Here is a 72,089-nt window from a genome sequence, read left to right as displayed (position 1 = left end):
AGAAAACAGTGTATGAATACAGTTGCACCCTATACAGGTATATGGCATGCATGGTTTGATATTGAGGCATGTTGGTTGATATATGTGAACGTGGATTGCATATTAAATGCTAATGAATACTGATTATCTGTTTGAGACACTGACTAGTCAGGGACCGACTCTAAAGTCGATGATCACGCATTGAATGGCTCTATGGCATTAATGCGGAACCGGCCCTAAGGTCGATGAACTTATAAGCGCTTGCCTGGTCTACGACTAGAAGACTATAGCCAAGGTATATGACCCCGGTGACCGTTTGTCACGTGGCTAAGGGACGTTGTCCATAGTTTCGACCCTAGAGTCGTGAGGAAGGTTATGTTGGTGACCAATCACCATGCACCTGTCCTGAACATGCTTATGAAAGAAATCACCTATCAGTTAAGCCCTGGTGACCCTATCGTCACATGGCTAGAGGGAGCGATGCTCATTACTGTGACTTTTGGCTATTGTCACCTATTCGTTGGACTGATAGTCCTGAATGGTTATTATGATCGTTGTTGATATTACATCATGTTCTATTACGTTTTCTTGCTGGGCCTTGGCTCATGGGTGCTATGTGGTGCAGGTAAAGGAAAGGAAAAGCTTGGCCAGCCTTGAGCGGAGGGCTTGGGCGATGTGATGTACATACAAGGCCGCTTGACCGCCACGGTCAAGGAGTTCTCAGAGGAACTAGGGGTTTACCCTATTTTTGCCGCTTAGGCCGGCGGAGTTTGTAAATTTGGAACTGTAGTGACTCTTTTGTATTACGAACTACTTGTAAACATTTTAAAAGGCTCATGAGCAGTTTATTTACTTAATGAAATGTACCCTTTCCTTTTTACTGGTCTTCCACCTTAACCTGATAATAACACTTAGATCACGTTTTTAACCAAAGGACTCGGGTAGCGGGTCAAATTTCCGGTTCACCGTTCTCTGTAACTGTTCTGGGGTAGCCAGGGCATTACAGTTGACGTAGCCCCCTACGTCCAGGTCTTCCGCACTCAGCCCGGAGTAAAACCTCCTCCGTTCTAGGATGAACTGGGTGAGAGGAGTCTGGGCAAAAGGTCCTGCCACTCGAAGTAACACGATGAGAGAGGAAAAAAAAAAGGAGAAACCGGCTAGCTAAGGGTCGGGGAAGCACTTACCCACTCGCTGGAAGTCCAGCAACAACGTGGGATTCTTCTCCACAAGGAACTCGGACGTCATGAACCAGTAATGACGAACGCCCGGGGGATGCTTCCAGGAGCATGTGGGAGCGGGTAGCTACCTCGCGGCTTCAGCCTGTAGAAGCCGCCCAAAGTCTTGTCCTTGGCACTGACCTGCGGTTCCATCTTGTAGAAATACAAGACTTCCGCGGGGGTCGGTTCCACGATCTCCTTCGCAGCGCAGAAGACACGCCATCCCGCAAGCAGTCGGTAGGCTTGAGGCAGAAGCTGGAAGGGTGCGATTCTCGCGTAGGTTAGGAACCGCACGAAGTAGTCATGGAGCGGGAGAGTGGCTCCCGCACTGTTGTGGCGAGCGCTCCAGGCCCCGAACCCTTCTACGGAAGTATGCGCTCGCTCCTCTATCCGGGCCAGGCGGTTGTGGAAGAGTCCGGGAGTGGACTCTATGCCCAGGCGCTTCTCCAGGATGTACATCATCCGGTAGTTCCAGAACAAGTTCGACAATGTGTCCATCTCCCATATGTTGCCTTTGGGGGTCCGGGACCCGGAGAGGGCGACGGGGGCCCTGTTGACTTCCTCCTCCAAATGAAGGGTGACGCCCGTTGTCATGGCTGATGATCTGGGAACAAAGAAAAGAAACCAAGCAGTCAATACCAAAACCCAAGAAAGTCGGTTAAGGTACGGAGGACCTCCTATGGACTGCTTGGAGTCCCCTCCAGATCAGGTCCGGGTTCACCAGAGAACCACGAGACCTAGATCGGGAACGAGGAATGGGCTACTAAATAGGCTCCATCTACCCAGGACGCATCCAGACCCGGAGCAACCCGGACCAAGCGACCTTCCTAACACTACTCCTAAGCATAGGCAAGTTCTAGCAGCCTAAAGCTTATGAAAAAAAAGACAGCCTACGTTCATGTATTTACCAGGAAGGACAAGAAGACTTACTGTGAGTAGTTGGCCGTGAAATATGGTGGTTGTCCGACGGTAAGGACGATAGAACCTCATTCTTGAACTGGTGAAGGCGGTTCAGCAACTCGTTGATAGGGCAGGCCCAGGACGTGCGCTCAGGCAGAGGTGCAGATACTGGAACTGCTGGAAACAGGCGACGGTGCAGGGTGAGCAGGCGGTGAAGGATGTCGTCAGCTATATCGGACATAAACAACTCCTCAGTTCTTGGAATGGCTAGAGAGTGTAAAAGTTTCAAATGAATGTCCGAGGAGTATTTATAGAGACCCAAATCCTGGTCTCTGATCCAGTGGATAGAAATTACCCCATCGGACGGTCCAAAATCGTGTAGGGGCATTTATGAACACTCGGGAGCTGGATCCTCGCCATTTCAATCCAACGGCCCAGGAGAGGCGAATGTCAAAGGTCGCCCCATCCTACGGTCCATCTACGCGCAGAAGTATTAATGAAGGACCCCCGTGCGGATGGGACGCTTCGGAATCCGTGCTGACGCACTAGCCTAGGCCTAGTGACCCTTGAGGTGGCTAGGTGACCTTTCGAGGTCAAGTGCCATCTTTGCAGCAGTCGCTTGGCGACACGTGTATCCCTCGCCATGAAGCAGGACTTAGGTAAACGGACCTGGACACTGGTAAATGGTCTGGGCTCTGCATGCGGCCAGCGTCGTTGCCCTTTACCACGAACCCACGATCCTAACCAGGAACTGGGATGGCACTCGTGGAGTACCCAGGAACAAGGCAAGCCTCCACCTCGCAAACCCAGGCGAAGGCTTGGGGGGTAAATGTTATCCTCATTTCCTGCCTTGGGCCCGGGACGGTAGTCCAGGCCCTTACTCTGGGCAATTGGATTTGGGCCCGACCCAGGCCCACTTAGCAGGGGAATGACCAAGAACGACGGACAAGTGGGGTCCAGACCCAGACAGTGGCCATGACGGATGATCCAGGACGATAGTCCAGGAGCGTATGGCCAGTTGGGGTCGAAGTGCACGCAAAACGGTCTCGGAGCCTGGTAAACGGTCCGGACCTGTGGTAAACGAAGAGGGACAGAGGTAAGCGAACCCGGGTCAAGTCCTCCCGGTTGCAAAGAAAAAGCATCCGTGACCCTGAAGCCGCCCCACGACGCATTGGGGTTGTCCCCACTTTTCACCTGCGGAAAAGGCCACCTCGGGATTGCACGCCGCTGGTTCAGACCTGCGCTGCCAGTGCACTGACTGGCTTTGTCCCCTGAATCTGCCTCGTAACTCGGAGTGCCCAGACCAAAAGCCCCATTTTGTCGGTCGAAATGTAGTTTTGGGCCGCCCCATTGGGCCTTAATAATTCTTATCTTTTGTATTTTTATCCTTCGTATTGGGCCCCCGCTAGAGAAGCCAAGGGTACCCATATCTTTGATGGGCCCGGGTCATGCCCGGCCCAAGCCCAGTGCTCCTATGAGCCTATAAATCCAGGCAATAGAGCACTGGAGAAGGGACCTCTCTTCGACTTGTATACAGTTACTCTGTCAAAATATAGAGAAAAACTCCATTGTAAGAGACTTTCCAAGCTCTAATACAACTGACTCGTGGACTAAGGCTCATTAACGCCCCAACCACGTAAAAAACTTGTTCTTACCCTCTAAATTTCATATCATTAATCTCGCTTATTTTTCATTAATATAGTTTCCGAAAATCTCAGTAAACAAGCAGATATAAAGATAAGTAAGAATCTCGAGTTTTATTCTCATACTACATGTTGATATGCTCAAGTTTTATTCTTAATAAGTAAGAATATGATTTTTCCAGATCTACATGATTTCTCAAGCCATGGTGTATCTATTATGAGTTTTTGTATCATTGATGAAAGTATCTATTATGAGTTTCCGTATCATTGATGGAAAGGTTATGCTTGGTGTATGCAGTACTGAAAATGCAGGAGAGTGGAAAATTTATCCTTGGATTCACAACAATTGTAATTCACTTTTAGATAGCGATCAACTTCGTCCTGTTTCAATACCAGATATCCATCCAGCTAGGTATTCTTAGTCTTCTGAAGTTTCTCCTCAATGTTTAATATTTGATGACCTTTTATGGCCTTGTTTCTAGTATTTCTCGCTTCAACAACATCTGTGAAATATTACAATGAAGTTTCTGATTATTACATTTACAGAAATCAGAATATGGATACTACCTCTTACTATCCTAAGCAGGGGAGAAGGAAAAAGTTCCATCTAAGGAGAGAATAATAAACCTGCTTATTACATCTTAAAAACAGTTTTTTCCCTTCAAACAAGAGACTGTAGCTACAATGAATGTCTTGTGAAAAACAAACAATTAGTGTTCTCTTACCTAATAGTTTCAAACAATTGTTAAACTGGCTAAAGAACGTTATTCCAGAAAGTTAATATTCATATTACAGTTAATTTCTTTGTGATAAACTTTCTCATACTTTTGGAGTGTGTTGTTTTATCATTTTGTTTCTTTGAAATAATAACAACTATATGTTGGAAGTGCTCATAGATAACAAGGTTAGACATTTTCCAAATTATTTTCAAATTCTTTTGTTTCTTGTTTCTTGTTTCTAATTGCTCACATTTGTAGCTTGATCCCTTCTTGCTTCCTATTATCCAAGGGAGTATCCTTTCTGTTGATGCTGCTTTAAGCATTTTTATCTCTATTTAAATTACTTTTTAGAATCTTTTTCCTGTATATCTTTTTACTACTTTAAATTGTATTATTACCAAATGCAATGTTTTTGGAAGTTGTTGTTATCCTTAATCAATTGTCAGGCTTCCAGCACTTTAAAGCAGCAATAGGGAAGGATGTAATTGATGTCACTCTGATTTCTAGGAGATGCACGAGGAGAAATGGTATCTAAATCTCACCTTATCCGTCTAGTTTGTTTTTGTTCAACTGTCTGTATTCTTCTTCTTCAAATTAAATATATTAGTACAGAAATATGAGCTAATAATTAAATCACTGAACGACCACTAACAGTACAAAAAAATTTCAACATTTTTTAAAGGTTGAGGAACTTAAAAAAATTGACCATTGTTGAAGGAAAAATCTTGTTCTTAATATCTTTATCTTTTCCTTTATGTATACACAAATAACGCTTGATTCATTGACTATTCAATCATCTGGTTATCAGTGAAGATTTAGCTATGGTATCATAATCATCTGTTTTACGACAATAGAAAGAAACATGTATTTTAGCTCTTTTACAATCAAAAGAAGAATAAACAAATTTATTTTCATGAAGGCACTTATGTGAAAAGATTGGAACTTCCATGCAACCTCTCATTAGTGATGACGTGAGGTAGAATTTATTTTCCTCTCCTCTTCTTAAGAACATATCTTTAAGTTATTTGGTTTGTTTTAACGTGATAGCTATGGAATATTGCAGATATTTGCACTTCGATTTTCATAAAATTTGCGGGGATGTTCATTTTGAGCGCCTATCTAATGGTTATTGATGCCTTAGTCCTTATAGACAGATTTAAATAATCGTTTGCCCAAATGATTCGTGGCTTTTTAGCATAGTTGGCTGATTGATGTACTACGTTTCAGACACAATGAAACAATAATTTCTGGATAAATAAAATGAAACTTTGAAATCCAATTAATACCATTAAAAAATCCAAAATTAGTCTACGAGATTAAATAATAATACAATTAATTTTATTAAAAAAACATAAAATATATTAAAGAAAATATGTCGTAACTCTATTTTTTATTATTAATTCTAAACAAAAAATAAATAATCTTGTGAAGTTTTTTTAACTTACAAACTAAAACAACTTGGTTAATTAAAACAAATTTAACTTTAATTAAAAAAACAAAAATTTATGTGATAACATTTGTTAAAATTTAATTTAATTTAACTAAAATAATTTTCTTCATATATTGTTTTTGTTGTATTTTCAGATTTTATACCAATCACATATTCTGTTTTTAAAGTCAAAAAGAGTTTACAGACATTGAACTAATCACAGTTTCAAAAAAATATTTTCATATACAAAATCCAAATTTTCCTTTCAAAATCACAATTTTTAAAAATATAGTTTTCTAATCGCAAACCAATCAGGTCCTTAATAACCACTGTTAAAGCATACCAAATTTTGTTAAACCATACAAAATTTTATTAAACCATAAAAAATATTGTTTCATAGTAATTTCTTTTAAAACCATGTTATATATTTTAGTTATTTCACATCATTTAATATATTTTATGAAAATTATGTAATTTTTAAATATAAATACTACAAATGTGAATAAACCAATTGGAATATATAATATTTTGAAAACTATTTTACACGTTATATTTTGTGTTTATTTTGTAATTTTTTTTGTATGGACGACATAATATTTGGAAACTAATTTCATAATATTTTCATATAGTATTATTTTTTTTTTTAACTTTTTAAGGTACTTTGATGTTAAACAAACTGGAATATATAATATTTTGAAAACTAATAAGCACGTTATATTTTTCTATTTTGTATTTTTCTTTTGTATGGAGGATATAATATATTGAAAAATAATTTGAGAATATTTTCATATAGTATTATTTTTTTTAACTTTTTAAGATAATTGGATGTTTAAGGTTATGAAGAATTAATTTAAATTGAAGAAATTTCAGGACATTGAAGAATTAAATGATTGTAATAGAATATAGATACATGCATTGCATTAATTTAATCTTGCCAGTGTTAGTAATTCTGTAAATACAATGTTTTTTGTACAGTTTTTTCCTCGTTGTTCAGTGGACACTGGTCGTATTAGAATTCTTACTATAGATGATGTTTTCTCCCTTGATAAAGCCACCTATAATTGGCCATGTGAAAAAACTGGTTGAGGCAAATAAATTCCAACAAAATCAAATGTTTGTCCTTGTGACTTATTTATAGTCATTGCAAAACTTAATCTTATAGGGAATTGAGTTCGTTTGAATGAGAAGCCATTGTTTTCATCAAGATTTGGTAAAAATGGGATCCTAGGTGTTGACCCTGACTTTGGTCAATTGACACGGAGTCAGAAATGCTTGATGTGGACAAATACGTTGAAATGAATATGATGACAAAAATAAAGAACACAAGAATTTATAGTGGTTCGGCCCCAGAATCTGGTAATAACCTACGTCCACTTGAACTGTTATTGATATAAGATCCAAAGGAGTGATCAAAGAACTAGGGTTCAATGAGTTTCACAAACCTCTAAAGAACAATACAATATCTCGAATGTAACAGCTCTAATCTCAGATAATTCGAAAGCCAAAAGTCCCTTCCTTGAGCTCTCTTTCTCTATTTATAGGCTCAAGGAGGATTACATTAATTTGTTACAGATATTCTTTCCTAAATAATCGGATACTCAGGAAATCATGGGAGATAATTTCGGATATGGTTATAACTGCATAAGATTCTATCCAAATATAGCGAGTATACGACCAGGCTGGTCGTATATAAAGATTGAGCGTCGCGCCATAGACATCTCTCTTGTCGATATACGAACAAGACTCCTGCCAGATGTCAGCCATGTGTATTTAAATATTTGCCATGTCATCCACGCCTGTTTTTTGGATAACATTTGCCCCCCAAGTTTGTTTAGTGCGACTAGCAATAAAGAAACTTTTAGGGAAACAACCGTTCATATGCCCCACGAAATCTGTCAGGATCCTCGTGCGTTTTTGAAAACCGTGACATAATTATGTCTAATCAAGCCTTTTCAGTTTTCAAGAAAATAATTTGACGGATTATACACTCCCCCACGTTTCGAAAATGGGAAAGTAATGATTGCCACCTTTTGCCATACCTCAGCCTCTATAAGTAACCTCTTTTCCTTCTTTGTAATTTTTTACTCACCATTCTTATCAAGAACTTCAAGAACTTTGCTTTCAGAACCCAGAGCTTCGAAACCATTCAGACGTCCAGCCGAAGGTCTTTTCCGACTCAAAATTTCTACTTTTTTCTGAATCTCCACGCTTTTCCCAGGTATTTACTTCGTCTTTCAAACTTTTCATTATGCTTTGCATGCCGTTACTATACTCTGTGATTTTCTGTGTTCTTGAGTAGAAATTATGAGGATTTTTGTATAAACCATCTGATGCTTGGTAAGAGAGTGTATTTCTGCTTTATATAAGTTAGGAACTAGTTTGATAGTAAGGATCATAGGCTTAGGGCGTAAGATCGACGTAAAAATTCAATCTTTAAGCTAGTTGAAAAAATTGGGTTTTTACTCGCCCTTTAGGAGTTGAAAAAGTTCCTTTTCAGAAAACACTTTATTTCCTTTTTGATCCGTTTTTCAAACTACTAGCACCAAACTTAGTGTAGGGGTAGGATGCTGCTGGTCAATAGATGCGAGCAACGTTATCCCAATCTCCCACGATACTTCGCAGACTATGTGTCTTATCTCCTCCATTGTCTGTTTGCAGTTCATATGCAAGACCCTTGGGGAGGAGAAAGACCCATTGAAGACGACCTCCTGGCTTAACTGTTTGAAGGAGAAGAAAACCCATTTACTATGATACCGGATATCCCTTTTTCTCGCCCTAGCCCAAACCTTCCTCCAGTCCCAACCCAGAGAATGGCTCGAACAAAAACAAAAGCTCAAAAAAGGAAAACCCCTAACTCCTCAGGCCAGCCTACTGATGATGCCCCCTCGACCAGTGGTCGAGGTGAATATGCTCCTAACACCAATGTTCAAAGGCGTGCCCGTCCTCGACATGCTGATCAGCCGGATGTTGAGTGGCACGATGTTTCCCAGAGTAAGGTGACACTGCGGATGATCGCCAACTACTTAAATAAGTACAACCTGACGGGGGTGACCTTAGTCAGACCTTCTATCGACCAGCGGGCCAACCTGCCAGGCGGAGCCTACAGCGCCTGGTCGAGGTTTCACATTGAGGCAGGTGCCACTCTGCCTCTTCACTCATTTTTTCAGGGGGTTGCAAATTACTTCGGAGTAGCCCCCTTCCAAATCACCCCAAATGGATATAGAATGCTGGCCACACTCTATATCCTTTATAAACTCAAAAAATGGCCAGTACCTACCCCCCACGAGGTCAACTTTCTTTTCGACCTTAAGTCTAACCTTAACCAAGAAGGTACGGGGTTCTTCCACCTTTGTCATCAAGAAACCGGGCGCACTTTCTTGTTTGACACTACTCACATTTCCAATGTGGGGAGGTACCACCGTGAATACTTTCTTACTCCTGACTTAGTCGCAGACAACCTGGCCTTCACCCGAGGAGGTAAAAATTTGGTTTTTTGTCACTAGCTTCTTTACTTAGTGCTCTTCTGTCACAATGTCTTGACATTCCGCTATGTTCCAGGTCCATGGTTACGTCCATTCCCCACTCCAGGGATGGAGTCAAGGGCAACACTCTTAGCCAGCATGCCAAATGCTGATAAGAGTGTCAAAAATTTAGTTACTGAGGCTAACCTTAGGCTGGTTGGCCTCCGGAGTCCCCAACCCGCGACGAGTGAACCTTCGGCGGGCGATGTCCAAGCCGAAGTGGAACCCAAGCAGCAACCTCAGGCGTCTCCTCCGCGGAGGAGACCAACTGGGTTCATAATCAGGGAACCTGCCGTCCCTCATCGAGCAGAGAAACCCTTGGTCCCCGAGGGCAAAGGAAAACAAAAGGCTGATGAGCCTACCAAACTTTCTGACGATTCGTCAGACGAAAACGGTACAATAACCTCGCTTTTAAATCATTTGCCAATTCCCTCTCATCTATTTGATGGGGATGGAAACTTTAGGAATGCTCCCTCTTTAAACTCATATTTCTTCCAGGAACTAGGTAGTTCAGTAAATAATGCTACGACCAGTAGTTGTACCCCTGGTACTCCACTTGTAATCCTTTTACTTTTATTCTTTTATCCTGCATGGCCATTTAGTCTTACTGCTTGTGTTTCTTCCTTTGGTGCAGGTACGGACTCCGAGGACGTCTTTGAGCACTATCAGGCTGTCGCTGCCTCTTCTGTCCCGAAGAAGGAAAGCAAGAGGGCTCGAGGGGAAAGCAGCAAGACCCCCTCGAAGAAGGCTCGAACAGAAGACGCTTCTGCCACCGCCCCCTCCAAGGAGAACTCGCCACCTCCGCCCCCTCCCGAGCAGACGACTCCCACACCTGTTAATTCACAGCCTTCTCCTAAGGCTGTCGACAAGGAAACCTTGGACAACCTGCCTGAAGGCTCCCTGTCCAGCTTCGTGGTCGGCTCAGTCAGGGAGAGGATATACGAGCTCTCGAAGCATAGTCGCAGCCGGGCCGCCATCACTGAAACTGCCTCGATGGAGGCTAATCAGGTCGTCAACAGAGGGTTGAACAAGATGGTTAGCGTAAGTCATCTCCTGCTACTTTATCATTTATGTCTGATTTGTTTTCCTTACTTTATCTCATTCTTTATCTTCAGGGGCTGCTAACTCTAACTGCTGGCTGGCGCCGTGTTGGGGTGTTGGTTTCTCGGGGAAAGAACTTCGACTCCAGGCTTGCCCAGGCTAAGCAAGCACTTGAGGCTGACAACAACAAGCTGCTTGAGGAGAAAAAGGAGTTGTCCAAACTGAATGAACAACTGTGCGAGGACCAAGCCACTCTCACCCAGGAACTTCTGGACGCTCAAGATGCCCTGAAGAAAGCCAACGAATCCAGAGAAAAATTCAGGGAGAGTGCCATGCTCGTCGCTCAAGAATGTAAGCAGCTTGGGCTTGATCTGACCGCCAGCAGGCAGGAGACGAGGGAGCTTGAGAAGTGAGTGCAGGAGCTCGAGGAGGATGGGGCCAAGAATTTGAAGAAGTGTAAGGAGGCCACTCACCTCTATTTTTATGAATTCTTGAAGCACAACTGGGAGGCCAACTTCAACTACCTGTCCGAGCAGTTGAAGAGGACTCTGATGGCGCAGTGCGCCATTCGGCTAGAAGAAGAGGAAAAAGCCAAAAAGCCTGCCGCTGATCCTAAAGCTGGTCCTTCAGCCGACCAAGGCGCTCCTCCCAATCCTCAGGACCCTCCTGCTCCTCAATAATATATTTTTTTCTTTTATTTCGTTTTCACGGCCCACGGGTCATATTGTTAAGACAATTTGCTTTTATTGCTGCGAGGGCAGCTTTTTACTTTGCTGCAAGGGCAGCTTTACTTTTAATTAAACAATTACATCTGAGCAGTACTGCTCGTGGTGTAAAAGAATGCCTATTGATATTATAATAATTTTGTCTATTATAACATCTGTTCATATGACCGAACTTAGCATAGTACTTTGGCTTGATTTAACAAAATATAAATTTTGAAAAATACTCTAAGTACCGTAGCATGCTTTCACTCATTTTGTTCATGTGTTTACATACTTATTGGTATGCTTTGTTATCGATGTACCTTATATGCCCCTCAAGTGATCGAGGAGCTTTAGGTCCTTGGTCACTTGCCTTGACCACGACCTGTGCGAACATTACTGCTCGGTAGGAAATGTAATACTTATAATACAGTAAAACAACACACGTAATGAACAAATACTTGTAAAAATAAATTTACAAAGGTTGGCAAGAATGACTGGCTGCGCATAGTCCCTTATAATCTCGTATTAAAAATGGACTAAACATGTCTTTATGAGTGATCTTAAAAAGATCTTACACTTATAAGCGATTAGCCATACATCGTGGCTAACCCTTTTTCGAAACTTGTAAAAAGTAAAAATTAATACAAGCTAGTCCTTTAAAAAGGATTGTTTATTGATAATACTTGCGCAGGTGTTCTCCGTTCCAATAGTGTGGAACGAGATCTCCATTTAAGCGTGCAAGCTTGTAGGTGCCTGGATGAAGGACTTCCTCAATCTAGTAAGGTCCTTCCCAGTTTGGACTGAGCACTCCAGCAGTTGGGTCGCGGGTGTTTAAGAAAACTCGTCGTAGTACTAGATCTCCGACGTTGAATTTCCTTTCTTTATCCTTTGAGTTAAAGTACCGGGCGACCTTTTGCTGGTACGCAGCTACTCGGAGTTGGGCACTTTCCCGTTTCTCTTCAAGTGAGTCTAAGGACTCCATCATCAGTTGGCTATTCTGGTCCTAGTCGTATGTAATTCGTCGATGGGAGGGCAGATCTAACTCGACGGGCAACATAGCTTCATACCCGTATGCTAAGGAAAATGGGGTATGACCTGTTGCTGTTTGGTGAGAAGTTTTATACGACCAGAGGACTTCGGGCAATTGTTCTGGCCATGCTCCTTTAGCATCTTCGAGCCTTTTCTTCAAGGTGTCCTTAAGCGTTTTATTCACTGCTTCAACTTGCCCATTTTCTTGTGGATGTGTGACTGAAGAAAAGCTTTTGACGATTCCATGTCTTTCGCAGAAGTCTGTGAATAAGTCACTGTCAAATTGGGTGCCATTGTCTGAGACAATTTTTCGAGCCAAACCATATCGGCAAACAATGTTCTTGATGACAAAGTCAAGAACTTTCTTGGTCGTTATGGTAGCGAGCGGCTCAGCTTCGGCCCATTTGGTGAAGTAGTCATCTGCTACGACTGTATACTTCACTCCGCCTTTTCCCGTTGGCAGGGATCCAATCAAATCTATACCCCATACTGCGAAAGGCCAAGGACTCTGCATCTGTTTTAACTCGTTGGGAGTTGCGCGTGGGATTTTGGAAAATCTCTGACACTTATCGCATCTTCGCACAAACTCCATTGAGTCTTCGTTCATAGTCGGCTAGAAGTAACCTTGCCTCAGAATGTCTTTTGCCAAACTTTGCCCCCCCAGCGTGATCCCCACAGAAGCCTTCATGCACTTCCTTCATCAGCTCTTTAGCCTTTTCCGGTGTAATACATCTGAGCAGTGGCATGGAATATCCTCTTCGGTAAAGAACACCATCGATCAGTATGTACCTAGCAGCCTGCCTTTGGAGGGTTCTGGCTTTGTTTCTATCTGCTGGTAGTACACCATTTGTGAGATATTCTAAGTATGGTGCCATCCATGTATCTTCCATCCGGATTTCCATATTAGTTTCATCTGCTCGTATGCTCGGCTCGCATAATCTTTCTATTGGCAAAATATTCAAAGTGTCAGCGTCTTTCGCGCTCGCGAGTTTGGCTAAGGCATCTGCGTTCGAATTCTGATCCCGAGGTATTTGCTGGAGAGTATACTTCTCAAACTGAGCCAACTGATCTCTAGTTTTGTTCAAGTAGGGCACCATTTTGAGGCCTCGTGCTTGATATTCCCCCAAGACTTGATTCACAACCAGCTGTGAATCACTGTAAATATCCAACACCTTTATACTCATGTCTTTTGCCAATCTTAACCCAGCGAGGAGTGCTTCATATTCGGCTTCATTATTTGACGCAGTGAAGTCGAACCTAATAGCGCAGTGAAATCGATGCCCTTCTGGCGTTATCAATATCACTCCCGCTCCTGCGTGAGATTCGTTGGACGACCCATCCGTGAATAACTTCCACGAAGGAGCTCCATCTTGGGGCTCAGGCGCACTAGACTTTTCGCACTGCTCATTGTTTGGGAGCTCAGTGAACTCTACAATAAGATCAGCCAAGACTTGTCCTTTTACTGCTGCTCGCAGTGAATATGTAATATCGAACTGCTCTAGTTCGACTGCCCATTTTAATAAACGCCCAGCCGCCTCTGGTTTTTGCAGAACTTGTCGAAGGGGCTGGTCAGTTAAGACTGTGATGGGATGGGCCTGGAAGTAAGGACGTAGTTTCCTTGAGGCCAAAATTACACAATAGGCTAATCTCTCGATGGGAGGATATCTCAACTCTGCTCCGATTAGCCTCTTGCTTACAAAGTAAACCGCCTTTTGTACGCCTTCTTCTTCTCGTACTAGTACCGCACTAGCAGCAACTTTGGTGATCGCCAGGTAGATGAACAAAGTTTCTCCTTCGATAGGCTTTGATAAAATAGGAGGTTGTGCCATATGGGCTTTTAGGGCTTGGAAAGCCTGCTCACAATCTCCTGTCCATTCGAATTTCTTGTTGCCTCTAAGTAGATTAAAGAAAGGGACGCATTTGTCCGTCGACTTGGAAATGAATCTACTTAGCGCGGCAATTCTTCCAGTTAAACTTTGCACATCCTTGATCTTCTCTGGCGATTTCATATCGATCAGGGCTCTTATCTTGTCGGGGTTGGCCTCGATTCCTCTTGAATTAACAATGAACCCCAAAAATTTCCCTGATCCGACTCCGAAGGAACATTTGAGAGGATTTAATTTCATTTGGTACTTGTTCAACACATCGAAACATTCTTGTAAATCCTTCACATGTCCTTCTGCTTTTTTCAACTTTACCAGCATGTCGTCCACATACACCTCCATATTTACTCCTATCAACTCCTTAAACATGTGGTTAACCAATCGCTGGTAAGTCGCACCTACGTTTTTCAGTCTGAAGGGCATTACTTTATAACAGTATAATCCCGTATCAGTCTGAAAGCTGGTGTGATCCTCATCAGGGGGATGCGTACTAATCTGATTGTACCCTGAGTATGCTTCCATGAAGGAGAGGATCTCATGTCCTACAGTTGCATCGACCAGCTGGTCGATCCTTTGGAGTGGGAAGCGATCCTTTGGGCAGGCTTTATTGAGGTCTATGAAATCCACACAGGTTCGCCATTTGTCATTAGGCTTGGGAACCAGTACTGGATTAGAGACCCACGATGGATTAAACACCACCCTAATGAACCCATTCTCCTTTAATCTTGCAACTTCTTCTTTTAAGGCTTTCGATCTATCCCTATCGAGTAGCCCTCTTTTCTGTTGCACGGGTGGAAAACTCTTGTCAATGTTTAGGACATGGCTGATAACTGCAGGATCTATCCCAGCCATGTCTTTGTGTGACCAGGCAAAAACTTCCTGGTTTTTTCTTAGAAATTCCACCAGTGCATGCTTCGTGGTTGCTTCTAAATTCTTCCCGACCTTTACAACTCTGGTCGGGTCTTCTTCGTCAAGTTGGACCTCTTCCAGGTCCTCGACGGGTCCCCTCAAAATCCCCAAAGCGGGGATCTAAACCCCTATCCTCACTTTGGGCAACACCCTATTTGGTGACTCCATCATTGGAATGGGCTTGTGTATCGATAGCCATCTGCAACTTATCTGGGGGAGTGCTCTTTGACGTTCCCTTCTTCGCCTTTGTTAGAGGATATACGAATTGGTCAGGGACATGACGACACACTAGCAGCACACATGGATGCAGTCAGAGAAGGAAAGACTACAGATTTCTCAATAACTAGCCATGGATTATTGAGATATAAGGATCGGGTATGCGTGCCAAGTGATCAAAGTATTAAGAAGACGATTCTAGAAGAAGCGCACAACAACCCGTACTCAGTTCATCCAGGGTCTACCAAAATGACTCATGATGTTAAGGCAGTATATTGGTGGCCAGGGATGAAAAAGAACATAGTAGAATTCGTGTCCAAATGTCTTGTATGCCAGCAAGTGAAAGCCGAGCATCAGCGGCCTGCAGGTTTATTGCAACCGCTTAGCGTACCAGAATGGAAGTGGGACGATATAACTATGGACTTCGTGACGGGTTTGCCAAGGACGAATAAGCAGCATGATTCCGCTTGGATAGTAATAGATAGACTAACCAAGTCGGCTCATTTCCTGCCTGTTAAAACTTCATACACGGCAGACCAATATGCAGACATCTACATCCAAGAGATAGTACGGTTGCATGGAATCCCCAAGACGATAGTATCATATAGAGGGTCGGTATTTACATCAAGATTTTGGGGAAGTTTATAGCAAGCTATGGGTACTAAGTTAAGTCTTAGTACAACTTTTCATCCTCAGACAGATGGGCAGTCCGAGTGTACGATTCAGATTTTAGAGGATATGCTACGCGCGTGTGTACTTGATTTCGGAGGATCATGGAATAAGTACTTGCCGCTGATCGAGTTCTCATACAACAATAGCTATAAGTCAACGATCGGGATGGCACCTTATGAGTTGCTTTATGGAAGAAGGTGTCGATCACCGTTGCACTGGGACGAGGTAGGAGAAAGGCAGCTTCTAGGCCCCGAAGCTGTTAGACAAGCTCAAGAAGCAGTAACGCTTATTAGACAGCGTATGCTTGCTGCTCAAAGCCGTCAGAAAAGCTATGAAGATGCCAAGCGACGCGATGTGGAATTCGAAGTTGGAGATCAAGTCTTCCTGAAGATATCTCCTATGAAAGGTGTCAAGCGGTTCGGGAAGAAAGGCAAGCTTAGTCCCTGATTCATAGGTCCTTTTGAGATATTGGACAAAGTGGGACCAGTTGCGTATAGACTAGCCCTACCACCAGCACTAGCCGATAATCACAACGTGTTCCACATCTCGATATTACACAAATATGTGTCAGACCCATCTCACGTCCTCAAGTACGATACAATAGCACTCCAGAAAGACTTAAGTTACGAGGAACGACCGGTTAACATCCTAGATAGGGGGATGAAGCAGTTACGGTCCAAGAGCTTTCCTATATTCAAAGTCCTATGGAGTAATAGTTCTGAATGAGAGGCAACGTGGGAGTTGGAGGAGGACATGCAAGGCCGGTGTCCGGAATTATTTGGTAAGTAAATTTCGAGGACGAAATTCTTTTTAGTAGGGGAGAATTGTAGAGTCCAAGAACTTTACTTAGCTAGTTAGATAGTAGTATTATAGTAATTATAGTATTATCTTTATGACTGTGGATTTTTGGTTCAGACCGGGATTTATTTGGACACTCATAGTAGTACTTGTAGATTTTCTAAGTTTAACCTATAGTTTAAGAATATTAATTTTAACCTAAGGTTTGATTAATATGACTGATATTGAGGATAATATTTATTATACTATAAGGTTTAGATAGGAACCAATAGGATTTTAAGCACATGTTATGTATGGGTGATTAAGGATTAAGTATTTAGAGGATTAAATATAATAAGGGTAAAATTTGAATGCTCTAAGGTCAGTCAGCAGCTTTGAATACGTTTGAGGGCTTAGTCAAGGATGTTTACTCAATTTGAATTAAGCTAAAAATGTGTAATTTCGTGTTTAAATAATCAGCGTATGCCGATATATCGCAGCACGTAGATACGGAAAACATGAAACGATGCACGTTTGCCTCGGGCATAATGGTCCAGGCGATATATCGCCTATAGGGGGCAATATATCGCCTCCTTCAGCATATTTTGAATGTTTTTGAAATCATTTTCCATTCAACCCTTCAACCTCTTGATAAGTCCAGCATCTTTTTGAACGAGTCTTCAGCCTCTGCTGAACGATAATTCAAATTATTTTCACTTAAAAAGCCATTATTTTTATTCAAGTTAAATTAAGATCCTTTCATTCCTAAACTCTATAAATAGGACCTATTACCCAGCCATTATTCATCTTTTGCTCTAAGTTCAGAGGCTGCAAGTTGCTAGGTGAGTGTGAGAGTGTAAACACTTGGGTTGGGAATCATAAGCTTGATCATTATAAGCTTATCAAACACTTGGGAAGTAAGGTTGTATAGTATTTCGGTTCGAGGTTTAGATTGGTCTTACAAGTCTTCAAGGTATTTCCACACCTTAGTTCATTGGTATTATTTTATTTTAAGTTCTCATAGTCTTCTACTCAGCCTTCTAACCTTAATCTTTATTTTGGTTAGGAAATCTAAGAACTTGCACATAAGTTATTGGTAAGTATTTTCTCAATGGTTTAGTCCTTCCATTCCTTTCATTTCTCTTCTTCACTATACTCACTCTTTTTCAAATGGTTCTTAGGAGTGTTCCAAAGTCCCAACTGTTGACCCAAACTCTTAAGTCTCCTTGTTTTGATGATTAACAAATATTTGATTATTATTTGTTACTAATGATTTGTTGATTTTGTAGCAAAAACTAAAGTGAATTAGCACTTCAAAGTCAAAATTATGACCAAGGGCAAAATGGTCATTTTACCAAGTTTTCCGGAAACGACCCGAATTGGACTTCAAGACTCAAGAAACTCAAGATAAAGGTTTAACTTCATTTCTTAGTCTTGTAAAGTGATTGCAAGTATACTTTAAGTCATAAGTATAGAATTTGGCTCACTCACGCACTAAAAAAATGGTGATTTTTTAAAATGAGAAATAATTATCCTAAATTCACTTTTAAGAAAATACATCCCGATACGGTCGTAACGCAATTGGAATTTTTGAAATCGGATAAACGAGCTAAAAGTTATAAAGAATTGAAAAATGGGAAAATAGGCTTAAAACTGATTTTGCTCTCTGTTTGCCATCCGGAATTCCGGATGGGCAACCGGAATTCCGGTTGCTTCCAACCGGAATTCCGGTTCCCTCATCCGGACTTCCGGTTCGCGGCAGACAGCTTCGCAAATTAATCCCTAACGGCTATAAACGGCTAGTTTTTTCCCAAACTCTATATAAACTCGTCTTTTACTTCAAATTGGTTGTTGGCTGAGCATTTATTACATATACCAAACCAAATCCATTGATTTCAAAGAGCTTTCAAAGTTTAACTCATCCAAACACATATTCACACACTTGAGCCAAAATTTGTATTTATTTCTTCTAAGTGTGCTTGCTAATCACTCTAGGTTTCTCATTGTATTATCATACTTCTAGAGTAATTTTTGCTTGTAATATCAAACACATTCCCATATTGAAATTGAGGTGAGGTTGGCACCGGTTTTGTAAACAACCCGGTTAGAGTGAGATTGGCACTTCAACAATCCGAAAAAGAGGTTGATAGTCCTTGGTGGTGGAAAACTATTGTAAGAGGTTTGGAAATACCTTGGTGAAAAATTCCCGGTTGTAAGGGTTAGTCAAGCCCGCTAACTTGGCTCGATAGTTGAACTCAAAGCTAGGTCCTTAGCTTTGAAGACCAAGGACGTAGGTGGCTTAGTTCTACCGAACCTTGTAAAATTCGAGAGTTTGCGATTTCTTAACCTTCAACTCTTTACATTACAAGTTTAACTATTTGCTATATCTATTTGATTGCCATATTATTTGCTTATACTTGATAAATTTGATTTATTGCATAATTTGGCATATTAAGTTTTAAATTTCCGAAATTAGTTTAAATTTCCAATTCACCCCCCCTCTTGGAAACATATCTTGGGTTAACAATTGGTATCAGAGCTAGGGCTCATTTAATTGATTAGATTTTACAATCTAGAGCATGGCGTTTCCAAGTAATTCACAAAATAACATGTTAGAAGGTCTAAGCACAACTAGAGCACCATTCTTTAATGGAGTAGACTTTCCCTATTGGAAAATTAGGATGGAAACATATCTTCAATCTATCGATTATGATTTGTGGCATATAGTGTCTAATGGTCCTTACATTCCTAAACATGTCATTAATGATAAAGAAGTTATTAAGACATATGAGGCATATGACGAAGAAGATAAGAAAATGCTTTCTAAGAATGCTAAAGCTAAATATGCACTTATATGTGGATTGGATAGAGATGTGTTCAAAAATATTGAACAAGCCTCTACCGCTTATGATATGTGGAAAATGCTTGAAGTCACTCATCAAGGAACAAATGCTATGAAGGAAACTAAAATTCAAATTTATTCTACTCAATATGAGAACTTTAAGATGAAAGCGGATGAAACTATTGCTAACATGTATACTCGTTTCACTACTATCACTAATGGTTTGAATTCTCTTGGCAAGGTACTTTCACAAAAGGAGATGGTGACCAAGATTTTGAGAAGTCTCACCAAAGCCTATCAAGGCAAAGTGATTGCCATTCAAGAAGCCAAGGATCTCTCAACACTTCCTTTGGAAGAACTAATTGGCTCACTCATGAACCATGAAATTTTCATGAGTGCACAAGATGAAGAGGAAGTTGAGAAGAAAAAGAAGACTATTGCATTCAAGTCTTCCTCCTCCCGTGCCATTAGTGAGGACGATGAGGATAGCATGTGTAGCGACATGGAGGACTTGGCACTCTTCACAAAGAAGTACAAAAAGTTCATGAAATTCAAGAAGAACTTTGGGAAGAAGCCACAAAGAGGAAGTGATTCAAAAGAAAAAGAAAGAAGGAGCAAAGATGATCCACCAATTTGCTTCGAATGCAAGAAGCCCGGTCACATGAAGATGGATTGCCCAATGAGAAAGAAAAATAAATACAAAGGAAGGGCAATGTTGGCGGATTGGCTAAATAGTGATGAGGAGGACTCCGACAATGAGGAGAAGAATGAAGTAGCTAACATGTGCATGATGGCTCTTGATGATGGGGTAAGCATTTCTAGCCAAAGTGATTATGATAGTGAAAATGATGATGATAACTTAGAAATACCATATGATGAGTTGTCTAGTTCATTTAAGGATCTATTTAATGATTTTGGAAAATTGCTTGTTAAAAACCAAACTCTTAGAGAAAAGACCAACATGCTATTAAAAGAAATTGAGATTTTGAAATTAAATGAAAAAGAACTCTTAACTAAATCTCAATGTACTACTTGCTCCTCTTATAAGAAAGAAATTGGAAAATTGCATGATAACATAAAAAGCCTTAAGAATGACATATATACTTTTACAAAAGGTAAAGAAGGCTATGAACTTATGCTAGGGAGTCAATCTTGTGGTTTTGGAAAAAGTGGTATTGGATATGATCCTAGTAGGAAACAAAAATTTTTGAGAAACTTCTTTGTAAAACCAACTAGCCTACCACACTTTACATGCACATATTGTAACCAAGATGGTCATACTATTTCATATTGTCATGTAAAGAGATATGCATATCTAGGCAAGACCAAATGGGTACCAAAGGGTTCCAAAACTAACAAGAAAGGACCCAAAGTTGTTTGGGTACCAAAGGCCAACAAATGATTTTATTTTTGTAGGAATCAACAAGGAAGAGCAAAAGCTTGTGGTTCTTGGATAGTGGTTGTTCCAAGCATATGACCGGTGACCCATCAAGATTTTCGAGTTTTAAGAGCAAGGAAAGTGGCTTTGTCACTTTTGGAGACAATTCAAAAGGAAAAATCTTGGGCATTGGTGATATCGGTAACATATACTCTCCATGTATTAAAAATGTGCTTCTTGTTGATAACCTTAAACATAATTTACTTAGTATTAGTCAACTATGTGATAAAGATTTTCGTGTTGTTTTTGAATCCTCAAAATGCTCCATTGAAAATGCTTCAACCAATGAAGTTATTTTTGTTGGAGAAAGGAAGGATAATGTTTAACCGTTATGAATGATAATTCTTGGTTGTGGCATAGAAGATTAGGACATGCTAGTATGGATTCTATTTCAAAGTTGGTTAGAAAAGATCTTGTTGTTGGTTTGCCATCTATTCCTTTTGTTAAAGATAAACTTTGTGATGCATGCCAATTTGGAAAACAAATTAAAACATCTTTTCATTCCAAGAAAGAGATTTCAACCTCTAGACCTTTGCAATTGCTTCATATTGATTTATTTGGTCCTTCAAGAATTGCTAGTCTAGGTGGTAAATACTATGCATTTGTGATTGTTGATGATTTTTCTAGATTTACATGGGTTATATTTTTGAAACTCAAAAATGATGTTTTGGAAAATCTAGTTAAATTTTGTAAGAGTGTGCAAAATGAAAAAGGGTATTCAATCACCTCCATTAGGAGTGATCATGGTGGAGAGTTTGACAATGATGCTTTAGAATTGTTTTGTGATGAACATGGTTTTAACCATAACTTTTCGGCTCCAAGAACTCCACAACAAAATGGAGTTGTCGAAAGGAAGAATAGAACAATTCAAGAAATGGCTAGGTCAATGCTCAATGAAATCTCATTACCTAAATATTTTTGGGCCGAGGCCGTTAATACTTCTTGTTATATTTTGAACCGTGTTTTCAATAGGCCTAACATGAATAAAACCCCTTATGAGCTTTGGAAAGGGAGAAAACCCAACATTGGATATTTTAGAGTTTTTGGATGTAAATGCTATATTTTGAACACCAAGGACAACCTTGGAAAATTTGATGCAAAATCCGATGTTGGAATTTTTATAGGTTATTCAACACATAGTAAAGCTTATAGAATTTATAACAAAAGAACTAATGTTGTTGAAGAATCTATTCATGTTGCATTTGATGAGTCTAACCCTCCTACAAGCAAAAGTGTAGATGATGATGTTGTAGGTTTGGGAGAAGAGGTTCAAAAGCTTGACATTGGAGAATCATCTAACGCTCCATCACAAACTCCCAAAGAGGAACTACCCGAGGAAAAGGTAAATGAAAGCAAAGGTATGGATTCTAACCTCCCTCATGAGTGGAAGTTCAAAAGTGCTCATCCTATAGACCAAATTCTAGGTGATCCTTCACAAGGAGTCACAACTAGAAGCTCCCTTAGAAACTTATGTAATTTCATTGCTTTTATTTCTCAAATTGAACCAAAGAATTTTAAAGAGGCCGAGTTCGATGAATCTTGGCTTCTAGCTATGCAAGAAGAAATAAATCAATTTATTAGAAATGATGTTTGGGAGTTAGTTCCAAGACCGTCACACCAATCGGTGATTGGAACAAAATGGGTCTATAGAAATAAGGTAGATGAGCATGGGGTCATTGTGCGTAACAAGGCTAGATTAGTGGCCCAAGGTTACAATCAAGAAGAAGGAATTGATTATGAGGAGACCTTTGCCCCGGTAGCAAGACTTGAGTCCATAAGAATGTTATTAGCTTTTGCATGCCACAAGAATTTTGTCTTGTATCAAATGGATGTTAAAAGCGCTTTCTTAAATGGATACATTATGGAAGAGGTTTATGTTTCTCAACCCCCCGGTTTTCAAGATCACAAACACCCTAACCATGTTTACAAATTAAAGAAAGCATTATATGGTTTAAAGCAAGCTCCTAGAGCTTGGTATGATCGTTTAAGCACTTTTCTTATCTCAAATGGTTTTTCAATGGGAAAAGCGGATAATACACTTTTTATTAAAAGAAAATCAAAAGACATTATTATAGTACAAATCTATGTTGATGATATTATTTTTGGTGCTACTAATGATGTTCTTTGTGAAGAATTTTCAAAGTGTATGCATAGTGAATTCGAGATGAGCATGATGGGAGAGCTCAACTTTTTCCTTGGACTTCAAATAAAGCAACAAAAGAATGGAATCTTCATAAGTCAATCCAAGTATATCAAGGATCTACTTCAAAAGTTTGACTTGGCCAATGCAAAGTCCATGAAAACCCCTATGAGCACCTCCATAAAGATGGACAAGGATGAAAGTGGTAAGGATGTTGACATCACCAAGTATCGAGGTATGATTGGCTCATTATTATATTTAACCGCTAGTAGACCCGATATTTTGTTTAGTGTTGGTCTATGTGCTAGGTACCAATCATGTCCCAAGGAATCCCACTTAAGTGCCGTTAAGAGAATCTTTAGATACTTGATAGGCACAATGAATCTAGGACTTTGGTATCCCAAGAACTCAAACTTTGAAATCATTAGTTACTCGGATGCAGACTTTGCCGGTTGTAAGTCGGATAGGAAAAGTACTAGTGGAACATGTCACTTTCTAGGAAACTCTTTAGTGTCATGGTTTAGCAAGAAACAAAACTCGGTAGCCCTATCCACAACCGAAGCCGAATACATAGCCGCCGGTAGTTGTTGTGCTCAAATACTTTGGATGAAACAAACTCTTAAGGATTTTGATGTTGATTTTGAATGTACACCCATAAAGTGTGACAATACTAGTGCCATTAACCTCTCTAAGAATCCAATCTTGCATTCTAGAGCCAAGCATATTGATATAAGGCACCACTTCCTTAGAGACCATATCCAAAGAGGAGACATTATGCTAGATTTTGTGAGCACCAATTTCCAACTAGCGGATATTTTCACCAAGCCTCTTAGTGATGAGAGATTTAGTTTTATTAGAAGAGAGCTAGGAATGACCAACATAAATGAAATTTAAGGTTTACTAGCTACTTGAATATCATATCTCTCCTTACTTACTTATGCATGTATACTCTCACTATAATATGATTCTATGCATAAATAAGCAAAATCTTATAACACTTGACCTATTAGATATATGTCTTTGAGGATAACAAATTATAGGTCATGATATGAATCTTTGGTGAACTTTGAACTCATTTTTGATTGAGTAAATATGTGAATTTTTGCATATGTGCCTAGTATATGTGTTTATGTGTTTAAACTTGTCTAAATAAGTCTATCTAGTATGCCTATAGGGTTTCTATGCTTGAATTACTCTTTGAACAATTTTTAGGTATGCTAAGTATTGAAAATTTGTTAGTTTTTGCCTAAATGAGTGTTTTTCGCCAAACTTACTCAATTTTCAACATTTTTCAAATCCGTCAGTTTGAGCACCTCACATTTAACACATTTGAACTATTGCAAAAAGAATTTTTCGATTTGGTTGCATAAAACTCATTTTTGGTAGACTTCTACTTTTCAAGGCCTTTTTAAGGCATTTTTCGAAAAATCTACCCAAAATGCTCAATTTTCATCATTTTTCAAAACCGTAACTTCCCTCATCTCACATTTAACATTATTGAGGTGTTGCAAAAAGAATTTTTCGATTTGGATGCATACAACTCATTTTTGGTAGATTTCTCCTTTTCAAGGCCTTTTAAGGCATTTTTCGAAAAATCTACCCAAAATTCTCAATTTTCAATATTTTTCGATTCCGTCACTTCACACACCTCATATTTAATATTCTTAAACTTCTGGAAAAAGAATTTTTCAATTTGGTTGAACAGATTTCGTTTTTGGTAGGTTTTTGGCTTTCTTGAATTCTTTTTTAAAACTTACCGTAAATCGTCATTTTTCAACATTTTTCAGATTTTCTTGTTTGAGCATGTTCATTTTCTCATATTTTAGGTGTTAGAAAAAATTTGGAGTCAATTGGGTTAAAAACAAAGTTTTTGGGCACTTTTTCGAAAAGTGGGCTGGGCTGGTGCACCAACCGGAATTCCGGTTGGCTGTGCACAGACCAACCGGAATTCCGGTTGGCGCCTGACAGCAGCCCTTCAGTTTTTTTTTGCCTTTTTTAAATGCATTTTGTTCAAAATAAAAACCCTACCCACGACTCTTTTTCCCCATTCTGACTCTACACCCTAAAATACAAGCCTCCTCTCTCTTTCCTCTCAAAAATCACTCCCTCAAACCCTCACTTCATCATCCATTTCTCTCCAAAACTCTCTTTCTTTTCTTGTTTTCCCTTCAATGGCCTCATCATCCAACCCAAGGAAGAGCAAGAGGGTTCTCAATGCTGAACAAATCAGGGAGAAAAGGGCTAAAGGCAGAAATGAACCCACTCTCTTCTACAACCAAGAGGACTTCAATAGGTTCCATGAAGCTTTCTCCTCTAGGCCTATTATCAAAGGTAAGTTTTGTGACCTTCCAAGCCTAGCTTGTGTCAAATTCAGTTATCACTTTGAAATGTTAGGGCGGAAATCATTTATCAATATTAAGACACCCATGTACCCTAGGTTGGTTAGAGCCTTCTATGCTTGCATCAAACCTAACCATGCACCCCTAGGAGTTAGAGGCACTATTGGAGATGTCCCCTTTGAACTTAATGTAGAATCTCTCAATAACTTGCTAGGAGCACCAAATGAGGGACTCTTGCTAGAACCAAAAACCACTCTTAAGAATGATGAACTTTTTGCTATGAATGAGTGTTCTAGAGTCCTTTGTGGAGAAGGCCCCATTTTCATCAAACCAAAGTTTCACAATCTTACTTTAGAAGCCAAAATTCTCCAACTTTTTATCATCAACAATCTTGCTCCTAGAAGTGGTCATAAGGATGAGGTCAACAACATCGATATATTCATTTTATACCTTATCCTCACCAAAAAAGCACGAATCAACCTAGGGCATCTTATTCTTCGATTTATTGTTGATGTGAATAAACCCAACATGGTTAAGTCCCTCCCATTTGGCTTTCTCCTTAGCTACCTCCTACCTCTCTTAGGAGTTCCCATCTCGGGTGAAAAGAAGGTTGGTCCTACCGAAGGGGATAAGCTCGGTCCTAAATCTTTCACAAGCTTAGGGTATGCTCTTATCAACAATAAGTGGGTCTTCACTCCCAAAAGAGGCCAAAGAAGGCAAGAGGGCCTTGAAGTAGGCGACGAAAGTGAAGAAGAGGAGAGCTTTGGACTACCCGCAAGCGAAAGTGAAGACGAGGAGCAAGCCGATGAAGAAGAAGCTCCAATGCCTCAAGCATCTCAATTCAACCTTGAGGAAGCCTTTGCTCGTCTTCACACCGACATGAACACTCAATTTACCAACCTGCGGAGTGACATGGCACAAGGCTTCCAAGATGTTCGTAATGAAATGGAGGAGATGAGGGCCTACATAAGGTGGTTTGGGGGGCCACCATCATAGGCATTTGCATGTTTTTCTAGTCTTGCATTCCTTTATGTTTTATTTTATTTTTCTATGTACTTATGTGTTTGCATGGCTTTATGCCTTATGTATGAATGCTTAAACTATTTAATCTATGTTTGTTTATAATTTATTTTGTGAATTCCTTTGCCATCCTTTTTGATGAATCAAAAGGGGGAGAAGTGATAGGATTATTTTTTAATATTTGGCAAAACCTCAATATCTAAGACTAACAATGTTATTTGAACTTAAGTGATATATTGAGGGGGAGTTTACAAAATCATGCAAAGTAAAACTAAAAGGTAAATTTCTTTTATCCTTGCACACATTAAGGGGGAGCTAATCTAATATTCATATTTAAAAATATCTTCTTTCCCTTGTAAAATAATCAAATATTTGATATCATCAAAAAGGGGGAGATTGTTGACCCAAACTCTTAAGTCTCCTTGTTTTGATGATTAACAAATATTTGATTATTATTTGTTACTAATGATTTGTTGATTTTGTAGCAAAAACTAAAGTGAATTAGCACTTCAAAGTCAAAATTATGACCAAGGGCAAAATGGTCATTTTACCAAGTTTTCCGGAAACGACCCGAATTGGACTTCAAGACTCAAGAAACTCAAGATAAAGGTTTAACTTCATTTCTTAGTCTTGTAAAGTGATTGCAAGTATACTTTAAGTCATAAGTATAGAATTTGGCTCACTCACGCACTAAAAAAATGGTGATTTTTTAAAATGAGAAATAATTATCCTAAATTCACTTTTAAGAAAATACATCCCGATACGGTCGTAACGCAATTGGAATTTTTGAAATCGGATAAACGAGCTAAAAGTTATAAAGAATTGAAAAATGGGAAAATAGGCTTAAAACTGATTTTGCTCTCTGTTTGCCATCCGGAATTCCGGATGGGCAACCGGAATTCCGGTTGCTTCCAACCGGAATTCCGGTTCCCTCATCCGGACTTCCGGTTCGCGGCAGACAGCTTCGCAAATTAATCCCAAACGGCTATAAACGGCTAGTTTTTTCCCAAACTCTATATAAACTCGTCTTTTACTTCAAATTGGTTGTTGGCTGAGCATTTATTACATATACCAAACCAAATCCATTGATTTCAAAGAGCTTTCAAAGTTTAACTCATCCAAACACATATTCACACACTTGAGCCAAAATTTGTATTTATTTCTTCTAAGTGTGCTTGCTAATCACTCTAGGTTTCTCATTGTATTATCATACTTCTAGAGTAATTTTTGCTTGTAATATCAAACACATTCCCATATTGAAATTGAGGTGAGGTTGGCACCGGTTTTGTAAACAACCCGGTTAGAGTGAGATTGGCACTTCAACAATCCGAAAAAGAGGTTGATAGTCCTTGGTGGTGGAAAACTATTGTAAGAGGTTTGGAAATACCTTGGTGAAAAATTCCCGGTTGTAAGGGTTAGTCAAGCCCGCTAACTTGGCTCGATAGTTGAACTCAAAGCTAGGTCCTTAGCTTTGAAGACCAAGGACGTAGGTGGCTTAGTTCTACCGAACCTTGTAAAATTCGAGAGTTTGCGATTTCTTAACCTTCAACTCTTTACATTACAAGTTTAACTATTTGCTATATCTATTTGATTGCCATATTATTTGCTTATACTTGATAAATTTGATTTATTGCATAATTTGGCATATTAAGTTTTAAATTTCCGAAATTAGTTTAAATTTCCAATTCACCCCCCCTCTTGGAAACATATCTTGGGTTAACACCAACTCTGTCCTCTTATCCCGGTAATTTTGGTAAGGAAAATAGGATAGAATTAATATGTTATATGTTTTATATGTTATCTTATGTTTTTATGGTATGAAATGTGTTATGTTATGTATGTATGTAGGCTTGGGTATATGACCCATATGACTAACAAGCCCCAAATGGATTATGGGCATATGACCTGCTTAGCTAGTAGGACCCCACTAATCTAATGGGCATATGACTTGTTTAGTCTATGGGACCCCAAGTAATAATGGCCATTATAGTATGTGTAAGTGTTATGTTATGTTTTTATGTTTCTTATGAAATTTATGTATATGAACTATGTGGTAGATTTTCCTTGTTGGGCATTAGGCTCATTCCTTTTTGTTTATATGTGCAGGGAAATAGCTATAGTGGAGGGTAAGATTCGTGGATGCTTGGGGAATGTGTATCGGTGATGAATGGATTCAAGGAGTCGAGAGTTCGATTTCGAGGATGTAGTCTTTTATTTATGGTTTATGTGTATTTTTCCGCACCTATTTATGTAATCTCTTTTCATTTCAATTAAGATATGTTTTCTTTTTAAAGCAATGGGATCCCATATCCTGCTTGAGTTTATGTAAGTTTAAACATTGGTTTTTACAAGTTTTTAATAAAGTATGATCTTCTTCACTTGTAAGTTCTATTAAAGATTAGGGTCTATGTATAGTTTTCGTTAATGGTCCAAAGTCTAGAGTAGTTGGGTCATTACATGCTCGTTGCCACCTGGGGCTTCTCGTTGGGAATTTCCCGAGGCCTGTATATATCTTCTCAAGTGTCCTTGCCTAATAAGGAACTCGATTTCATCTTTCAGCTGGTTGCATTCATTGGTATCATGTCCGTAGTTGTTATGATAATGACAGAATTTGGTAGTGTCTCTTCTTGAAATATCCTTTTGAATGGGGGCAGGTTTCTTATAAGGCACACTGGAACTCGTGGCCTGATACACCTCTCCCCGAGACTCAATAAGGGCAGTGTAGTTAGTGAACCGAGGTTCATAACGATTACCCTTGGCTCGTTTATTGTCAGAGGTGGAAGGCTCATTGTGCGGCCGTTTCCCCCATTCTTGCCATTGCCGTTGCCGTTCCCGTTGCCTTTGCCGTTGTCGTTGGGTTTGGACCCATTGGCGGGCTCGGCGGGCTCGGCAGTGCCCTTATCTTTGCCTAGGGGCTTTCCTTCATTGGCGATGGCATCCTCGAGCTTGATATATCGATAAGCTCGATCCAAAAATTCCTGGGTAGTCCTGACCCCATGCTTTCTGAGGCTAACCCAGAGGGGCGTGCGGCGCTTAACTCCTGCAGTTATGACCATCATCTTGCCTTCGTCCCCCACTGTTTTTGCTCCAGCAGCTGCTCGCATAAAACGCTGGACGTAATCCATCATGCTCTCAATGAAAGCACCAGAATGTTGACCTTGATTTTGGTCAACTGACACGGAGTCAGAAATGCTTGATGTGGACAAATACGTTGAAATGAATGTGATGACAAAAATAAAGAACACAAGAATTTATAGTGGTTCTTTGAAAGGAGTGATCAAAGAACTAGGGTTCAATGAGTTTCACAAACCTCTGAAGAACAATACAATATCTCGAATGTAACAGCTCTAATCTCAGATAATTCGAAAGCCAAAAGTCCCTTCCTTGAGCTCTCTTTCTCTATTTATAGGCTCAAGGAGGATTACATTAATTTGTTACAGATATTCTTTCCTAAATAATCGGATGCTCAGGAAATCATGGGAGATAATTTCGGATATGGTTATAACTGCATAAGATTCTATCCAAATATAGCGAGTATACGACCAGGCTAGTCGTATATAAAGATTGAGCGTCGCGCCATAGACATCTCTCTGGTCGATATACGAGCAAGACTCCTGCCAGATGTCAGCCACGTGTATTTAAATATTTGCCATGTCATCCACGCCTATTTTTTTGGATTACACTAGGAATGAACACTCTTTTCCCTTTGTAATATCCCACTGCAATTTCTGCATCTATGATATTTTGATCAAAAGCTCGACAAATTAAGCGCGTTCCATTGCATAGGCCTTCTGAAGGATTAATGTTTCTGAGAAGCATGATTGGGCAGTTTTTCTTAAGTAACAATTCATGTGGAGGGAGTCCATTTTGGGTTGGATTATTTAAGAAATCTTCCATCACTAATTGTTTAGATGAATCTGTTGTTTCATCAAAACTATAATATCGTTGTTCTTCGCCAAGGAATCTATGAATTAACAAAGTGTTTATTTCATCCACAAAATCATTTTTTGGTGTTAGTATGGCTTGTTTCATCATACTGGAAATATTTTGTGAAAAATCGTGAATGTTGTGGAAAACATCTTCAATCAAACGATCTGAAGAAAACTTATCATTCACAAAAGGAATAAGCATGCAAGTTGGTATTTTTATCATTTCATTGACTGTGTTTGGTGGCATTCCATTGCCAACTTTTAAAACATAATCTGAGAATGCAGGATCCAATCGCGCTCGCATGTTTTCAATTAATTGGAACTTGGTCAAGGAAGGCCACAAATATGAATAAACCAAACTGGAACGAACTTGTTCTTCTCTCGTTCCTTTACGAACCACAGGTAAAACCTGTCTAAAATCTCCACCCAAAATGACTACTTTTCCACCGAATGTTACATCTACATCAGTGATGTCACGTAACATTTTGTCCAATGCTTCTATATGTTGTTTTTGTGTAATTGGAGCTTCATTCCATATTATTAATCGAGTTGTACGAAGTAGGCTTGCAAGACCACTCTATTTGCTGACATAATATGTGTTCATTTTGCTAGTACCAAGTGGAAGTTTAAAACGCGAGTGTGTTGTTCTCCCTCCAGGAAGAATAGATGCAGCAACACCTGATGAAGCAGTTGCAAGTGCTACTAAATTTCTTGATCGTAATGTTGCCAAAATTGCCGTGTATAAGAATGTTTTTCCCGTCCTGCCTGGACCGTCTATAACAAATGAACCGCTTTTATTCTCGAGTACTTTTTCTAGGACTGCATCATATACATGTTGTTCACTGTTTAGACATTCTGAGGCCGTGATATCTTCCTCTGGGACTTCAACACCCATTTCATCATTGATTTCTCTGGATTGAATTTATTTGTCATCAAATGAGATGTCATTGTCTGTGAGATTGTAGGAGTTGATGTCTTTCCCCAATGAGTTAATTGCTAAAGCAATTGATCTTAATACCTAGATTCTTACATTTGAAGTAGGATAGTCTGCTGATTTGAAATCAACTGACATTACACTTTCAAAACGCTCCCAAAGGTATCTTGGATTGGTTGGATTACAATAAACCATATGGCTGCAAATAACCGTCTCAAACTGGCTGGCATTTGGAATAACGATGCTTCTTGTAAACATTCTTCTAAGTTGTTGTCTCTTTGTAGTAAACCATGCAGTGTTGCTGCATCGCGAAATGTTGGGACTACAATTCCATCAATATACCTAATATTTTGGAAGGATAGCGATCCTTTTACATGAGTTAATAGTAGTCGTAGATAATATCTCTCACCTTCAAGTGGATTTGCTGTAACAACACGACCTATAACTGTTTTCTTTTTTCGAGGGGTCCATTGTTTGTGTTGATGGTTCCATACATAATGTTCTTGAAATTCTATGTATAGTAGTCTTCTTGCATTGGCATCTATTTGATTCATGGCAAAGAATTCTGTTAACATAGTTTTTCGAGATTGATCTGGATTTACAATGTTGGTTAGATAGTCTTTTGCCTGGAAAGTGATTTGACTGTTGATCTTCAAGATGTAAATGTAACCTATACACTGCTGGGTACATTTCATTAATAACAAACCCATATATTCTCCACATAGCTTCTGGGGGAGCGATCCATCGAGCGAATTGGAATTCTTGGATTTCATCATCTTGATGATTATTTTCTTCAGAAATCAAGTTGAAAGCAACTCGATCATGGCCTTTGTAAATGTACTTGTAAAGATATTTGGCTGCTTTTATTGTTGAGCAAATCTCAACATTAACATGACAATTAAACGTTGCAAGTAGATATGGATTATATGGAACGACCCAACGATTGTCTAAATTCTTTCCTCTTACTTTCACGTTTACCCCATTATCTGAACACTTATAAATGCGGAAACAATCGCTTCCTATGTTTGTATTTGGTGCATATTTCTTTGGATAATTACTTTTGCAACAACCATTTCTTTTCATGCAAACATTGGATGGGTTCAAGACTCCACAGGGTCCATGCATCATATGCTTCACTACCGCATTATGTAAATGTATGTTTGTATTTTTATCTGGTATTTCTGCTGAAACAATTTCATCGAAAGATTCCGGTGTATATAATTTCCAATCCCTTTGCAAGATAATTAAAAAGTGTGCATGTGGAATACCTCTTTTTTGGTGCTCTATGACATAGACATACGCTGAGACTTGACCAAATATTTTCTTCTTAAACAATTGGTCTTTCAGTTGTTCTAATTTTGAATGGAAAACTCGGGTAACCAAATCAGGTCTATTTTGAGGTTCTTCATGTTGGAGCAGTTCGTTTGAAATTTTCGGCCAATTTGGATTGCAAGTCATTGTTAAGAAAATATCTGGTTTTCCATAACGTTGTACTAAAGTCATTGCTTCCATACATCTTTTTCGCATGTCTCTTGGACCACCAATAAATGAAGAGGGCAAGATCATTCGCTTCCCAACATTAGATGCATTCCTTTTGCCAAGAGTAATGGTATCAACAATACCTTGATATATCTCTGAGCAAAAATGATTTTGGTTGCTTCTAAAATAATCCAATCTTTACGTCTCAATCTTTACATACATATTAACCACAAATTGTTGTAACAGTCTTCCAGAAATTAATAAGATTGAGTTGGCATTTTCTCAAATTTGTAATTTGTAGCAATAGTAGTCACGGCATGAAACTATCGGACCCTTGTCTACATTGTTTAATCCTGAAATTTTTGAATGTAAGTTAAGTGATTAAGACCTCAAACTGCTTTTTCAAAGCTTCAAGTTGGGCCTTAACACTATCCTCTTCTTGAAGTTGATAGATCCCAGATGGTTTGTGTCGGTTGGTGCTGTCAGTAGTACTTGGACTAGTCCAGGTGTGAGACTTTTTCGCAGTTTCTTTGAGATATTCCAGAGCATCGTCTGGCTCTTTTTCGAGGAATTCACCATTGCATAGCATTTCTACAAACTGGCGCTCATGGCTCGTGAGGCCTTCATAGAAGTAACTAACCAAACGCCAGTTCTCATAGTCATGGTGCGGGCACTGATTTAACAGATCTTTGAATCTTTACCAGACTTGATAGAGCGTTTCATTGTCTTTTTGGGAAAATGTGGAAATCTGTCGTTTTAGACTGTTGGTCTTATGGCTAGGGAAGTGTTTCAGAAAGAATGATTTGGTCATCTCATCCCATGTTCCAATAGACCTAGGTCTCAAAGAGTATAACCAGCTTTTGGCTTTGTCCTTTGAGGAGAAAGGGAAGAACTTCAATTGCACAACATCGACATTTTCGGCTCGGTTATAGAATGTGGCTACTACCTCCTCGAATTCTATGATATGCACGTATGGGCTTTCGTTTTCCATTCCATGAAATGTAGGCAAGAGTTGAATCATGCCAGGTTTAAAATCTAATGCGGGCATATTGGGAGGGAAGATAATGCATGAAGGTGTTGAAGTGCGAGTGGGATGGAGGTAGTCATTGAGAGTTCTTGATTGGATGTCATCATTGCGAGCCATTAAAAATGGATTATTATCAGCGAAAGTTTGTGGAGAGGCAGGGTTGGTGGAAGGAGTTCCGGAAGGAGTGGTGGATGAATTGGAAGAAGTGTCACTAGAAGTTTCGTGATGATTCATCCACTCTCGAAAATCAGAATTGGATTTATTATTTTTTATTTTCTTTGCTTTTTTTTTTATTTCCTTTTTTGATTTATTATTTTTTTTGTTAAACTTGTTCCCAGGTAGATTTGGAGGTTTTGGGGTGATCTCCAAGACCTTACTAGAACTCCCCGAGGTTACTGAATAAGTATGATGGATCACAAGTCAACTTTTTCGACCAAACAACCTTTAAGCAGAGTGAAATTGCGTACATTGACAGAACAAGCTTGGTTTTCTTATAGTAATAAGTTCAACAATGTAATAGTGCAAAGGTAGATGCTCGAAATGTTCCCAGGCCGATTGGGAAGGTTGCCAAGGTACCGCTTTAGACCCACACTTGCCTAGACAGAACTCCCCAAGGTTCCCAGGTAAGTGTGGAGGGTAACGCTATCACAAACCTTATTTAACAACCAATCTTTCTAGACAGAACAATATCGGTTTCTACCATTTGTAATATTACACAATTGTTCCCAATACTAAGAGTTTTATGATTAAAATTTTATGAACAATTTTATGTTGTTTTTTTGTTTTGTTTTGAAAAACCTAAATTCTAAAGAAAACTAAGGCAAAGAAAGTAAACGCCTAAACTAAGCAACAAAATAAACAACACAAAAATAAAATAAAGAAAAGAAAATTAAAGTGAAGATAGAATAACAAACTTAATCTTTTTTTTTAAATATGTATTAAACTAAAAAAAATAGAATAAAAATTAAGAAAGAAAAATGGAGTAAGATTTAACTAAAAAGGGAAAAAAAATTATATAAATATATATGGTTCTTTTTTTTTTACCAAAAGAAAGGAAATTGAAAAAGTAAAAAAATAAAAATAAAAAATTAAAGAAAGAAAATTTGAAAAGAAAAGAAATTTAAAATAAGAATAAATATATTTTTTTTTTGGATATTTTTTTATAGTTATGTATATATATATCTAGATAACTTAATAGAATGATGGATATTTGGGTAGTGATAATAAAGACAAAAAATTTCATTATACCCATATAAGACAAAAAATGTCTTGGAACTTACTGTAATTAATAGTAATATGTTTATATCTTTTGGAACTGTTTGTAATTAATAGTAATATTTAACTACAAAAATACTTAGTTCTGAACCTTCCAACTCCACTTGTACATATGTTATTTTATATATATGGTTTGAATTTATGTTTTTATTGCTACATTATGTAAAAGTATGTTAATATTAACTTGGAATTTGTATCTCACGGTGATGTGCCGTAGGCACATATCTAAACCTAGTATATATATATATATATATATATATATGAATATTTATAATATAAATATGTTTTTTTTTTGTTTTACCGAAAAAAAAGAATTAAAAAAAGAAAAAGAAAAGAAAAGATATATATATATAAATAAAGGAAATTTTATTTTATGATTGTTTGTTTTTTTGTTTTAGTTTTTTCTCTTTTTATTTTTGTTATAATAATAATCTAATTAATTAAAAATTAGTAAATAAAAAAACTATACTAACACAATATTTATTCCAACAAAAACACAAATAAAGTTACTAATATTTTTGTAAAAAATTCACTAAACCTTTAAAACTTACCTCCCCGGCAACGGCGCCAAAATTTGTTAACGCGCAAAATGTGACTACCACTAAGCGTTAGTTGTAGTAAGATTGGGCGGTCGATCCACAAGGAGGTAACCTAAAATCAAAAGATTAGTAGAAAATAACACAAAAAGTTAGTAACAAGAATTAAATAAAATTGTAAATGGGAAGATGTTTTTTGATAAAGTGATGAAATGAGATAAGTGAAATAATGGTAAGATGTAATAAAGAGTTTGAGAAAATGAAAGGTTTCAAGAATAATCCATATGCTTGTTTAGTTACTTGGTTTACAAAAATACACACGTAAATAGTTCACATCCCAACATTTACTTGGAAAATCTAACATTAAAGTCCATATTTTTTTCTAACAAAAGTTCATTTGAGTTATAAGTTCTTTACTTTAAATACACACTGTTAATCTTATGAAAAATCTAAAAATGACAAAATACCCAAATGCAATAATACAATAGAAGATTAGATATAAAATTAGGTATCAATATTACTTTTACTAATTAGAAGTACATAGAAAGAGCATGACTAATCCTATATACTATTAGCATAAGTAAATAAAGATAACAAAATAAAGATGGAGATGAAAGAACATAAATAACTCAAAAATTTTACATTAAGAACATAGTAAATCAAAGTAGCAAAATAACATCACTAGCATATGGAATCATCCCTAACCTTCCTAGGAAGATTAGGCCATTATGCTCATGATTCTCACAAAATTCTAAGAAGAAAGTGAGTAGAAATTTTTCTATAGTTTCTTTACTCTCCAAATTACATACTAAGTGTGAAGAAGGAGTCCCTATTTATAGATGGACAAAATGACTAAAAAGAAATTAAACAATAAAATGGGGTTTACAAAATAAATCTGAAATATTAATAATAAAATATGATTTTTTAAAAAAATCAAATCTTATTATTGATATTAACCAAGCTATTTTGGTGTATGGTCATTTTCCCCTTTTTTAAAATAGCACAAAAACATGAGCTTTAAAGCTCAATATAGAAATTTACAAAGCCCAATACCCACAAAACATGGCTGGTGACACAAGAGGGTTTTGACCCGTTTCCAGCCAATGAGAGGGTGCCACATAGGCACTGGTTAGGAGAGGAGAAAGTTGGGTCTGGTGGGCTTGGTGGAGGAAGCTTGGCCTTGTTGGGTCACTGCTGAAAAAGGCAAGGCTGGGCCGGAGGTCTTTGGACTGGGCTGCTGGAGTTGGCCCACTAGAGAGTTGTTGAAGGTTGTGTTGGGCATTGCTATGGATGAAGGAGAATTTTATGCTGAAGGAGTTGTGTTGAAGGGCAGCTGACAGGTGGGCTGGGAGATGCTGTAACGCCCTGGATAACCAAGACCGTTACACTGTTTGTTTGGATAGTACAAGACTCGCATATCAAGTCATTTGATTCAAAACGTGTAACTAATGACGTAAGCAAGTTAGGTTAAAAAGAATTTTGGTTATAAACAATTAAATTTTACTAAAACACATGTTTGAAACATGGGATCCCAAAACAAGGTTTAAATAACGTAAATATAAAATTGTTGTTAACAAATAAACAACCAAGCCACTCTAATGGCAAAATTCACAGTTTAGGTTCCCGTCCCTGTACAATCCCCCGACCGTGGTGGCCGAGCAGCTGACAATGTACACCTCGCCCCCAGAGCTCTCCAACCCATGGCCAACTAGCATTACCTGCACCACGTAGCACCCGTGAGCCGAGGCCCAACAAGAAAACATAACATCATAATATAACAGTAATACCGGCTAAACAGTTTGTTGAGTATAATCCAAATAACCACAAGGCATTAATCAGTTACTAGCACACCATAAAGTACATTCAAGGCAGCACACTGGCCAAAAACCAACAATTCAACTCCAGATACTCATCAAGTCATACACCATAATCAACAATAGAACCTATGCCAAGCAATAACTAGGGTTAATGCCCGCAGGCCGCACCCTTTGTTTAATTCACTGTCTTTGGCTCGCTTAGGCCAATCCCAGTGACATACCCACTGACTCCGGCCAGCTTAACCGAGCTCAGTGATTAATAAGATGTCCTCGGATACCAGTGTCCGAGCTGCGCCATGTGCGCAAGTGTTGATTTCGGCACCCTTAGGCCGCTTATCACATGTCCCAGTGGCCTAATACCACCTCATGACATTCATATAATTATAGGGAACTCTTAGTCCCAACATATTCACATAGAAATACAAACAAATATAGGGAACAATTAGTCCCAACCTATCCACCTACATAGGTGCAGTTTTCTTACCTTGATTCCAAGTGCTTTAATTAGAAAGGACGACCCCCGAGCACGATCCACTACCCGAGCCCTAGCTTATCACCTAGTCACAACCAAGATAATGGATTCCATTAATATTCAAATATAGGTTTTCGTATAAAAAAACTAGTTTCCGGGAAGTCGAATCCCACCAAGCACGGTGGTGAGATTGATCCCGAGCACCCTAGGCTCGATCCCCGTACTTTAAAACCTTGAACGTTCAAGTATGCATCTAAGGGTTGCGGCCCCTAAAGCTTAGCCGCGGCCCTGCCCTTAAAACATAACCAAGGCCCTCCTTGAAAGAAGACACGCGCCGCGGCCCTTGCCTTGGGTGTCGCGGCGCTCACCCTTGGCCGAGCCCTCCTGCCTCATCTTCATCCTAGGGCCGCAACGCTCTAGAACAGAGCCGCGGCCCTTCCCTTCGAGCCCAGAATTTCCACCATTTCCAACCTCCAAACCTGACCCAAAATCATCCCAAAGCTCCCTATTTCAATATCAATCATTCCCAACACTTTTAAGACAACTTTAACATCATAATTCAACAGGAAACCCAATCTAAAACTCATTGCAATCCATGTTTCAATCTCTGAAACTCAAGAACATCAAACACCAAAACCAACCATACATAACTCAAATTTAAGCTTCTAAATCATAAATTAAAGTTTACCTCTTCAGCTGAACCCCTTCTCTAAACAGAATCCCAACTAGTTCCCAAGTTTCTAGCTTCAATTCAACCTTAAACATCAAAATTATAATTATCTTACTACTCAGAAAAACTCAGAGCTTCTATCCTCAAAAACACAGTTTGATTCTCTCCTTGGCTTTGATTAAATGTTCCTTGGATAATCCTTGAGCTAAGCTTTTAGATCCCCACTGAAACCCTTTGAAATCCCAGCTTAAATCCTTCAAGTTTCCTCTGTTTTCCTTGTGTTTTTTTCTAGTTTCCTTGAGAGAGAAGAGGGAGAGAGAATGAGAGTCGGTCTAATCTTCCTTTCCATTAGCTTCTTCCTTAACCAAGTCTATCCTTTATCCCGTTAAGTCAATCCCGTGCCTCGGGGTGCCGGAAACGTCCCTGAGGGCAAAATGGTAAAATTCCCCAACATTCCCACCTAGACTTCCTAACCTCAAATATATCTCCATATATTTATTTTCATAACCCGATAGTCTAAATAACTACCCGATACCTATAATACCCCTGACTTATCCAAAGTCAACTATTAAGCCCCGTTGTGACTTTCCTGCTACCTGCTCCCTAGGATCGCCTCGTGCCGATAGTTACAGATGCACACACATGTACACGCATATATATATTTATCTATCTATCCACATAATAATGTGGTCTCAACAATTTATCATACACATTCACATTTATGCCCTAACGGGCCAAAATTACGATTAAGCCCTTACCAGCCAAATAGGGCCCGCCTGCTTATCCAGTAACCATATCCATACTTTCTTGCCATTAATTCTCTTAACCTCCAATTATGCCCTCCCGACACACTAATCAAGGCCCTTAAGCCTTATTAGTAATTTTGGGTCGTTACAGATGCCTTGGAGGAGAGGATGTGGATGCGTGGCACAAGGATAAGGCGCCACATGGCGCTGAAAGTGGAGAAAGAGGCCAGCGGGCCTGGGCTGAATTGGGCCAATTTGTTCAATGTTCATGTTGCAAAAATGCCAACTTTTCCTCATTTCTTCAATTTTATTTATTTCTTTCTTCTTTGTTTCCAAGTTCCAAAAATATCAATTAAATCCTACAAAATAAAACAAACTAAATTAAAATTAAATATTTTCATTTATAAATTTAATCATATTAATTTGATGAAAATATTAATTAAAACTTAATTTATTTTGACTATTAAAATCAATAAATGTGTATTTTTGGGCACTAATCAACGATCATTCGAGGGTAGCAAATCATTGATGTAATGATATATCTGTCCCTGAGTTCTAAAAGTATAAATCCCTTTATTCCTTCGGCAGAGATCTTTATCAAAATTTACTCTGAATGAGGTAAATGCGAACTTGTTGTTGTAAGTGCGAATGTATGTCCTAAAATGTATGGATTCATTTGTGTTCCCGGTAAACAAATCAAGAAGTTGTTTAGGTACATCATTTGTGGTTAAAGAAATCTTTCCATTACCACAACAAAAGCCAGTTGTCCCATGTGGGAATCGCTTTGCTTTGCAATGTGTACATCTAGGCATTAATTTTAACAAATAAGGTTTTGATGGTACGACCTCCAATAGTTTTCTAGTTTGTACAATAGAATTTTGTTGCATCCCACCTAATTCAATGGAAAGTAAAAGGTAGTTTCAAACAAGAAGACCTCATATTGAGTTAATGGTATAAATTTTAAACAATTTATGTATTGATTTATTACCTCTAAGCATTGTTGATAGTTGATTTGAAGATTCAAAATCATTGTTGATAGATGTGTTGGTCTCTGAGATATTAACATTAACATTATAATCATTAGTGATAGAGACTTCACGGGAATTCCATATATCCATTGGGTCACTCACAAATCTATCAGAGTCATCATGGGCAATTGATGTGGATTCATTGATATGAATCATATGTTGGGTTTTATGCCCTTATAAAACCATGTCGGACATGTAGCACGATTTCATATTATCAATAAAAGTAGTAGAAATCATTTAGTTTGACAACTGTGTTGCTTGCTTGTTTTATTACATGATTATTGAAATAATACAAACATTTATAAAATCCCGAACATATGGATAGTTACAATTATAGTGACTAGGTCACAGTGGATTATAGTTGTAATTATATGTTCAAAAGAACGAGTCCTAAGATTAGATTAGTGCATTGGATTTTCACTGATTAGGCAATTTACGATATGATCTACTTACACATTCAGGGTGTGATGTCTTGTCCAAGGCATTGACCAAGTAGATAAGATCAGATGTATTTAGTTACATTGGACTAGGACCGATATTGATTATTAATTGATAAATAAGTATCGTTGTTATCAAATCTAATCAATGTCACAACGTTGACCATATGTTAAGTCGATCTTAATTCTGAGTGATAATATTATGCTAATTATATTATTTAAATCTTTTGTCTTGTTCGTTACCAGCTTACCCTACGGTCTAGGCCATACTTACCTCTTGGAGATTTATTAGTGTAATTGAGTGGGAGTATTATTCATAGATACGAAATCTATAACTTCTGTATGAGAAGTGAAAATATGATTTCCTTAATTGCTTTGTTCAAAAGGTTAAATGATTGAGATCTCATTTCTGTGATTAAGTTCACAGAAATATCATTTATAAGGAACTTAGTGGGAGTTAAGGATAAAATACTGATGAGGGGTAAAACGTTAATTTGCACCTAGCTCTTTAGTAAGTCATCAATAGAGGATTGACTGATTGTAATGGTTATAACAATGGATAACGTATTTATGGTTTTGAAAATACATTCTATGAATTCAAGAGTTCAATTCCGAGTCTATAGTGGAGTCACGAGGAATTAATAAGGTAGTGAAATTATTCGTAAATAAATTCACGGTAACTTGTTGGAGCTTGATTTCATGGATCCATGGTCCTCGCATCACCTTTGAGTAAATCATTTAGAATGTCTCAATTAATTGATTTAATTATCAATTAGGATTTTTAAAGTTGACTAGGTCAATTTTGGAAAATTTACAGAGACATGAGATTTAGAGAATAAAAGAGAATATTTGGGTAAATTTATTAATATTGATAAATTGGTATCAATATAAATAAATAATATTAAATCAAGTTTCAAATTATAATTAGTTAATTTGAATAAGGATTTAATTGATTAATTAAAAAATAAATAAATAAAATGTTTTGAATTTAGGCTCAGTTGGGATTTAAATTAAAAACAAAGAGATTGGGCCCAAGTCCATTTATGGCAGCCCAAGGCTTTTATTTTTGTTTATTATTTTTAATTAATTTAAATTTAAATAAATCTCATTAAGTTGCCTATATAAGGAATATGATATCTAGGGTTTTCATAAGAAAGTGAGTTTCAGTTGATTGGTAAGTGAAAACCTAGATAGTCTAACCTTTCTCGGCCACTCTCTCTTCTTCTTCTCTTCAAGATCTCTATCACATGTGTTGAGAACCAACCCATACTAGTTCTAGGTTGATCAAAGGCTTGGTGAGGAAGTCTGTGTTGCTGATCTTGTTCAATCTCTTGATAATACTCTGCTACAGAAAGGAACTAAGGGTTAGAGAGATTGATGGATGGAGTTGTTCCAGTTCCGCTGCGTAATGTAAGTTTTTACTTTACTCTGTATTTGTATCAATTTCATAAGAGCATGTTCTAGGAATTTGCATGTTTGTTTGATAATATGTAAATTGCATGAAAATAAATAAAGATCCTGCAATGAGTTTTTCCTACATCATATTGTTTATTGAATTTTTTTGTCTAGCATATATTTCTCTTCGTTTTCTACGGGCTTCCTCCATCTTTTCTTCTGATAAATCATTATGAACTTTCTTTTTCCTTTACGATTTGGATTATTTAATGAAGATTTTTGTTTAGGACTACCACAAATCGTTGAGAATCATCATCGCCAATTGATGTAGATTTATTTATATGAATTAGATGATTTCTTGAAGCTTTTTTTTTGCATATATTTCTCTCCGTCTTTTGCGGAGCTCCTCCTTCTTTTCTTGACATAAATCTCTATAAAGTTTTCTTCTTGCATTGCGAATCAGATTGTTTCACTACACCAAATATGTCTTTCCACAACACATAAATATAACACTATTTAAAAAATATTATAATATATTAAATTAAAGTGAAAAAGAGGTGGCACTTTTGGGAGAAATTCCGCCCAAGTAATCAGGGGGCGTATAACTGCATAATAAATTAAAGTTTTCTTTGTGCTTTTTTGGAATTAGAAAATAATATATCTACTAATGCTTTTTTTTTCCTGGAATCAATATTTTATCTTTGTCTATCTCTCTCTCTCGTATTCTTCCCCATCTATTAACTATCATCATTCTGAGTTGATATATTATTTTATTTTTATATAAATCAATAAAATAATTGGGGCTTATTCAATCTCATACCATGTGATCTTTTTTTTTTTTTTTTTCGTCGGTGGTTAACCTTGTATTGACTACTACTATGGCGTGAGACCCCCTTCCTTTCAAAATCGAGTACTGTGGCGTGAGACCCCATTCCCTTCCCTTAGACCCCCTTGCTTTCAAATTGTGAGGCCCTCTTCCCTTCCTTGAGTCGTTCTACATCGTGAAACCCACACTTGAAATTTTTGGATCCACAACTTCAGCGAAGAGAAGGAAATTGTTGACCCTCAGTAAATGCAATCCCTCTCCCAGAGCTAGATTGGTTCCAAATAAATTTATTTGTGGAAAATAAAAAATCTTTGATCTGGGCGGCGATTTGGAAGAAGATTCTAGCCGTGCGTTGTCGATTTGGAAGCAGCTTTATGTGGTATTTATTGTTAGTTTTCATTAGATTAATCTCACATATTTTGTTGGAATTTATGTTGTTAAATTTTGATTGTGCTCAACCTAAAATTGGGGGATAATTTTTTTGCAAATTTATCTGTATCGATGTGGTTGTTTGGTTGGGGGTGTGGTGATTGTTGTGATTGAATGTGGCTCATACTTTTAATGTTGAATTCCATTGATAAATGGTTTGATTTTTGTAATAGTTTCGACTTTCTAGATGCTGCACTAAATCATTTTAATTATTAAGTATGATTGCTCTGATGCTTATGCATATGTAATTTGTAGTGTAAATGTATTGACTGTATCAATTTAATAAATAAACTGTTACACCCAGATTTCGAGCCCTAAGAATTGTGATATCGAAAGCTGGATTCGTAAGAAATGGACTCGTAATGTCTGGAACGTGTCCGCAACCTAGGCACCGAGCTTGCAAAGGAGAGACAACTTTGAAGATGGTAGCCTCGAAACCATTACAAGCTCGAAAGACAGATATCAAAGCACGTCTGTTCTCAGATCAGGGAGTCCGAGCCTGATATAAGTACGAGCTCGAAGTATCGTGATCTCCGGGAGATGTCACAGCTCGAACGTCAGTAAGAGATCCAAGTGGGAACAGCACTGATAATGTAGATTGATAACTTGGGATATTCCAGTGAGTCATTTTGGAGAGACGCGGTCTGCATTGATTGTTGTAAATCCTCTATAATAAAGGGATATTTATTATGCAGTTATACGCCCCCTGATCTTCAGGGGACGTTTCCTTGTATATAGAATCACAGGCTTTTAACGCCATTAAATTTATTTGCAAATATAGAATAACTTCCCGAAATATGTGGGATAGTATTCTGAACTCTTCTCCATAAATAGAGAGGTCACGTACCATTGTAAAGGGGGAACTTTTGTGATCTTGAGAGAAGCTCTGGAGAATTCATTCTTAAAGGATTTCCATAAATCATCTTAAGTCTTAATAACAAAGACTCGTGGACTAGGTAGAGTTAACTGCCGAACCACGTAAAAAATCCCATTTGTGTTATCATATTTTTCTTGGCCATAACCAATCATTGTTTTCGTGCTCTTATTTCATTGTTGACGAAAAATAGCGTCAACAGTTTGGTGCTTTCATTGAGAGCCTTAAGCATTCAGTCCCTGAACAAGTTATGGTTGCTAATAATCAGAACGTTCCTGAAGAAAATTATCCGAGACGTCCTGGGAAACAGCCGATGGAAAACCCAGATGTTGAAGAGAGAAGCGGATCCTCCGATTCTCGGGGACCACCCGCACCACCAAGAGATGAGGATATGTATTACAATCCTGAACGATATGTTCCCATTGTGGAACTTGAGAACCGGCAGTTGAAGCAGCAGTTGGCGGAAGCCAACAAGCGGAATGAGGAGTTGGCAAGGATAGCCGCGCGAGGCGCAGGCGGCTCAGCCCCCGCCTCCGCGCGAAAACCAAGCCCCTCCTCCGAGGGACGTGCATGTTCCTCCCCGTAGACCCCGTGGGCGTCCATGGAAGAATGCTGCCACGAGAAGGCCGGAGCAACCTCCTGTACCAGCAGATCAGTCGGCCCCCTCTAGGCCCCAGAGAAGTACCCGGGCTAGGGCCCCGGTTAATCCACCTGCGGAAGTACCTGTAGGAACTGAGAACAACTGAGCCCCTGCAGAGGCTCGGCCTCAAGACCCTGGGAGCGCACCAAATGCAACCAACCCATCTCGGGCAAACTCCGGACCATCTAGGCCGCGAAATGGGTGGCAGCCACCGTCACCCATACGGTTCCCTCCATCGCCTATAAGATATCCTTCACCTCCTTGCAGGAATGCTCAACCAGTTCGAGATCAGGACGAAAGGCGTGCGGGGAGGAGACAAGGAAACATGGAAGCTTTCCAGGAGCGAAGAGGCGCCCTATTTGAAAAAAGTCAAGCGTCCTGGTCTCGCACGGCAGAAACAAGGCGGCACGAAGAAGACCGAACTCGAAATAATCATGCAATGAGTTTTACTAGTAATGACTCTGGAGATACCAGATCGGTCAGCATGCATGATCGAGGTCGAAAGAATGCTGGGAACCGCAAGAATTGCTCCGACCTACGAGAACACTTGAATCAAAGCTGGGGTAATGTTAACCCAATAAACGCGGACCTGAGGGATCGCCTGAATAGGCGCAAAGACCCCCTGCGGAGGCGCGAACCTAGAATTGTGATCGACGACAGTCAATTCCAGACAAGACCCCTCGCGGACCCAGTCCAGGAAAGAATTGATCAGTTAGAAAAGGCCTTTAGGCTTTTGAAAAACGAGCAAGGTCAGGATCGATATGAAGATTCTGATGAGGAGCTTGAACCGTTTGCTCCCCATATTTCCAACACTCCATTTCCCCAAGGGTTTTGGATCCCTCACGTCCCAACGTTTGAGGGAAAGTCCGACCCGTACAGCCATTTGAGTACGTTCAACACCATAATGAGAGCCAGGAACGTGGGTTACGAGCTCAGATGCATGTTATTTCCAGCATCATTGACAGGACCAGCCAAAAGCTGGTTCGAAAAATATAAGAGACACTCCATAACTTCTTGGGAGCAGCTGTCTAAAGACTTCAAGAAGCAGTTCAGAGCCATGATGGGGGTTAGACCTGAGGCGTCAACCCTGACTAACGTTCGGCAACAGCCAGGAGAAATATTGAAAAGTTACCTTACAAGGTTCAACTTGGAAGTTGCCCGAGCTCGGAATGTGGATGACAGCGGTCACCTAATGGCTGTCCAAGCTGGAGTTATGCCAGGGAGTGCTCTCTGGGACGACATGCAGAGGAAACCTGTGAGGTCCCTAACCGAGTTTAACAAATGGGCACAGAGGTTTGTCAATGTAGAGGAAGCGAGGTCGACACTTAATGTGACTTCCCAGCCCGTAACTACAACGATAAACGTAAACTCTGCCTCATCCTCGGCGGACCTAGTAGCTTCAAAGCCTGCTGTGGAAAACCCTTCCAAGAGAAAAAAGAACGAAGGGAGTAACCCCCAGGCCGAAGGAGGAAAGAAAAAGAAGGGGGAGAGATATTTCTCCGTGTACAGAGTGTACACCGAGCTCAACGAGTCTCGGGAGAACATATACCTGGATAATGAAAACCAGGTCCCCTTCAAGCGTCCGGACCCAATGAGAAATCAGAAGTCCAAGAGGGACTCCAATAAATATTGCTGATTTCATAGAGACACCGGGCATACTACTGATGAATGTCGACAGTTGAAAGACGAGATCGAAGGATTGATCTCGAGGGGTTACTTTAGACAATATATCAAGAACCAAAGTACTAATCAAGCGACCGCGAGCCAGAGAACAGCCGCGCCGCAGCCCACACAGAACAATAATTTCCGAGCTAGGGAAGAGGATAGGCCCCCACCGATAGATGGAGAAGACGTAATAACCATCTCGGTAGGGCCTCATCCTGCGGGCATGGGCAGAAATGCCCAAAAGAGATACGTTAACGAGCTTAAGACTGGGGACGGGTCTCCTTATGAACCCGAACCTAGGGCTCCCAAAAGTCAAAAGATTGAATCCCAACCAATAACCTTCACTGAGGAAGACGTGCCCCATGTTCAGTTTCCTCACCATGATCCGCTGGTCATCACTCTCCAGCTGGCAAACAAAAGGGTCTACCAAGTTCTCATAGACAATGGGAGCTCAGTTAACATTCTCTATTAAGCAACCCTTGAAAAGATGGGACTCTCCCTTCGCGACCTGAAAGCATGTGCGACTACGCTATACGGCTTTTCAGGAGAAGGAACCGCCTACATGGGGTCCATCGAACTCCCCGTAACCTTGGGAGACTACCCAGTCTCAACAACCAAGATGATGGAGTTCGTGGTAGTAGACTTGCCTTCGGCCTACAACGTGCTGCTCGGAAGACCCGCCCTGGTTGGGCTGAGGGCAGTCTCATCAGTAAGGCATCTGGATATTAAGTTCCCGACCCCTAGCGGCATCGAAACATTGAAGGGAGATCAATTGTCTGGAAGGGAATGCTACAACATTTCCTTAAGAGGAAAGAAACAGACGAGCGCACAAGCACTCGTCATTGTTCAGAATAAAGACAGGACGGTTTTAGAGATTGATGAAGAAATCGATCCAAGGGTTGAGGAGAAAGATGACCTCGAACCCTTAGAGGAGCTCGAAGAGATCCATCTCGAGGAGTCCGATCCCTCGAAAAAGTTAAAGGTTGGAAAACACCTCCAGGAAGAGGCAAAATAACAACTAATTTGCTTTCTGAAGAAAAACTAGGACGTCTTCGCATGGTCACGTTCGGACATGGTAGGGATAAGTCCGAACATAGCAAGCCACACACTAAATATAGACAAAAGCTTCCCTCCGAAGCAACAAAAGCGAAGACAGCTGGATGACGACAGAAAGAAAGCACTGAAGGAGGAGGTCGACAGGTTAAAATCAAACCGATTCATCAGGGATGCTTTTACCCTGACTGGGTAGCCAATCCAGTGTTGGTCCCAAAACCTAATGGGACGTGGCGAACCTGTATTGACTATTCAGACCTCAACAAAGCTTGCCCAAAGGACTGTTTTCCATTACTGAGGATTGACAAGCTCGTGGATGCAATGGCAGGGCATGGAATGATGTCGTTCATGGATGCCTATTCTGGATACAACCAGATTCCCATGCATGCCCCCGACCAGGAACATACGAGCTTCATAACGGATAAGGGGCTATGCTGCTATAATGTCATGCCATTCGGGCTTAAAAATGCTGGAGCCACATACCAGCGGCTCGTGAATATGATGTTTTCAGAACAAATAGGGAACAACATGGAAGTTTATGTTGACGACATGCTTGTCAAGTCTCAACTTAACAAAAACCATGCTGATGACCTCGAAGAGTGCTTTGGTGTGCTCCAGAAGTATAACATGAAACTAAATCCTCATAAGTGCACCTTTTGTGTATCTTCAGGAAAATTCTTGGGCTTTATCATGAACACCCGTGGAATAGAAGCCAACCCTGACAAGATCCAGGCTCTGATTGACATGCCCTCACCTCGAAAACACAAGGATGTCCAAAGTTTGACCGGCAGGATGGCGGCCTTAAGTAGGTTCATATCAAAATCTACGGACCGTTGTCTTCCGTTTTTCAACCTTTTGAGGGGAGGCAAGAAATTTGAATGGACAGAGGAATGCGAGCTGGCCTTCCAGGAGCTTAAAAAGCACCTCGCAGAACCCCTCATCTTATCAAAACCTGTTACAGGAGAAGTACTCTACCTATACCTTTCCACCACCCAACACGCAATAAGTGCAGTGCTCGTGCGAGAAGAAGAGAAGGTACAGAGACCCGTCTATTACATCAGCAAAAGGTTACTGGGGGTAGAGTCGAGATACCCCTTGATGGAAAAGATGGCTCTCAGCTTAATTCATTCATCTCGAAAACTTCGACCCTATTTTCAAGCACACCCCATCCATGTGTTGACTGATCAACCACTTAGGCAAGTTTTGTCTAAGCCAGAGGCCTCAGGTCGACTTCTTAAATGGGCGGTTGAACTCGGACAGTTCGAGATCACTTACCACCTGAGGACGACCATTAGGGCCCAGGCACTGGCAGATTTTATAGTGGAATGTACTGGCATGACCAACGATGAAGTGATAACCCCGGCCCACGAGCTGTAGAAACTTTACGTCGATGGCTCATCTAATGAAAATGGATCGGGGGCAGGGGTCATTTTGATTACCCCAGCAGGGAGAAGATTTCATTCCACCTTGAGATTCGACTTCAAGGCGTCGAATAACGAGGCCGAATACGAGGCTTTACTGGCGGGACTTCGCATAGCCAAGGAGCTCAAAGCTAAAGCAATACATTGCTACAGCGACTCCCAGCTTGTGGTTAATCAAATTTTAGGAGAATACCAAGCTCGTGGCACGAGAATGGCAGCTTATTTAGAAAAGGCAAAATCTGCATTGGAACATTTCGAGTTCTACGCAATCGAACGGGTTCCTCGAGAGAAAATCTCAAATGCAGATGCCTTAGCTTGGCTCGCTACTTCCACCGAGAATGACGAACTAAACGTTGTGCCCATAAAACACCTCTCAACACCAAGCATTAACGAGCCGGAGGAGGAAGACGTATGTATGATTGAGTCTGAGCCAACATGGATGTCCCCAATAGTCGAATATCTCGAGACCGGAGTCCTTCCAAAAGACCAGAACCAGGCTTGAAAGCTAATGTATCAGCTTCCCCGTTACACCATTTTGGACGGAAAGCTGTATAGAAGGGGGTATTCCATATCGTTACTTCGGTGCGTAACTCCACCCGAAGCCAAGAAAATCATCAAAGAAATTCATGAAGGGTTCTGTGGAGACCATACCGGGGGGCATAGCCTGTCCAAGAAAATCATACGCCAAGGATATTTCTGGCTTACCATTAAATCAGATTTATTCGAGTATGTAAAGAAATGCGACAAATGCCAGAGATTCGACACGATTCCTCGAGCTCCACCATCCGAGCTGACCATGTTGACTTCCCCATGGCCATTCGCGGTATGGGGAATCGACCTCATAGGCTCTCTCCCAACTGGCAAGGGCGGTGTGAAATTTGCTGTAGTCGCTGTGGATTACTTCACAAAGTGGACGGAGGCTGAACCGTTGGCAACAATAACTTCCAAAAAGGTCCTTGACTTCGTGGTAAAAAACATCGTATGCCGATATGGGATGCCGAGGAAAATTGTATCCGACAACGGAACTCAGTTCGATAGCGATTTGTTTACCAAATTTTGTGAGAAGAATGGAATAATAAAGAGTTTTTCGTCAGTGGCTCATCCTCAGGCGAATGGCCAGGTCGAAGCTGCAAACAAAACTCTCAAGAGTTCATTAAAGAAAAAGTTGGAGGAAGCAAAGGGACGATGGCCCGAAGAGTTGCCCCAAGTCCTGTGGGGATATAGGACTACAGCTCGAACATCAACGGGACATACCCCGTTCTCGCTAGCGTAAGGTTGTGAAGCTATGCTGCCTATCGAGGTCGAAATCCCTACAATATGAACTCACATTTATGACCAAAGCTCGAACCATACTCAGCTTGAAGAAACCTTAGACTTGATTGAAGAAAAAAGAAACGAAGCTCAGTTGAGGAACGCTGCCTACCAGCAACAAGCTACCAGGTACTTCAACAAGAGGGTTCGAGATCGAAAGTTCGGTGTGGGAGACTTGGTGTTAAGACGCGTATTTTTGGCAACGCGGGATCCAGCAGCTGGTGTGCTCGGGCCAAATTGGGAAGATCCATACCAAATAGAGTCAGTCATCCGGCCCAGTGTGTACAAATTAACGAGATTGGATGGGAGCTTGGTACCGCGAGCATGGAATGGCGAACACCTAAGACCTTACTACCAGTAGTATTGGAAGGATGTCGCCTGTAACCATGATTATTTATTAGTACTATTTTGTTTACTTTTGAATTCTATCAAATAAAGATCTATTTCATTCAATATGTTATATTTCTCTTTATTTTTTCAATCTCCCTTAATTTAATAACCTATGGTCACACTCATAGGATATTAAGGGGGCATCATTGGTATACATACCATCAGCTTGAAAAATAAAATAACATACACGAAAATCATGCAAGCGTTTGGAGATAACCAAATGCGCCAGTTAAGACTGTTTGGATATAACCAAGCTGTCAAAAACATACAAGTGTTTAGATGTAACCAAATACGCGAGCTAAGGATAACTAGCTAAAAACCAAATTATAAAAATAAAAAGTGTATGGATTACAAACCAATCACAACCTTAAAAGGTTTGGAACAAACCAGCTAAAACTAATCGACGATAAGTTGGAACCTAAACCTACTTCGAGATAAGTCGAGATCGAGGCTGGAATATCTTATGGGAAAATAGTTTCGAACTCATAACCTCGGAGAAATAACCGAGGACGAGAAAAAGTAACTAAGCAATAAGATATAACTAAACCGTTTGCATTACACACCATACAAGTACTTTCGGGTTCATGGTTGAAGTAATATCTGACCTTGATAAATAACGAAGTCGGAAGCGGATAATTCGAGTAAACGATGCATGAATGCATTGGGTCTCGAGCCTAAATCCAAACTATGTTTGTACGAATAAATAAACATATGTGATTCTTTAATATAAAAAAAATGTGCAAAATATTTCAAACCAATAAATGTAAAGCACATGTATTAAAATAAATTAAAGAAATTACAAAAATAAGGGGACGCAGCCCCAAGATAAGATTTCCCCGAGATCAGATTCAAGAAGGAGCAGTCTCCTTGGCCTTCTCAGCATCAGCAGCACTGGACCCCTCAGGACGAATTGCATGTCTATCCTTCTGAGCACACTCGGAGGCGGCCTCCCGAGCAGCCTCTTCCGCCTCAAGCCGAGCATTCCACTTATCCAGGAGCTTCGCCTCATGAGGACCTAGGAAGCTGGTATCGAGGTCTTCATTATTGGCCCAAATTCTGTACATGGCCAAATCAACCGCCTGGTCCTTCTTCTCTTTATACTCAGCAAAGAGGCGAGCCTTTTCACCCTTAATTATATCAAAAGTGGTAGCCTTGTCTTCTTCAAGCTTTTTATTAACCTCCTGAAGTCGGGTATTCTCCTTCTTGAGCTCTGCAAGCTTGGCATTCTCTTTCTCAAGCTCCACGAGCCTAGCATTCAGCTTCTCAAGCTCGGATGCCTTAGCCTCAAGCTCCTTGGCTCCTGCTTCAAGCTTTGCATTTGCTGCCCTCAAGTCATCACTTGCTTTGAGTTGTAGATCCTTCGCCTCCTGAGCATAAGACTTGCTCGAATGGATCTCGTTGTTCAACTTATAGTTGAGCTGGGCAGTAACAGCAAGAGTCAGATAAAAAAAAATCATCATTAACACCAGGACTGTCTATAAATATAACTAAGAAGTAGAAGAAAAGTTACTACGGCGGCAAGCTCGATACTCTTCTCGTAGAGGGCGGTGCAGTCTCGGGCGTTGTTCAAAAATTGCCATTGAGGAGCGTCGAAACTACTAAAGCTCTGGCCGATTCGGGACATAACGTCCGAGCCCAGCATAGACCCATGGGATCCAGCTGCATTGTCGATTACATACTCCTCAACGTGTACAGAAACTGATAGCTTGTGAGTTCGAGAAGCAGAAGGCTTTCTGGGAGGTGGTACAAGTGTCGGGTGAACCACTACAGGAGGTTGGGGCTCGGCCATTATGGAGGCACCGACCTGTGAGGTCGGCACCACCATGGAGCTCGTGACAGGCAGAGCCGGGGGAGGAGGTATTTTTTCGGTCCTCTTGAGGACCTTGGCAGGCCGGTCAACCTTTCGCGACCCCCTGGGACGCTTGCTCCTCTTGGCACCGCCACTCTCGAGGATGTTGTCAAGGTCGGAATCCATCTTGCCTACACAACCACGCCACAATGTGAGTCATAACAAAAAAGAAAAAAATACACAAAGTGATTCAGCATCGCGTAGATATACAAAGTAATGAAAGAAGAAACCTAACTGGAACTCTCCTCCGAGTTCGAACTCGGAGACCATGAAATTCCCCCATCTTCAGAAGAGGCGGGGGGAGTACCTGCCCTATAGGTGGACGTCAACCTCGAAAGGTCCCTATAGTCATTGGTCCCATATTGGACGGCTATTCCGTCCCACACCTCATTCAGATTGTACATGGTGTCATACTTCCCGAGCCAACTATCAAACCTATGAACTCGGTCATCTACCCAAGTCCATATATAGAAGTGTTCCCTATCATCCGGGCACAAAACTAACCTATCGGGTTTGTGTTTTAATAAGGTGGGGGACCACATTTTCGAGCTAAGGATGACTGTACCTTGATCATCCGAGTCCGAGCTCGAGGCTTCATCGTTAGCCTCGTTCCCCGATTGCGGGCTTCTTCGGCGAGCTGGAGGCGGGGGCCTCACCTCTCTCCTTGGAGGGAGGATGCCTGTAGGCAAAGGCACGAGCTCCCAGTGGTCGTACTTTTTGTTGGACCAATCCAAGGTGGACTGGCCATCTCCCAAAAGCCCGCAAGCTCGGAGCTTACTCTCATGCAATAGACATGAGAGGGACCTCCTGCCATAAGGGAGTTGGAGCAGAGCCTCTCTATGCTCCTTCATCGCATCATTGGGAGTAGGACGGTGAAAGTTGGCTGGAAAATAAAACACATTTCAACTGAGTACAAACCTACCGACAAAAGTTTGAGCACAGAGATAAAGAAGGTTGGGGTACTTACGAATCCGTCTGAATGAGTAGCATCGAGACGGGGACAAGCCATCTGTCCAGAAGAAGGCTTTCTTAAAGTCAGGTGGATGGTTAGGAAGGTCCTCAAACACCTTTTTCTCTTTGGGGTAGCTCGAAAGATAGTAGAAGCCGTCCCCTCCCCGAGCTCGGGAGGGGTTGCTTTTCAGACAGAAGAGATACAAAATCTCCTGTTGTGAAGGTCCTTTCCACTTCAATTCATGGTATAACGACCTCAGGGCAGACAGAACCCTGTAAGAATTAGTGTTGAGCTGGAACGGGGCCAACCCAACAAAGTTTGTGAAGTCCTTGAAGAAAGACTTCGAAGGCATTAGCGCTCCTGCCTTCATGTGCTCCTGGCTCCATGCCGCATACCTCAGCCTGTTGTCAGGTTTTCCATTCCCTGGAGCATAGCAGCTTCGTTCACTAGAGGTCGGAGCTCGACACCTTAAGGAGCTTGACATCCTGAGACCATGGAAGGCCAGGATATCAGTTATCTGATTTATCAAGGTGACCGAGCTCCAGTAGTGCTCGGCCTCAAAGAATTCCCTCCTCGGTTGCGAGGTAGAAGGCTCCCCCATTAGTGAGAATTGGAGCTCTCCCGGATTGTATGCAACAGTCACTTTTAACCTAGGGTCGAGGGGGATCGGCCTGGGCCCTGAATTAGATTCTGGATAAAGAGCCTCTCGAAGGGTTCTCCTCTTCTTTTCTATGACCTCGACGATTTGGCGGCGATAGTGAGCTCGGGTTTCCTCCTGTTCGCGCGCGAGATTGTATTCACGAATCAGACATTGATTCCGAGCAAACAGGGACTCTGGGCTCGGGGTTTTTGGCGAGTAAGGAATTTCCAGCAACGACCCCCACCGTCTTTCCAGATTCTGTGACATCTAGCGAGAAATAAAAAATGGTGAGGGCCATGCATGCAAGGGTTCAAGAATAGCGAGCTTGACAAGACAAACTTGGAGAGTGCTCGGGTATGAAACGAGCTCGATACTAAAAGTTTGGTTAAGAGTCGGAACGTGTATTCTATGAGTAAAAGGAGGAGAGTAGATAAATTTTTTGAAAATCCTGAAATATCACGGAAAAAGGGTGACGGTTATTCAAGAATGATAATCTTGGGTATCGTGCGTTCTTTAAAACCAAGATTTTGTACCCGATATCTTGGTGTGCAGGATATGTCTTTTAAATTTTGAAACCCAGAAAAAAGAGACCTTGTCCTACATCAAAACTGGATTTGGAACCAGTGACTTAAACCTAGCATGGAGACTTAAACGTGAAAGCCTATCGGTCAAAAGTTTCCTAGCGTATCATACTAAGAAAATAAACTAGTGCATTCCCAGAAATGAAAGGATAACGCAGACAGAAACCGGCATAAAGGAAAACAAAAAGATAATCAGATACTTACACAATGATGGCGATTGCAGAGAAATCTTTGATTGAAGGAGAGGCTGCAGGTATGAGCTTACGGTCTCCAACAAACTGGCGGTCCTTTGTTCCTTCGGCTGAGAGAACATGCACAAGCAAAAAGTTCTCTGGGATGGTTTCTGGTTTTGCCTATTTTCTTCTTTCTTCTGATGAGTGTGAAATAAGAGGAAGACGATGACTGGGGTCTTATATATAGATGGTAAAAAAGGATTAATCTGAGCCATTGACCAGAATCCTTATAAAATCCAACGGACAAGGATTGATGACATGATGGTACCGAAAGGTGGCAGGCGAACGATCGTGGGCGGATTTCCAAGGTACTCAAGTACCTTGAATAAGCAATGCTCAACTGACACGTGTCCATTTTCAAGTGTGTGACGGTGTGGTTCCCGAAGAAAGTAGTTCAAAAGTTTCCTTCTCATGGGATTCGAACAAATACTTTTGAGGGGGCAAAATGTTACACCCAGATTTTGAGCCCTAAGAATTGTGATCTCGAAAGCTGGATTCGTAAGGAATGGACTCGTAATGTCTGGAACGTGTCTGCAACCTAGGCACCAAGCTTGCAAAGCAGAGACAACTTCGAAGATGGTAGCCTCGAAACCATTACAAGCTCGAAAGACAGATATCAAAGCACGTCTGTTCTCAGATGGCCTCGGATCAGGGAGTTCGAGCCTGATATAAGTACGAGCTCGAAGTATCGTGATCTCCGGGAGATGTCACATCTCGAACGTCAGTAAGAGATCCAAGTGGGAACAGCACTGATAATGTAGATTGATAACTTGGGATATTCCAGTGAGTCATTTTGGAGAGACGCGGTCTGCATTGATTGTTGTAAATCCTCTATAATAAAGGGATATTTATTATGCAGTTATACGCCCCCTGATCTTCAGGGGACGTTTCCTTGTATATAGAATCACAGGCTTTTAACGCCATTAAATTTATTTGCAAATATAGAATAACTTCCCGAAATATGTGGGATAGTATTCTGAAATCTTCTCTATAAATAGAGAGGTCACGTACCATTGTAAAGGGGGAACTTTTGTGATCTTGAGAGAAGCTCTGGAGAATTCATTCTTAAAGGATTTCCAGAAATCATCTTAAGTCTTAATAACAAAGACTCGTGGACTAGGCAGAGTTAACTGCCGAACCACGTAAAAAATCCCATTTGTGTTATCATATTTTTCTTGGCCATAACCAATCATTGTTTTTGTGCTCTTATTTCACTGTTGACGAAAAACGGCGTCAACATAAAGTATTAGTTCAATGAGATTTACACAAACTGTAAATTAATTGGAAAGAATCACTTTGTCAATAGGAAAGTTAATAAATTATTTTGTGTTTGGCAGAGAATAAGTTTAATTATAGTGCAAAATATCATTTTCTTTTTTCTTTATCCATGTTCCTTCTCCTGCATTTGTCTCTTTCCTTGAGGCACTCTCTCTTTGTGTTGGGTAAGTCATCTCTCTCATTTATTATTTCGTTCATTATTGTCACGTATTTGTTAAAAATAAGGGCTTTATGTTTTTCACTTCTTGTTCAAACTTTAATACAAGACTCTAGGTTTCCTCTAATCTCCATCACTCTAGAAATTCTATAAAGGTTAAAGAGATTGTGTTTCTCTTGTTGTTTGCCTTGATTAAAACCTAGTTACTTTAATTTGGTCTCTTCTTGTCTGCCTTTGTTTTTATTTGGCTGTTATGGTCTTTCTCATTCTTTTAAGCTTTATTTCTCTAATTTTGTATCTGAATATGGTGGCTAGTTTTTTTTTTTCTTTTCTTCACTTCTAGGTTTTTGGTTTTAGGTTGTTTTCCTTAGTTTGTGGTTGGTGGGTGTTACTGCTGATGCTTACCATATCAGTGAGGTTGCACCGAAGGTTCTACTTTTCTCAATCTTGATTGTAGTTATTGCAATTTTTTATTGGAATGTCTAGCTAATATTTTTATTTATTTATTATGTTGGAGAGGTAAATGAGTTAGGATCTTTTCAAGCTTGCATAGTTATTTCACAATGATCCAAGTTATAATTATGATTTATTATGAAGATAAGGTTCTTAGCATTTATTATTGAATATTGTTGGTTGTATTAATTTCATTATATTTGGTGTGCTTAATTTGGCAGTTAGTTTCTTTCTTGACAAAAGCAATATACTATATTTTTAGTTATAAATTTATAATGCATCTCTTCTTTTATGGAAAGTTAATTCCAAAGTTAACTAGAGAAATGGATTGGAGACTTGAAAAACAAAGCATGTTTATTGTTCTTTGTTCTTCATTTATCTATTGAAGTATGAATATGGTGTATATATATAAGGAAAAATAACTTAAAGGCATTTTTAATAATGACCAAATTAATTGAAGGCACACATACATGCTTCTTGTTCTCGATAGCTTATTGGCTTAGATAAAGTAAATTGCACATAATAATATAGAGCATAATAATTGAGAAAACTTTGATTTCTACTGTCGGAGATGAGCAAGAAGTGTACTTTGAAATTGGTACCTGTACGCCCTGTTTTTCCCACGGGTTGATTAGCGAGCCGAGCTGCGGCCTAATCATGATTATCTCGTAGACGTCCCACAGACCGGAGCTTCTGTCATTAGGTCGTACCTACTTAGCTCGAGGAGACTCAAGGGTTCGCCAAGATTGCACAAGACTTGACCCCGGATTCTGAAGGCCTATGGTCGAGTTAAGTATCCAACTCGCGGTACGCACTGAGTATGAAGGCTATGACCCTTTGTAAAGTCAACACACGCAAGGTAAACGTGCATATATCAGACATCACGTGTCTGATATGCCCCTGACTTCTCGGACACGCAGCAGGAACGTGCGTATTCAAACACCCACGACTGGGTTGGGCCGTGCGGCCCATTATCTCCTTACCTATCGATTTGACCATACCTATGTGTCAGGTTTAGGAATTAATCATGAATGTCACAGAGTTGATGTGATAGATAAGAGGGTCACGGGATGACCTTCTTACCAACTCCCAGGTGCCTTCTCCTATAAATATGGAGACCCTGGGACTTAATAAGGGTTGGATTCTCTATTGTAAAGAAGGCCCTGTAATCAAATATCCAGTATAGAGCAATAATACTGACTAGTGGAGTAGAAGGATTTTAACCTTTGAACCACTCAAAAAACGTGTCTTGTGTCACCTCTTTCCTTTTCTAAGATCTTATATCTGTTTCGGTTCACATTTAGCACTAATCCCTTTCTCTTCATTTCTTAATTACCTGTTGGCGAAGAACCGCGTCAACAGTACCCAATGCCTTCTTTTTATACTTCATTAACCAAGTAACCAATGATAGCACCCTAATGCAAATAATCTTGATTGTTCTACGTACACTTCATATTGAAACAAGAAAACTACTACAATTGTTTATTAAATAATATCAAGCTATAAAGTAATAAAATAAAAACAATAATATCTCTAACTTACCTAATAAATTGCTAGAAAAAAATAAACTAATGTGTAATAAGTAATTAAAATACATTGCATTGATTATTTCAGTGAAAAATTCTTTAAGATTTGATTAGTCTATTCTTAACCATGTTAGAGTTCTTGAACTTGGTTGACAGAATTGATTAGTGGCTTCACAGTTATTCTGTGGATGTAAAACTTGCTTTTCTTATTTTCTTGTAATTACACTTTTCTAAACTCCTTTCTCCCCACAGCTAAGTTGTGATTTTCTGCTCTGTGTTTCATTTTCAAATTTTTTGACTGGCGTTATGTTTGTGGAACTGAGATTGGCTTTTAAAATTATTTTCCAATTTCTTACTAAACCTAGTGATAATGAAATAAACTATTATTTTTCCATACTTTCTAGAAATAAAATTGTTATATGCATTTCATGAAACTTATTATTGTTTCATTAACCAGATCATATTATTAGGAAAATAGAAAGATTTTGAAAAGAATCTGATTCTCATTACTCAATGGAATAGCTTACAATAAACTGTATATACAAGAGTTAATTGAGAAGGTTAGTTGTACAATTAACAACCAAATCTAACTAAAGGCTAAAAACAGAATGCAAACTATATATTTTCTCTCCTACTACATGCATAGAGTATATATTAATGTTCCATTATAAGGTAACTAATTAATTACAATGTTTAATACTCCCCTCAAGATGGAGTGTGTGTATAAATTTTTTACTCATCTTGGATTGATCTCAAGTTTGAACTAACCATGAGATCAGTATTTTAGATCTCAAAGCTTGAAAAATAGTAAAGTGTTTTAATCTTGTGCTGATGTAAATTAATTCTTATTCTTTATATATAGCTTTTGTCTCTGGATACATATACATGTACCTTTTTCAAATCTAAAATTTAGAAAGAAAAGTTGCAATTTGTTTGCTATATACATATACGTGTAAATGAATTATTGAATTCTATAGAAAACAAAATACCACAAAGAATGAAGAGGTGGAGAAAGATTAAAGATGTTGAAAGAAGGAAGAAACTGAACTAAAAAGGCAATAATTTCTTTTGTTGGCTCTCTTGATATGTTAATATTTGAAATGGTCTCTCAAGTGCTTATTTATATTGAGAAATTTGACTTGGTGAATACATATATGTAAGTAAGTAAATATCAGCATAATCATTTGTCATTTTATGCACTGTCTGGAAATTTGAGGTTATGATTTTTCTAAAGTTAATGAAACATGCTACAAGCTTGTCCTATGATTATTTGTACAACAATTTTTATTTTCTTTTTCGCTGTTGCATGCAAGTTCTGATTTGTAGATTGATTGATAGGCCTTTGTATCCAACAATGATGAAAGCTTCTACCATGAAACTCAGATACTTCCTTGGGTGCGTTAGCATTTACTTTTAGTCATTGCAACAAATATAGGCACACAACATGTATTATTACAAGTACTTAGTTTAATACAAAGAAAGAAAAAAGGGAACAAATTACACAAACAAACTAGGTATTAAATCTCTAAGAAAAGCCTCATGGCTAGCTACATCCTGCTGTTCTATGCTTTTTATGTGTTGATAATTGAGTAACACTTTTATTTTCTGAACAGGTCAGTACGTTAGAGCTGTCTTTCTACATTTATGCTTCGTACTTCCTAGAAATTTCATGATCTTCCTATGCATGCAGGTTCTGAGTTATGATGGTTTGCACTCTCCAGATGCTTTGGCAATCACAACTGCAGGAATAGCAGTGTAATTTTGTTTTCAACTTTTTTTTTTGAATTTTGAATTTTTAAATTATCATGTACTACCACTTCGATATCACATTTAGAATTTGATAGACTAGCATATTTTTTTAGCCTGATTATATAAATTCCACAGTGCTTTATTGGAAGTGCCAAATGCAAAGACTACTGCTGGAGTTCAAATTGGCCTTGTTGGAGATAAGACTATTGCAGGTTGTTAACTTCATTTAAGTGTGTAGCTATATGCTGGCATGTTTTTATTTATTTACTTTTAGATGCTTTGGCTATGTTATCTCACAATATGCATGAATATGGAAATGTAGAACAATTTGTATTTTTTTTTTTTTTTTGGAATACACAAATTGGTTTGATTGTTGTTAGTAAAAGAAGTAATTTGGTTATGTTTGATATGAAAATTTGTATATTATGAATAAAAATAGGTACTAAAGTATGTGTCAATTCTTGTATTTAGTGATAGTTGTAGCAATGTCACATGCAAATCAGTCTTGAAATTTCATAAAAATTCTATGTAGATCATTTCCTCTGTTCGTATGGTTGCCAATTTTCCACCCATACCACTTTCCTGGCTAGTGTGTGAAACATATTTGAAGTGATAACAGTTATCATAGCTCCTACCAGTTTTTCTTTTGGGTTTATTCTGGCTATATAGTGGCTGTAGTTAAGGTGTTTGGTCCAAGGCAGATCTCTTTAATGCTTTAAATTTTGTTATCTATGAGATGTGCAAAGTATTTCCAAAACAGGGGAAATAAAACTTGTATTACTAGGCAATAGATCCATCATTACTTAGTATGCGTGGCTCATATATATATATATACACATAGAATTACATGGGTATGTATAGATTATTGTTGTCTCTGTTCAATTTTTTTCCTGTGCCAATTTTTTTCTTGGTGTTACTTGGGTTCAGATTATCAATCCAACTTTAAAACTTCTTTGTTTTATCCTCTGTTCGTTGACTATTTTTACTTTATTTGTATTTAAATTTTCATTCTTTTTATGTTCACATGAAATCAATTAATGAGGGAGTCAAGAAGAAACTGAGCATTTGTTCTTTTGGCATGATTCAATGAAAAATCATGGAAACATGAGATATTATGAAACTAGGTTACATTGTATCACCATTTCTTCTAGACGCTTTTATAGCTCATTGGAGTTTCATATGTTTATATGCATATTTTTTAGCTATCTATGCAGCATATAATATGTTGTCTTGGATATAAATATATATCAAACTACATCCATATGCTCTGGTTTGGCTATATGCTTATAGCTCATTGGAGTTCCATATGCTTACAACAAAGAAAAATTGGTAGAACTAGGCATTTATGTGAAAAGCTAATGGAGATTCGTTGTTCGAAGCATTGGAAGTACATGATGAAAGTGGAAATGCATTTACCCTAGAGTGCTTACAAATGCCACTAAAACCTGTTTCAATTCTTCCTCCATAGAAATTGTTAAGATCTAAAGGTACATTTTATAGAATCTTTCTTTTTAGTTTGTTTCTTAATACCATAGTTATGTACGCTTGCTACTTTATTAGAGAATTCAACCAATGTAAAACAATATTCATTTTTTAATACTTAATTTGTTATCTACTAGAACATTTTTCAAGAAATAAATAGATAAGAGAAGTAGACTATTTTATTTAGTTAACTAGCTAACAACTAACACTAATCTAGCTCATTCTCCCTACCTGTGAACTTGTCTTTTCACTTTGATCAAAGCATAGCTTCAACATGTCTAATGTGTACACATGTCATTTTTATGTCAACTACATCTACATGCATAACCAATAAAATAAGCATTTATAACCATACACTTGACTTTATCTAGCATGCTTTTATCACCTTATTCTTAAGGCATAATTAACTCTTCCAACTAACCAAAGGCCTAATAATATAACATGATCATGTAAACACATGCAACCTAAGTGATCTCTTTTATTTTGAAAGAAAAAAATATTAATCTTATTTATTAACCACACATTTTGAGATGACAGCTTTATGAACCAGGCATAAGAACAAAAGATGTGCATTATGTGTTCCTTGGAACTGAAAAGTTTTATGTGCATGTAGAGATGGTGTCTCCATTTTTTTTCCAATAAATCAATAATATACATATTATATGAATAACTTAATGAGAAGGGATGGTTTAGTTGCATATAAATTTTATAAGGTTACATTATTGGAGATTATAGCTTTTATAGTCATTATTCTTCATTTTATTTAGTTACTTTTAATGTCAAGTTATACAATTGTAAATTGTAACTGGTTTGAGTAAACCATGATATTTTTTTTTCAATAAATGTCACCTACTGCAGTTTTTGCAATCATTCAAATGTTCAGAACATAAAAAAGAAAAGAGAAGACACATTTCAAGAAGTATTTATTGTCCATAGAACAACATATATTTGTATATTTATACATGTAAGTGTGTATGTTAAATTGGATTTATTTTAATATTTAGTTGTATAATTTACATTTAGTTGATTAGTTCATTTTAATCAAATGGTTCGTGTTTGAATTTGGGATTGCAGTGCTGCTGCTGTCTCTCTTTGTTTGTTCAATAATGGCTTTTCTACGTTCACTTCAAGTAGAAGAAATGGCTATGACCTCGAAATCCCGCAAGGTATGCTTTTCTTCTAGGCTTGAATTTGCTAAATGAATATCTGTTTTGGGCATTTAATATGCAACAAACATAACTATGCATGCAAACAACACAAAGTTACTCCAATAAGCTAACAAAATAAAAACCCCTAATATTTCAAAAGTTGGTTCTGAGTTGAAAATAACTAAACGACCCAAAAGAAATGAACAATTAAATAAATCAATCAGAAGTGAATGATATAAATTTGATTAAATCAATTTAATACACAGCCAAAGAATATTTCAGCAACCAAAGAAAATGTCTAGAAAATTTTGTTGGACACTTTTTTTTTTTAAAGAGTTGGGCACTTATTTTTAGTAGGTTCCTGTATGTATAATTATTTTAATATATAATCATTAGTTTTTAATAAAAATGAAAATAGTATTAATGAGTAGTGATAATAATACAAATAAACAATTGTGGAAAAGGAAACCAGACTATAAGAAAATAAAAATAAAATTTCAAAAAAAAAAAAGCTCCTATCCTTCACAGAATCTTTTACATCAATTAGCCAAAGATCTAGTCTAAATTTAATTTTGGCATAAACAGTCCACATTGTCTTCAACATCTTTAAATTTTCTCTTATTTCTTTCTAGTCATTTTCTTGATTCTGAATGCATCAGAATATATGTGAACATGTTGAGTTTTGACACTTGAATTCAAGTATTCAACTTTTCTAATGTGCAAGTAAATACGTGTATATATTTTTACTTACCTTTAAATGCTCATAAAAGGAAAATCGTTCTTTTACGACGTATGAGACTGTGTAGTGTCTTGTGCAAGTTTCTAAATACTCTTGTATGTACCAATTTGCAGTTACATAAGAGAAAAAGAGATGGAAGAGGAGCTATTAATGCAAAGACGTGAAGAGGAGGGTAGAGGTAAAGAAAGACGAAAGGCTCTCTTGGAGAAGGAAGAACGTAAATGGAAGGAGATAGAAGCTTCTCTCATATCCTCTATTCCTAATGCCGGAAGCAGGGAAGCAGCAGCCATGGCAGCTGCTGTTCGTGCAGTAGGAGGTGATTCTGTTCTTGATGTTTCTAGCATTGCTCGCAGGATATGTTCAACTCAGTTAGCTCATCAAGCCCTTCAAGTTTGTTTATTATTATCACTATATAAAAGTGTTTAAGCTGTGTAAGACACTTGAGACTCTATAATTAGTAAGTTATACATCACCCTCTCTAGCATGCTATTGCTTAAATTTTCATGTTTTAAATCAAACAAGGTGTGGTTGCATTAAAGCTCATTATTTCTTTCTCGAATCCACATACTGTCCAATGAGGTTTGAATCTTAATTAGCCATCTCAATATTGACTTGAACAAATAAGCTCCAACATTTTTTTTGGCCCTAAGAGCATGATAATCTCCACTCTTACCTTTGTTTTTAAGTTGCTGAAATATTGTTAAGACAAATTTCAGGTGTGTGCTTTTGTTCTTACATGGACTATGTGACAATTGGAAGATGTTTCGGCTAGACAAGCAAAGGTTTGAATTCAGTTTTCTTTTGCTATTTTTCTGGTTTGCATGTTAACTATCTTTTGGTTGAGACAATTTCTTCTTCAAAAACAGAATTTGAGCAGAAACATTATGTTATTTTAACCATTGCAATTTATTTTTATAGAAGCTAAAAGTTAGATAAGAAAATGAGATAAAAATATTGCTAGACAATTTTATTGTGACAGTCTTGTCTCCGTGAAGTTTAATAAAAAGGTCCAATTATTATGAGACATGTCTATAATCCATTCTTTTTTGTTTTTCCTCTTCTTTTTTTATATAATTCTTTTGGCTGCTCCTTCTCATGATTAATTCAGTATTGATTATATTTTTTAGCTCATTACAAGTGTTGAATCACAAATATTCAACACTTGCATATATTTAGATAAAGTTTAGTTCATTCATTCTCTATTCTCTTTGATGACTGTGGTGTTATTTAGAGAGACCAGTGATAAGGAACACAACATAATGAAAATTTCATCTGTTTGCCATAATGGAGATGTATTGTATTGTATGTATTTGGTTTCGATTCATGTTAGGGTGATTGGTGTAGGATAATTGGCCTTCTGTGATGTTTGCAATGGCAGGAGGGGTGGTACTTAGCCTTGGAAATCTCTCAACTCAGTATGCTTGGGCTTTTGTTGGCTTATCAGTCACAGAAGTGATCACTGTAAGCATAACAGTTGTTATAGGTCCTTTCTTTCATTCTCTCTCTCTCTCTGACCATTTCTAAATGTTGATGTTTGTCTGTGTTCCTCTTATAGATACTGAATTTTTTGCTTCTGTTGCAATCTTTAATGGTGACAGGAACAACCTCGAATTACTTTTTAGACAATAGAATTAATAGAGCCGAGATCCTTTTCCCTGGTGTTGGCTGCTTCTTGGTTGCAGTTTGCCTTGCTTCTACTGTCCACTCATCTAATGCAGCTGATAATAAAGAAAAGCTTGAAGGTTTTTCATCTAAAGAGGGGTATGTTTCATTCATTAAATGTTAAGGTTATCAAAGAATTATCTTGTTTTTATTCATTTTTAAAAATAAAAATCATCGAGCTTGTTGAGTGATGCAATTTTTACTTAACTGTTTTGTTTGATGGTGCACTCAAGGATAATGAGAATGAGCAAAAAACTAGTTGTACCACTATTGATGGCACTGTAAAAGATAATAATTTTTAGTATGGAAAATCAATTAAAATTCTCACATTTAGATGAAAAGTGATAATCTTGTGTTGCAAAAATACTACACAACAATATTTGGACATTCATCACCTGACATTCAAATCCAAACATCTCAGATTCTCTATCACATTTAATAATTATAACTCTTGCTACAGGTGTTTGGGAAAAGCACTCTCATTGGACTGTCCATATGTTTCTTTGCTGGTGTATGCTTTTCTCTATTCTGACCAGTATTCAACTTGGCAACAAATGATCAATGTCATACATTGAAAGATGGGGTTCCTCACTTGGTTGTCTACACTGCATTCTTTTACTTCTCAGTATCTTGTTTTGTCCTTGCTATAATCCTCACATCACATTCCTTTACTACCCTGTGCTGGACTTATATGTTGAATATAAGACTACTTGAATACTTTAAGAACATTTTGTTGTTGATGACAATGTTGAATGTTTTAAACTAATTTGTGGATTGTTAATATAATGTTGAATGCTTTTACTATTTGTTATTTGAAAATCAAGTTAGAAAGCTAATTTTAATTATATAAAAAAATTAAAATATAATAGAATAAATTAGTGTTGACCCTGATTTTGGCCAACTAACACGGAGTCAAATACGCTTGATGTGGACAAATGCGTTGAAATGAATGTGATGACAAAAACGATAAAGAACACAAGAGTTTATAGTGGTTCGGCCCCAGAATCTGGTAATAACCTACGTCCACTTGAACTGTTATTGATATAGGATTCAAAGGAGTGATCAAAGAACTAGGGTTCAATGAGTTTCACCAACCTCTGAAGAACAAAACAATATATAATATAGAATAACTCTAATCTCAGATAATCAGAAAGCAAAAGTCCCCCTTCCTTGAGCTATCTTTCTCTATTTATAGGCTCAAGGAAGATTACATTAATTTGTTACAGATATTCTTTCCTAAATAATCGGATACTCAGGAAATCATGGGAGATAATTTCGGATTCGATCATAACTGCATGAGATTTTCTCCGTATATAGCGTGTATACGACCAGGCTGGTCATATATAGAGATTGAGCGTATTGCCAATAGATATCTTCCTGGTCGATAGTCGAGCATGAATCCTGCCAGATGTCAGCCACGTGTATTAAATGACTGCCATGTCATCCATGCCTGTTTTTTGGATAACAATTAGTTTTATATAAATGAATATATAATGAAAATTTAAACTTATCTAAATATTAAAATAATACGAAAAATATGTTATAATATCTATTACAATAAAACTTTTTATAAGTAAAGAATTTTGTTATGCAAACTTCATTATATAACACAAATAATGTGTTATACTAAAGTGTAGTATAACACAAAAAAATTGTTATACTAAAGTGTAGTATAACACAAATTTATAAGTATTGAAATGTATTATATAATCGACTATAAATAATATAATTAAACACTTATCTATTTATTAAAATAACACAGAAAGTGTGTTATCGTTGACAGTATAATAACACATCTGTATAACAATGATAAAGTGTTATGTAAAGTTCCCTAACCTACGATAACTTAACCCATCATAAAGTGTTATGGTATGTTTTGATAACACATTTTTGGTGTTATTAAAAGCATTTTTTCTTGTAGTTACAATATTATATTATATTATAATATAATGTTTTAGATTAAATAAATGTGACAAAGTGTGTCACATATTGTAACATATAATAGAGAGTTACAATATTTAGATATATGAGATATATCCAAATAATGTAACATTTTTGGTGTTACAAATTTGTAACTTCCAAATATTACCCTTTATTGTGTAAATTGTTGTTACACAATATTGAGATGAATTTCATAAAGCCATATGTGATATGGTTGTTAGAGATATGATTTTAACCCCAGTAATGTGTTTTGGGAGTTACAAAATCATTTGGGAGGGTTTGGAACCGTTTGGAAAAACAGCACAATTTTAAGTGCTGAAATTGGTCGGTGGCCGCGGCCACTGAATGTTGGTGGCCGCGGCCTGTGGGACAGAGACCAGTGGCCGCGGCCACTAATGTCTCTGGCCGCGGCCACAGGCCAAAAACTGACCAATTTTCAGTTTTTTCAATCTTTGTTGAACGGCTCAAAAAACACAAATAACTCTCAAATCTCTTTTTTAATTCCATATTAATCCAATTAAACATTGGTAACAGCCATGGGGGTTGGTGGAATTTGAAATTGAAAGGGTGTCTCTAAACTCTATAAATAGGAGCCTATAGCTCACTTGAAAGACACAACATTTTCTATCCACTAGAGCACTTGGCTAGAAACACCTTGAGGCTTGATAATTCCAGAAAGCTTTTCCAATATCTAAGAGAGATCCCTTAGTGCTTGAGTTAGGGGGAAATAAGCTTTTGGACAAAGGTTTTAAACCTTGTTCAAGTTGGTGATCCCCAACCCTCTTCACTTAGGTTGTGTAAGTGAGAGTTTACTTGTGTTTCTGTTCTTCTTTTTATTCTATTGTTCTTCTTCTTATTCTCTTGTTCTATTTACTTGTATATTTTGTTTAAGAGTTGTAATCTTTTCATTTGGTCCAAACACTTTATTTTATTTGTAACATTTTGCTTAGAGTTGTATTTTACTATTCTCTTCTTCCTCATCATCTTCTTCATTTCCTTTGTTTTATTTGTATTTTCAGTTATAGAGTTGTAACACTTTATTTAATCAACATTGTCTATTGTAATATTTTGCATAGAGTTGTAACATTTTCTTACCATTTCCATTGAGGCAATTTATATTTTCCTAACAAATATTAGTAAATTGATCATAAAAAAAATTAAATAATTAGCAATAAGGGTTGTGCTAGGGTTTGAGAGAAAAAATATAAATTAATTGGATAGTAAGTTGTTGTGTTTTATAATATAAATTTATATATATATAAATAGATAATAATGATGATATTTGTAATTTTTAGGAGCTCTTTTTTGTAATTAATTGTATATATATATATATGTTTTCTTATGTAACAAAATTTTAAAATAACAACTAACAATGATTTCAGAATATATAAATCCTAAATAAGCACACTCTTTATAATTAAGATAGTATGATTTTTTTTTAAATATCCACTGTACATAGCATATAAGGGTGTTATACGAAATATAATATCCTCTGTATTTAATATAAGAGTGTACATAGAATATTCTCACTTTTTGGATTGATGGTTTCTGGGCTGGTAAGTCTCACTCACTGTCTCATTTTTTTTTCCCTAATCGATGGGTCCCTAGTTATATTTGGTCATTTTTTAATTTGGATATTTATGAATATTATATCCAAAAATTCTAGGAGCATGTGATCAACTTGTATATTTATGATAGAAATATTGGTTTGACAATCTAATATGATATAAATATATCATTTTTGTATTCAAGCAGGGGACAAAACTTTTCATCAGGAAGAAAGAAACAGGACAAACTACTTGTAATTATTGTGTTCCACCAACACAAAAATGGAACACAAAACGTGTTTCTGATATCAGGTTTTGAGGGGGCTAGTGGTGCTGGTGAGGCTAGAGATTCAGTATATGTTTGCAATTGGAATGTGCAGACTCATATATGCTAAGAAATGTTTTTGAATAATGCATGTTTTGTAGTTTTTTTTACTGACCTTTTAAATGTTCCTTCAAAGCTTGAAAGAAGAAATCACAATGTATTCCTTAACACCTCTGAAAAGAGAAAAATAATTCAAGAAATGAGTGTTTAGTCTTCTTAATTGTTGAACATGAATAGTGAACCTCTAAGATAATGAATTTTTATATTTATGTAAATCTTTTTTTTACCTTCTCTATAGGTTTAATAGCAGATTGTACGAACTTATACTTCAAATTTACTATTGTGTTATTTTAGGATTCATAAATAAATGAGATGATTTTTATCATGCTTGCAAATGCTAATGGTTGTGTCCTATGGTAATGGTTGTATATTTCTCAACTATTTTGCTTGACTGAATTACAGATTCTGTTAAAGTGTTAATAACCAACTTATAAATTCTGTTAAATACAAAATATTGTTTAATAGTCATTTATATAATAGGTAAGATATATATAAGATGCGACGATAATGTATTTACTTTTTTCACAATATTAGTGCAACCAATTTGTATTTTCTATATTTTGATAATTATTTTTAAAAAAAATTGTATGAAAGTTTACATTGTAATCATTTAAGATACTTTGAAAATTTTCAAGAAATTCCAAATAATTTATAGTACCAAAAATAAGGTTCAAATAATTAATTTTTACAAGCGTATACAACAAAAATAAGCACGTGTGCAATAAGATGTTTGAACCCTGTTTTCGATACTATAATTTATTCGGAATCTCTTGAAAATTTGTAAGATATTCTAGATAGCTACAATGTACACCGTCATATAAAAAATTGGGGATTATATCTATCCATGTGCCGAAAATAGAAAAATGATACATCGTTGTTGTAAAAAAAAGTGGATGCTTTGTAATCACTCCCTATATATATATATATATGGGTTCACTCTTAATGGTGATTGAGTTTTTTCCCCATGGATGGGTTGTCAATTAATAGCCATTGGATTAAAATCCAATGGTCCACATTTAAAGATGTTAATTAATGCTATCTTTGACTTTTTCAAACTTGGTAATGGGCTACCTGCTGACATGGCGGTCACCTTTTAATTAAATTAAATAATTAAAAAATCATTATTTAAGATTCATTCCAAGATTCTTTATCTCCATTCCTTCTCCATTCCTTTCATTCCTTGTTCATTCCATGTTCTTTCCAGATTCATTCCTTATACATTAATGACTCCTATCTTCCCAACTACAATTAGTTGGCTAATTAATGATGCATATTTCGAAATTTATATATATTATATATATTTTTATACAAAATTTACTCATCTTAAAAAACTTGTTTATTGAAGAAGCTCCAATTTTTGAAAGTGTTTTCAAGTAAGATTTCTAAGTCATTTTCGAAAATCACTAGTAGATTTTCTATTTTTTTTCAAAAAAATTCCAACTTTTTTTTGTTATGTAGGATTTGAAATTCACATAGATGAGTAAATCATATTTCTCTTGAAAAACTTGTTTAGTGAAAACCCACAAGAATTATTTTTTTGAAAGTGTTTGATGAAAAAGCTCTAGATTTTTCATAGTGTTCATTGTAAGATTTTCAATCGTTTTTTTGCTTTCTTTATTTTTACAAAAAAATTATCATCTATTTCTCCAATTTCATATTTCGAAATTCACTACTAGAGCTTTTTTTTTTAAAAAAAAAAATTCAACTTAGTTTTATTTGTCTTGTAGGATTTGAAATTCAAAAAAATGACTAAATCTTATTTCTCTTGAAAACTTCTTTAGTAAAATCTCACAAGAATAATTTTTTTTTAAAATGATTGATGAAAAAGTTCTAGATTTTTCATAGTGTTTCTTGCAAGATTTTCAATCATTTTTGTGATTTCTTTATTTTTACAAACAATTTATCATCTATTTCTCCAATTTCATATTTCGAAATTCACTACTAGATCTTTTTTTTTTTTAAAAAAAACCAACTTAGTTTTATTTGTCATGTAGGATTTGAAATTAAAAAAGATGACTAAATCTTTTTTCTCTTGAAAAATTTGTTTAGTAAAAACTCACAAGAACATTTTTTTTAAAGTATTTGATGAAAAAGCTCTAGATTTTTCATGGTGTTTCTTGTAAGACTTTCAATCATTTTTGTGCTTTCTTTATTTTTACATATTTCGAAATTCACTACTAGAACTTTTTTTTTCTTTTAAAAAAGATTCAAACTTATTTTTATGTGTATGTAGGATTTGAAATTAAAAAAGATGAGAATCTTATTTCTCTTGAAAAACTTGTTTAGTAAAAACCCACAAGAACAATTTCGCAAGTGTTTGATGAAAAAGCTCAAGATATTTTAAAGTGTTTCATTTAAGATTCTCAAAAAAAATTTCTTTATACTTACAAACAAATTATCATATTTTTCTCCTATTTTAAAATTCGAAATTGAATGGTACGTTTTATTTTATTTTGTTCTTATGATACTATACTTGAGTGAAAAAGATTTCTCTATTGTAGTTCAACTCTAATGAAGAAAGATGTTGCATAGCTTCATGGATTGCATGGTCAAATTTCAACAAAAATAAAGCAAAATTATTGAAAGATGTTCGAGAGTTCATTTCAAGCATAGGAATATAGTACTAGAGACATGGATCTTTACTTCATGTTATGAAGTGGCTTTTGTTATTCTCAATCAAGTTGTGTAAAATAAAGAAATTTTTATTATTATTTATCATTTTTGAGAAATTAGAAGATGATCAATAATTGGGAGAAGTTGAATAGTTTACTTCTAAATTACTTATTTATTAACAATATTAAAAACATAAGTTTTAATGTTTATTGGAAGTTTAAAATGGTAGTTGTTGACATTAATATCATATTAAATAAATAAAAATAAAAATTATGTATGTTAATTTAGAATTTAATGATTAATATATCAACCAATCAAAATTAGAGCATGTTGTTAGAGATTGGAATGGATTTATGGAGACATACATTTAATATAATTA

At 37.8% G+C, this 72,089-nt stretch overlaps 3 protein-coding genes, 1 long non-coding RNA gene, 1 other non-coding gene and 1 pseudogene across 9 annotated transcripts; 4 read left to right on the top strand and 2 right to left on the bottom strand.

Moving 5' to 3' along the window:
* Positions 1 to 4,023: 4,023 nt before the first annotated feature.
* On the top strand, positions 4,024 to 5,193 carry LOC133804331 (uncharacterized). Its single transcript, XR_009878431.1, has 3 exons — positions 4,024 to 4,151; positions 4,717 to 4,750; positions 4,905 to 5,193. It is a non-coding gene; the product is annotated as an uncharacterized LOC133804331 (long non-coding RNA).
* Positions 5,194 to 19,134: 13,941 nt separating this feature from the next.
* Positions 19,135 to 24,342, top strand: LOC133806737 (uncharacterized; annotated as a pseudogene).
* A 5,733-nt stretch (positions 24,343 to 30,075) lies between these two features.
* On the bottom strand, positions 30,076 to 30,834 carry LOC133806736 (uncharacterized). Its single transcript, XM_062244827.1, has one exon. It carries the CDS (start codon positions 30,832 to 30,834, stop codon positions 30,076 to 30,078), a length of 759 nt encoding a protein of 252 aa, XP_062100811.1.
* Positions 30,835 to 30,927: 93 nt separating this feature from the next.
* On the bottom strand, positions 30,928 to 52,564 carry LOC133806735 (uncharacterized). The gene is made up of 6 exons (XM_062244826.1): positions 52,451 to 52,564; positions 51,902 to 52,142; positions 31,911 to 32,918; positions 31,694 to 31,825; positions 31,426 to 31,606; positions 30,928 to 31,261 (listed from the first exon to the last, which is right to left on the bottom strand). Exons 1-6 carry the CDS (start codon positions 52,562 to 52,564, stop codon positions 30,928 to 30,930), a joined length of 2,010 nt encoding a protein of 669 aa, XP_062100810.1.
* On the top strand, positions 33,421 to 33,526 carry LOC133807880 (small nucleolar RNA R71). The gene has a single exon (XR_009879766.1). It is a non-coding gene; the product is annotated as a small nucleolar RNA R71 (small nucleolar RNA).
* On the top strand, positions 43,164 to 65,908 carry LOC133803808 (ureide permease 1-like). 5 transcript variants are annotated; one of them, XM_062241924.1, is made up of 7 exons: positions 43,164 to 43,371; positions 62,750 to 62,841; positions 63,676 to 63,952; positions 64,279 to 64,344; positions 64,907 to 65,045; positions 65,161 to 65,323; positions 65,685 to 65,908. In XM_062241924.1, the coding sequence occupies exons 5-7, from the start codon at positions 64,925 to 64,927 to the stop codon at positions 65,797 to 65,799; spliced, it is 399 nt and encodes a 132-aa protein (XP_062097908.1). In that variant the 5' UTR covers positions 43,164 to 43,371; positions 62,750 to 62,841; positions 63,676 to 63,952; positions 64,279 to 64,344; positions 64,907 to 64,924; the 3' UTR covers positions 65,800 to 65,908. The 5 variants fall into 5 exon arrangements, with proteins under 5 accessions (XP_062097908.1, XP_062097907.1, XP_062097911.1 ...); XM_062241926.1 differs by lacking the exon at positions 43,164 to 43,371 and adding an exon at positions 62,546 to 62,639; XM_062241923.1 differs by lacking the exon at positions 62,750 to 62,841.
* Positions 65,909 to 72,089: the final 6,181 nt, after the last annotated feature.

The sequence above is a fragment of the Humulus lupulus genome, chromosome X (genome assembly GCF_963169125.1).
Source record: "Humulus lupulus chromosome X, drHumLupu1.1, whole genome shotgun sequence".
NCBI lineage: Eukaryota > Viridiplantae > Streptophyta > Magnoliopsida > Rosales > Cannabaceae > Humulus > Humulus lupulus.
The sequence above is the reverse complement of the archived record's forward strand: the minus strand, read 5'-3'. Positions and strand labels throughout refer to the sequence as shown.

Bases quoted from the DNA above. Each gene is read 5' to 3' on its own strand.
- LOC133806736 (XM_062244827.1), bottom strand. From the start codon at position 30,834: ATGTTACGTGACATCACTGATGTAGATGTAACATTCGGTGGAAAAGTA.
- LOC133806735 (XM_062244826.1), bottom strand. From the start codon at position 52,564: ATGGCCGAGCCCCAACCTCCTGTAGTGGTTCACCCGACACTTGTACCA. The intron at 32,919-51,901 runs GTGAAAAGGCTC...ATTTTTGCTCAG, and splicing joins CACTTTTGATATAATTAAGG to AGATATATCAAGGTATTGTT. The intron at 31,826-31,910 runs GCAAAAGACTAT...TGAATCAAATAG, and splicing joins ACAGTCAAATCACTTTCCAG to ATGCCAATGCAAGAAGACTA.
- LOC133803808 (XM_062241923.1), top strand. From the start codon at position 64,925: ATGTTTGCAATGGCAGGAGGGGTGGTACTTAGCCTTGGAAATCTCTCA. The intron at 65,046-65,160 runs GTCCTTTCTTTC...TAATGGTGACAG, and splicing joins AAGCATAACAGTTGTTATAG to GAACAACCTCGAATTACTTT. The intron at 65,324-65,684 runs GTATGTTTCATT...CTCTTGCTACAG, and splicing joins GGTTTTTCATCTAAAGAGGG to GTGTTTGGGAAAAGCACTCT.